The following is a 58994-nucleotide window of genomic DNA, read 5'->3' as shown; positions in this document are numbered from 1 at the left end:
TTCCAGATATCAGGATCGAGTTGCAGCGGTCGCTAAGGCATTCGCCGTTAAAGGCGGTGGCGTAATCGAGCCCGGTCGGCTGGTTGGCAACGCATTCGCCACGAAAGAAAGTGGGCGGAGCCTAAATGGCCCTAAAACTGAGATCGGCATAATGCACTTTCAGGTGCCCCACCGGGTTTACCCTGGTGGCCGAGTGGTTAGCGTGACGTCAGCATGCATTTTAGACTTTTGAAGGTTTCGGGTTCGAGACCCGGAATCGCCTGATTACGGTAAATTTTTCCGTCCTAAACGGGCCTCGAACCCAAAACCTTCGAAAGTCTAAAATGCATGCTGACGTCACGCTATCCACTCGGCCACCAGGGTAAACCCGTTGGGGCACCTGGAAGCGCCTTATGCCGATCTCAGTTTAGGCCCATTTAGGCCCCGCCCACTTCTCTCTATCGTCAGCCCAGCCTGTGTGACGTCACGTCCACTGCTGCTGTCGACTGTTTGGCTCTGTACGCGGGTCTCTCAGTCTCCCGAACCGTCTGACCATTGCTGAAAAGAGTTCCCACGCGACTTCCAGGACATAACCACTCAAAAACACGTCGTTCGAGTCGTACTTTGAATTGTATTGCGACATCTACAAATAAAAGCATACAATAAACAAGTGTTCTTCATCAGACGATCACAGTATCTTCAGATGAAAGTCGACCAGCCAAGTAGCGGGCGGGGGGGGGGGGGACGTTTGGCGTGCCTCGGGCCGGGTCCGATTGATGAGTGCTGCCTCGCCGGGTGGCGGACGGGTCGGCGCCGGCAGCAGTCGGCCCCTGGCAGCTAGACCGGCCCGCCGAGCCGATTGACCCGGCGAGATGACCTCTGATGGCCGTGGGCGGTGACAGCCGCCAATCTGGACCGTCTGGAAGCGAATGGTTATCAGTGAGGGGTGGGCACGCTGGGGGAGGGGTGGGACAAGAGAGGGAGGGAGGGTGCCACGGACTGACGAAATAAAAACAGCAGAGGGGCTGGGGGAGGGGCTGTGATGTGCAGGGACGGGGGTGCCAGGCGCTACAAGGAGAACTTTAAAGGAAGTGGAGAGGCGACATTACGATCACATGCATGGAATGTTGCAGGTGTTTGCAAACATGGTGCAATACAAAGCAGCCCTCCCTCCCTCTGACTTTTTCACTCGTCTCTGTCACTGTTGCATTCCCTTCCCTATCCCAATAAGAGTACCTACCCTATCCACTGCTTACAATTTACATTTCGAAACAATTAGCTCACTGCAATGGATGATGACTGGACTATGCAATGTCGGCAATAGTGCGCAACAATCATTACACACTGAACTGACACACCGCTGTAAAATGTCACCGCATCTGCCACCGCCACTGTTCACTGGTCACTGGAATCGTTACTGCTCTTACAGCCATGAATATTCAACTTCTCACCATCACATTATCTCACACATTGTCTGATATTGCTTGGAAACGCTTCATTAGCTGCAACAACCAATCAATCACCCGGCGACGATCAGCTGATTAGATAGGCAGTGCCACCTATTGTCGGCATTCTGAACTTCAATTTCGTGCAAGCAGCGCCACCTATGCCCCAAACTGCCGAGCCCGATTTCCACTAGCTGCCCATAACACAGACCACAGCCGGCGCTATATACCACTAGTGACATCTAGCGGCGGCATCTCTCAATATGCCTTGGTGCCTGTGTTATGTGCAGCTAGTGGAAATCGGGTCGGGCCGTTTGGGTCATAGGTGGCGCTGCATGCATGAACTTGTGCTTCTTAATGCCGCCGAAAGGTGTCTCTGCCTATCTAATCAGCTGATCGTCACCGGGTGATTTGCAGCTAATGAAGCGTTTCCAAGCAATATCAATATCAGACAATGTGCCAGATAACGTAAGGGTGTGCAGTTCAATATTCGTGGCTGTGAGAGCAGTAGCGATGCCAGTGAACAGTGGTCAGTGAGAAGTGGCGGTGGCAGTGGCAGATGCGCGGTGACATTTTACAGCGGTGTGTCAGCTCTGGGTGTACCTAATGATTATTGCGCACTTGCCGACATTGCATAGTCCAGTCATCATTCATTGCAGTGAGCTTATTGTTTCGAAATGTAAATTGTAAGCAGTGAATTAGGGTAGATATTGTTATTGAGATAGCGAGTGCAGCAGCGACAGAGCCGAGAGCAAGAGACGAGTGCACAAGTCAGAGGAATGGAGGGCCGCTGCTTTTTATTGCACCATGTTTGCAAACACGTGCAACATTCCATGCATGTGATCATAGTGTCGCCTCTCCACTCTCTTTGAGATTCCTTGTAGGCCAGGCACGTTCCGTCCCCTGTACAGCATCACAGCCCCTCCCCCAGCCCCTCTGCTGTTGTTATTTCGTCAGTCCGTGGCACCCTCCCTCCCTCTCTTGACCCTCCCCACCCGCAGCGTGCCCGTCCCCTCACTGATCTTCCCTCACTTGCAGACGGCCCAGATCGGCGGCTGTCACCGCCCGCGGCCATCACTGGTCATCGCCGGGGTCAATCGGCTCGGCGGGCCGGTCTAGCTGTCAGGGGCCGACTGCCGCCGGCGCCGCCCCGTCCGCCACCCGGCGAGGCAGCACTCATCAATCGGACCCGGACCGAGGCACGCCAAACGTCCCCCCCCACTCGCTACTTGGTTGGTCGACTTTCATCTGAAGATACTATGTCTCCCTAATGAAGAACACTTCTGCTTATTGTATGTTTTTATTTGTAGATGTCGCAATACACTAAGTGTCCCAAACGATGTGTTTTTGAGTGGTTACGTCCCGGAAGTCGCGTGGGAACTCCTTTCAGCGATGGTCAGACGGTTCGGGATACTGAGAGACCCGCGCACAGAGCCAAACAGTCGACGGCAGCAGTGGATGTGACGTCACATAGGCTGGGCTGACGACAGAGAATAGTGGGCGGGGCCTAAACGGCCCTAATCGGAGATTGGCATAAAGCGCTTCTAGGTGCCCCACCGGGTTTACCCTGGTAGCCGAGTGGATAGCGTGACGTCAGCGTGCATTTTACACTTTCGAAGGTTTTGGGTTCGAGGCCCGTTTAGGACGGAAAAATTTACCGTAATCAGGCGATTCCGGGTCTCGAACCCGAAACCTTCAAAAGTCTAAAATGCATGCTGACGTCACGCTAACCACTCGGCCACCAGGGTAAACCCGGTGGGGCACCTGAAAGTGCATTATGCCGATCTCAGTTTTAGGGCCATTTAGGCTCCGCCCACTTTGTTTCGTGGCGAATGCCTTACCGACCGGCCGACCGGGCTCGATTACGCCACCGCCTTTAACGGCGAATGCCTTAGCGACCGACGCGCTTCGATCCTGCTATGTGGAACAGCCTTGCTGGCGGTGAAACATACTGAAGATTTAGCGCATTAGCTTTCATTACTCTATGTAATATTTTCTTCGTTTTGCGGATCTACAGACTCGTGTTTTGGCCACTAGAGATCTATTCATGCGTCACCATTAGACGTTTCTCCTCTGTCTCCGTTGGCACTGTGTTCCAACCACATCAGACCACACATCCCATGGTTTTCAGCAATTTATTTGCCATAACATTCGATAATTTATGTACAAGTTGCCAGCTGGCAGGTCCAATGGCAAAGCTAAGAGGCTGAGCATCTACACATCCAATCAATCCTATATCAGGAGGCTTACATCACGACATTCAATGTGTTATCACAGTTTTCAGCTCCTAACATTGATCGATGGCATGCATGCTTAGGAAACATCAGGAGCCTAGGGGTCCGAGTCACAAGCAACCTCACTCTACACAATGACTTTATCGGGGGTCAAATACCAAGCAACGAAAAACGTCGCGCATCACATCATCGTGAAGCTCTCAACGTTGGCGCAGATGACACGGTGATGACAGTGAAAAGGCGGCAGCCATGCGGTGCCCACACGCGGCAGCAAGAGTCCAACATCCGACCAAACGAATCAAATCTTGAGATTAGTGGCAGGCGGTGACTTAGGACACATACACCAGCAGACCATGAACGACACTTTCAACATTAAAACATTTCAACAACAGTCGGCAAGGTACGGCTATACAGTCAACGCACGTGTCGTACATACAAAATACAGCGAACACAGGCACCAGTTGGGACAACCGACCTTGCCATGGGAAGACGGGTCATCAAAGATCTCGGGACGCGAGTACATCGATATGGTAGAGTGTCCGTCACACGACAGTGTAGGTGGGTGAACACACCAGAATACAAATACGACTACCTCCACGGATACTTTCGAAGCCCTTCATGGCAGATGGGCACAGCTCACTTGCCAAGCTCAGGCCTCAGAGTCAGAACGCGCTCGGTCAACACGAGATACGCATTACGCAGAAACCGGCATCCAGTCGACGGTGGTGCCATCTATACCAACGGAGAGTTTCACAGAGGGCGCTGCGAACTGCACTGACGGGATGAAAGTAGGCGGCGGTTCAGCGGCTCGAGATGCACTGAACCCGGGATAAGTCGACGGTGCTGCCATCTGCGCCAGTGGTGAACACCACCGAGTGCGGGGCTAGCTGCTGAAGGTCGCTCGCCAGCCCTAGTGGCGCCATCTGTAGCGGCGAGCGCTCCGCCTCGTTCAGTAGGTCGATCCGTGCCCCGGACTGTACCAGATTGCGCGCCACCTCCGCCTGCGGGCAAACAGAGGGAGCGAGGGTCGTCAGAAAAGTCTTACGGACGGCACACAGTGAATCGACTGGGGGGAGGGGGGTTAGAACACACTGCACGAAATAGGGACATGGAAATGTTCTCGTCCGCAGTCGAACGATCGGCATGTCCTTTTCTAATCGCTAAACGTCTTAAAAAAAGAATGCATAACGACTTCACTCCGTGCGAGAGTGAACAAAGTGTTTGAGTGATAAGTATCATTTCTTTTTAAGCACAGCTCTAGTGAATACTGACCAACATGAAAATAACTATTTAGGTGGAACGGTATGGTAGAGGACAAAGGGCGTGAATTATGAAATAACTGAAAGAAAAAGTAAGCAAATGGATGACAATTTATAGGAAACACGGAAAAGATCAGATGTGATGAACATTAAGAGATAAAAATATAGCTGAACGTAAGACGAAACAAACAAAAAGAAGAAAAGTAATAGGAAAGGGAATAACAAGGTTGTTCCGAGCACCAATGACAGAACGTGACTACAGCAGCGTGAACGTGTAGCAGAAGGTCGCCATTCGCCAATAACGGTCGACGCCTCTCACAACATAAACAGCTATCATTTAACAAATCTTGCATTCACAGTAGGAAGTAATTAGTGAGACATAAGACTGCAGATCCTCGGTGGAGCTGACAAGACATACTCACATAGCGATCTGCGCTGGCGGCACGGCGACCGCCGGCGGTGCGAGCAGGACAGGAGCTCCTCCAGTGGTCAGGCTGGTGCTACACGGCAGGAGTCGTTCTCTGTAGCGGGCCAGATGAACGGTCTCCAGTCAGATGAACCTGGTGAGATGAGATATAGAGTCAAACGGAGAGCCCTAACACTCGCAGGTATAGGTAAAGAGTTGTTCATCGATTTGACTCAAACGGGCAGGGTATGCTGAGCTCACCGAGTTGTATAATCTACATCCAGGTTTTCCAAATTCGGGTGACCTGAGCAGACTTGTAAACGATTCAAAAAATTTCAATCAATTCAATCACGACTCACTTGATGAAATGACCGATTCAATCATAACTCAATCAAACAGTCTGATTTTCCAAGCGATTCAATCACGACTCATGGACCTTGTGATTCAACTCAATCACGACTCATCCCATTATCAGTGATTCAGGGAATGACTCAACTCATGATTTGACTCAACGCGATTCAATCAAGATGTTATATAAAATATATACATATGTGATATCAATTTAAGACATTTTTGGAAACTGATACCAAACAGATATCAACCAAATACACTAGGAAATACCAAAAAACATAGAAAAGTACTAAATCTATGCTTGCTCACAAATGTCCTGAATGAAACAGGGTATTGAAAATATAAAGATTAGCATGGTATCTAAACATGTGTGTTGAGCACTGAACTCTATAATGAGCATGAGGTGTTGAGCAATGTGCGCCTGCTTACTGCTACTGTTAACTTGATTACTATACTGATTTTAGGGCACTGGAAAGAAACTTAACATTCATTTTTTCATCTTCATGCATTGACATTTATGTATAATTTTGTGTTTACAGTTTGATTAAAAACTTAAAACAACATTTTTATGGTTTTTTCCAATACTGATAGCTATGTGCATTTATAATACTGACAAAATGCCTAAAAATTTTGCAGTGCATTGTGTGTGACTATGATGCAAATGCCACATATATTTCCACATAATCTATATTATATAGTACTAAATATAGTCATAACTTCAATTTCCAGCACATGGTGATTGAATCATTTTGTTAATTGAATCAACTTGAATCGATGAGTTGCCGATTCAATCACTTGCAGTTGCCATGTGTGACCGATTCAATCAGGATTCACATGGTGACAAGAGGTGATTCAACCGACTCAATCACAGTGAGTCGGCATTTTCAAGCGATTCATGAGAATCGATTCAATCAGAGTTGAATCGCTTACAAGTCTGGACCTGAGGTCATCCAGATGCCACGATAGTTTTTAAGAAAATTTGTCCGAATAACTCAAATGGTAAAATATGCTCCATTTCAACGCTTTTGTGTTGAATTAGCTCAATTGAAGATGATATTGTTGTTTTCTGGTTGAAACAAAACAACTTAGGTCGGATCATCTGAAGTCACATGAGGTCAAACTACGTTTTTGCCAATAACCTGGCACAGGATCAGGCTAGAGCTTCAAAAATTTTGTTATTGTTTTTGTGTGATTAGCCGAATCGAATAACAGGTATGCGATATGATGCAATTTGGTTAACTTGAACTTAATTAATTTAAGCTCTTAAAAAAACTAGGAAAATTTTAAATTGACTTAACCCACGAGCCGTGGGTAGGGGGGCATAAAGTTGCCCCCCCCCCCCTTTAGGTTTGGTGGAATATCTCCGAAACGGGATAAGATACGAAGCTGAAACTTTGCATAGCTTCAAATGAATACCTAGGCCATATTTGAGAAAAAATTGGTGGTTGTAGCACTTAAGATGACGTCACAGTGACGTCATAAAGTTTTGTCGTTTTCCAATACGGAGCGTTTCCGATGTCGCTGAGCATGAAACGCGGCGGTAAATGAAGTAAACAGCACCTGTTGTCATTCTGACACATCTAAGTACACTGTTAACTATATCCTGACCAGTTATCGATCCTATATTCTCGGTCTCATATGTCGGATATATCGTGAGGAAACTAAGAGACGCCAATCTACGATTGCGCTTCTGACGTCACTGTGACGTCATTTCAAATGGGATCGACACCAAATTTGGGACGACGGTGAAAACAGGGCGCCTGGGGCGATTTGATCAAGGTTCGTTAAATTTACACGTGACGTTAGGGATATAGAAGGCCCATGGAGCGGGAGAAGTTCCAAATGTTACGTGACTAATATGCCCTCCGGCGCCCTGTTTTCACCGGCGTCCCAAATTTGGACACAACCTCGGCTAGGTATTCAGGAATATGTGTGCAAAGTTTCGTTTCTCTATCTCTTCGTGTTCCGACGATATCGTCGGAGAAGTAAAGGGGGGACAACTATATGCCCCCCCCCCCAGCGGCTGGCGGGTGGCGCGGAGGCCCAGCGGCCGCGGGTTAAACTGGTAGCAAAGTAGGTATACCATTCGATGCGCATAGAGTGCTGAGTTTACTGGTGCTCTTCTTTTCGCTCTATTTTAACTAGATCAAAAGTTATAAGCGAAAAACATTTGAACTGTTTTAGCGAAACTTTTACATTTATACCCCCCAAACTCCCTAAAAGTTATTACCGTAACTTACTCAAAAAGTAACAACGCAATACTGTTACTAACACCCAAAACAACGTCTGCAAAGCTCAACCTTTTCTCACCTTTTCTCACCGGGAGCCGCACGCACACATCGAACGCCGACAGATAAAATGCTCGCGCGCGCGACGGCCAGCCTCGCTCCGGCCGACCGGCCACAGCCTGCGGGCAGGACAGTCGCAGGGGCGGCGCCAGGCACAGCGACTTGGCGGGCAGCAGCGACTGACAGAGGCGGCGCCAGGCATGAAATCCGGGGGAGCATCGGTGATTGAGCAGCAGAGTTGGTGTCTGACATGAGAGTAGGCTACCTTGCCAAATAAATATGAAAAATCGAAAATTTTACAAAGATAATGGTTCCGAAGTTTTGCTAGCGAACATCTGCAAAGGGTAGAAGCATAACTGTTCAAACACACAGACACTGTTGACTGTACTGCCATTTCCGACCCCGCAGGAGTCTCAACAGACACACGAGTTTCAGACATAGGCATTGAGTCTCAGCTCGACAAAGACAGTCGGATGGTCCCATGAGACAAAAAAAAATCTCAGCAGAGCATCGGGTATTGATCGTTTCCATCAGCTCCTTTCAGTCATTATACGGTACCTACCTCGTTGACACGTGCTGCGGCAGCCCGCCAAAGTGCACAGAGACACAAAGTCAGCAATCAAAATAACCGCGCTATTTACATACCTGCACTGATGACATGCCGTTTGTGATGTCCGTCAGGTGATTCGCCTTCAGGTGATTCAGAAATCGGGCTGGTAAGCTCTTTTGGTGTCGCTGCTGAGACGCTGTTCCACACCGGTCTCAGAGACGAGTTATCACCCAGTCAATGAAAATTGAATAAAACGGACGAAACGATGCAGAACACATAAATGTACTTACGTGACGAGGGTTGGTGTTTCGTCGAAATAGGAGGGTGACGTTATTGATGTGTAATTGTATGCATGTTAAGGTCATGTGGCTTTGACCAACGCCAAGAATAACGTGTTTGAATGTTAGCGAGCAAACTTTACTTGACCTTTGCAAGTGTTCAAGCAAAGGCAAATCGATGTCAGAAGAAAAAGAAATCAGAAGACAAACAGCCCTCCTACACCGTCAGCTCTGGGTCGATGTAAACGCGAATTGCGAATACCGCGATAACGTTACACTCGTGTCGAATCTTAAACGGCTGTCATTCGTGAAATTAAAATGATTCCAAATTTTTCCTTAAAAACAAATGTCTTTGAACTAAGCATAGCTGCCGCTTACAATGAAAACCGAACCAAACATTTACCTTAGCGGGTACGACGTGTTACAAAAAATGTCATAAGTAGAGTAGTGATTGGTTGTTTTAACCGTCAAACATCCAATCATCATTTATATGCCGTGTAACCATCAGGGGCCGGGAACGATTTTCAAGTTGGGGGGGGGGGGCGAGCCTAAAATACCTGACATGATGCATATGAAGCAGTGGCGTAGCTAGGGGCCTAAGGGGACACGTAGCCCCCCCCCCCCCATCGGGTTCAAAGGGACCCTCGGGTCCCAGGGGCCCTGCAGCGCCATTTGACCAGTGAGGTAACGATGGCCATATTTCGACTCAAAAGGGCCCTATGGGGATTGTTAGAGCACCTCGTGGGCCCTAAAGAGCCACACTAAGATCTCGATAAGGGCCCCACACCGGCCTCTGAGGGCCTCTTACGGCTTTTAAGGGCCCCTCGGTGGTCTCTAAAGGCCCGGGACTGGCCTCTGGGAGTTCTTATCAGCCTATGAAGTGCCACTTCTATGGGCATTTCCCGCCTGTGATGGTCCCACACTTATTTTTCTGACGGCCCCATAACGGCGACTGTGGGGGCCCTCATCGGTGTCTATGAGGGCCCACACCGCTGTCTCTGAGGATTTAACACCCCCAACACTTTGAGTCTGAGTGCCCACACAAGTGCCTATTAAAGCCCTATATCGGCGGCTCTGAGGACCCAGGCCATTGGCCAATACCTGTGCATCTTAAGGCCACCCACTGGTGACTTTTGAGGGCCCCACACCGGTGACTCTGAGGGCCCCACCGGTGTGTGACAGTACCATGCTGGTCTCTAAGGACCCCACAGGACTTCTTCTGCCGGCCTAAGGGCCCCTTGCCGGTCACTGAGAACCCCCTGCCGGCTGGTAGAGGGTTCGCGTCAGCAGCTTCTAAAGGCCCCACACCCGTCTGTAACGGCTCCACATCAGCGTCTACGAGGGCCCACAGCAACGCCTGTAAGGACCCTCACCGGTGCCTCTGAGAGAATCACACTAGCACCTCTGAGCGCCCACACCGGCACCTGCATGACGGCCCTATTGCGGATTCTAAAATGGAAGACCGATTTCCTTTAGTCACGCTTCAAATCGCGAGCGTTGTATTTTTGGAGCCTGAGTTTTGAGACGGAATGTATGGAACTAGAAAAGGAAAGACGGGGTGAAAAACGGTGCTAGATTGAACCTAGATTGTACATCCTAGATTGTAGATTACGAAACCTAGATTGAGAGTGAAAGTTGTTCGGTCTTTGGAATGATCATTGAATTTTGTATCGTAAAGTACAAAGATATCTACTCTCTCTCGTACCGATGATTTGATAACCGGCGTTAACTGTGCACACAAGTGGGGAATATAGTACATTTCGTAACATTACTGGCGACCCTGGCAGGACCCTTAGGACAGTTCTGGACTAATGGAAACGTATCTAGATTTGGCCTCCAAGTACGGACTTCAGGGCGAGGAGGCTTTGAAGTTCGCAGCTGAACGCCTAGACAAAGATAATGAACGTACGCGTTATGCTAGACTCCGGCAGTAACCAGACTTTCATCAGAGCACAGGCAGCACGTGACCTCGGCTGTAGAATTCTGTACAGTGACCCACTGAAGTTGGAAACGTTCGGTGGCGGCAAAACGACATGCAAGCTCACCAAAAGGGTACAGGTCACGCTGAGTGCTAGGATGAAGCCGGGGATCACTGTTCACGCCTATGAGGTGCCTGAAATCTGCACTGCACCACCCATTGCCACCAGAGCTGATCTGAAGCAGTACCCGCATCTCGCCGGGCTCCAGTTGGCGGAGCTTTCAGAGCAATCGTGTGGCCAGGAGGTTGACATCCTCATTGGACTGGACCACTTCCAAGATGTGATAAGTGGTGATATCAAGAGAGGCCCAGTAGGACCAGTTGCCATGAGCTCCTGCTTTGGATGGATCTTGGCTGGACGACTGGAGACGAAGGGAGAAAGCTCAGCTCCAGTCATTTCGAACTTCATCCAAGCCCGGCAAACGGAACCGAGAAGCCAGCTTGAGGCCCTATGGAGCTTGGAGGGCATCGGAATTAGTGCCACAGGAGCGGAGAAAGCTTGCAAAAAGGAAGAAGATGAGGTCATGCGACATTTTCGCCGTACTGCGTGCAGTCGCCTGCCAGAGAGGCATTACTTTTGGAACGACCCTCGTACAACGAACCTGCGAGACTTCAGAGCGCCAAACAAGCTGCCGAAGCGAGTGTCGTCGATCTGGTACTCATCGAGGGCGACCGGCCCAGGAACAGGCTGCTGTGGAAAACCGGGATCTTCACGGCGCTACACCCGGGCCGAGACGCGGGAGAGCACGGGCGGCGGCTCTGCGCACAGTAGATTGTGACCTGCAGTGCCCCGTTCAGAGACTTTACCTGAGCAGAAACAAATAGCTGAGAGCGCTGCAGGTCACCCGGGGGGAGGGTATTGCGGATTCTAAAATGGAAGACCGATTTCCTTTAGTCACGCTTCAAATCGCGAGCGTTGTATTTTTGGAGCCTGAGTTTTGAGACGGAATGTATGGAACTAGAAAAAGGAAAGACGGGGTGAAAAACGGTGCTAGATTGAACCTAGATTGTACATCCTAGATTGTAGATTACGAAACCTAGATTGAGAGTGAAAGTTGTTCGGTCTTTGGAATGATCATTGAATTTTGTATCGTAAAGTACAAAGATATCTACTCTCTCTCGTACCGATGATTTGATAACCGGCGTTAACTGTGCACACAAGTGGGGAATATAGTACATTTCGTAACAGGCCCCACACCAGTGCCTCTAAAGGCCCCTTACCGGCAGCTCTGAGGGCCTTACCCCGGCGGTGATTCTGAGGGTGCTACCGATAACCGAAGGCACCACACAAGCCCTTAGTGTCGCTGAGCTTTGATCCCATACCGGCCTTCCGTGGGCGCCACGTCAGTGCACTCATTGCCCCACACCCCTCCCTCACACCCGGAGCGGGTAAACTGTGTTATACCTATATAGCAACGAGTTTACCACCGTTGTACGTTATGTATTTCTCAAAGTTGACTGAAAATGGTCCAGTATACAATCTGGCGTGCCAAACTTATGGCCAAGGTCAGGGCCAAATTCAAGCGGGACGACAACAGACAATAGCAGATGTTGTGAAATCGATACTGTTTCAGCAGAAACCATTCAGATGGCAAGGAAAATGCCATGTGTTGATGTTTAGATGTATAAAGGAAACAAGAAGGAAAAAAGTCCGGAAAAGGAAAGAAGGATCCTTTCACGCTGCCTCAATGTTGAGGGGCCGCCGCCCCCTCGGCTCTCAAGTTGGGGGGGGGGGGCAAGCGGCCCCGCTGCCCCCCCCCCTGTTCCCGGGTCTATGGTAGCCATGTCTTTATAGCGCTTTATTCAAATATGCAATAGGAAATGCAACTTGATCACCCATGCCTGGAAAACTAAGCTCAACACAAACCTGAAATAGCATGTTTCTATACAATGAGACAACAAAATAATCAAAAGAAAGACTCTGCAGCCCACAATGTGAGGCAAAACACACTAATACACGTGGTCACCATAGGGACAATCGCAATGTGTCATCATTTTGATGTGAATATCTGCACTCACGAACATCAGCAAAACAACAGCATAGCATTACATTGATAGTGCAATGATACGTATCTCTAGGTTTTGACTTGTTGGGAATCGATACTGGCTTAAAAATCCTATCTAAAGAATACATGCCAACTATTCTGCAACTGCATGCATGCTTGTGAATCTTTACACGGGGTACAGTCATCTTAGCTCCTTACGATTGAATACACATTTGCCAATATCACTTTCTGTAGGTTCAAAATCCTGAGCAGCACGCATCTCACTCAAGCGATATTGTGCTTCCCTAATTGAAACAGACTCGATCACAGCCCATTGTTCTCTTCTGGGTAACGAAGCGGATAGCCTAGACTAGCCAACACGTCTTCACATGCATTTTCAACGTTACTGCGCTCGGCAGGAGGCAGCTCACGAATCCAGTGCAGCCTATCAAACTCTGCGCCTCGCACAGTAGCAAAGTAATAAGCGGGCCCCTTCTTCTTCTTCTTGAAGACTTCCCGTCTTTTCAAGGCTCTGACATACTCATTTCTGGTCAAACGGCGGAAGGTGGGCGCTCGACCGCCTCTGGTCTTGGGTTTGGGTTTCTGTTGGATAGGCTCGTCCTCTTCACCGATTGCTAGAAGGCGTCGTGGTGTGCCGCGATGTGTGCTGACCAGTGCGGTGTCTCGTCGCCTTCGTGTGTCCCCAGCAATGGTGTTTCTTGCATCAGGACGAATGTGTCCCAATACATTGGACCTGTAAAAGAACGCGTCCTCTGTCAGAAATGTCAAACCACGTTGCATGGCAGCTTTACGACGTTACCGTTTGTATTATTATATGCCTCATACATGCATGGATTGTACTTTGTAGTCATATCATACAGCATGCATTTCTTGACTCTGTAACTACACAACTACCGTTAGGCGGCACGGGCGGACATCGATAGCAGCGCCTCTATCGGTCACTCGGAAAAGCTGGGCTGTAGGCGACGAACTACCGGCTGAGTTGTCACACGTTGAATAGGTTTATAGCCATCCGTCTTGTGAAAAGTTGAACTTTTGCCTTTAATATTTCTACAGGCAATTTTAGAAGTGTCTTCACATGGATTACAAAACCGTTTAGATTATTGTATTCACTTCAAGCCTTCCCTATTGTTCTTGATGATGCGGGAACTATTTATGATTAGTGTTTCTAGCTTAGTAAAGAACATACTGAGCAAACGATGAAAAAAGCATAAATGGAAGATTTTAAATGCAATTTTCTCTAACAATTAATGGTTAATTCTTTACATATCAAAGAAAAGGTGCATGCTGGCTGATAATTTAAAGTTCTTGGGGCCAGTTGTTTCTTCTTTTCTTACGTCGCCCCAATGGCCGCGAATACACTTGTGATAGCGCCTATCGCTATGTGAAGCGAAAGGTCGTGATTCGATCACCGAATCATTATTTATGTACTGAGGCTCTACATTCGTGCCTGTAACTTGTCTAAGATACTTCAAAGAAAAGTATACCATTACGATTGAGAAGTAAAGGAAACGTAACAATCAAACATTGACATGCATTATGGTCATGGAAAGGTGCATGACTACTGTTACGTACCTATGCAACCTTCGGGCGAATCGACCTGAACCAGGCGATCCTCTTTCGTCAGTTGAGCCGCCCACAGCTGCGAAAATACTGTTCACTGCTTCAGAAATTCGGCCCGTTCCCTCAGCAATCCCCTTCATGGGTTTCGGAGTTGGCCATGCTGATTGCCTTCTGCCAGTGCTGAGAGCTTATCTTCAGCTGTCGCTATTTGCTTCTGGCTGTGGTTGTTGTCGCCTTGTACCACTGTTTGAGTTTCTTCATCTTTGGTTTCGTCAGCGACATCCTGGCCACGGTTTTCGGCAGCGTGACCGCGGTCTCTTTTAGTGGAATTTCCCGCAGTGTCAGGACTTTTAGGAGCGTCGCGACTTCGGGCATGTGTTCGTATAAAGTCTAACGTCTCATTTGTTAGTGGCAGCTGCAGAAACTCTAAGAGACGTTTGGCCTCATCTGCTGGCCTTTCCACCAAGTCCTCGTACCTGTGTGTACGAAAAAAAATTAAACGATAAAAAGGACACGAATGACGGATAAAAACTATTTTTTACGTGAAGCAGACCTGCAGAGACTATGTCTTCATCGGTTTCCAAGTGAAACAGCAAATAATATAACTCACTGTGACACAACGAAGGCTAGCCAGCTTGATTATTATTCAATGTAATCGAGGTCTAACAGCGATGGTTGAAAACGAACTAAACCGATACCCTCGTGGCACTACAAGTTACCTTACAAAAAAGCGAAATTCCCCTGACATTTAGAAACGTATCCCTTGTCATGCATTGAAAATATTGTAGCTTATTCCGACATACACTTCTACCCTTCACAGATACTCGAACCATAATCTCACGAACATATTTTTTACATACCGAACCACCTAGTATCCATTCCATTCCCCAGTTTCCCCCAGTTGTTCCCTAGATGTTCCCCAGTTCTAACCTCCTCTGGCTCTCAGACCCACCTCACGCCCGTCCAGCGGTCACTGTTGATGCTCTGAGAGGCCCGTAGATCGGCTCGGATGTCCTCACACAGCAGTGTGGCGTTCCTACGTCGCTGTGGCCACGCGTGGTGTTTCGTCAGGAGCGAGTTGTGGATCGCGCGTGGATCGCGCACCAGGTGGATGATCCGCACGTCCAGATCCGTCCGCTAAGTGTGGAAATGTGGAGTGGAGTTATGTGGACGCCGGATGAGAGTGTGATAACAATTTGTTATGGATGTTATGCTTTGAGCTTGAACTCTGAACAGCGTGGTTGATGAACGTTTCAAGGCATTTTCCAGCTGATTGTATGGACGTATTGTACTCTTGCACACGGACGAAATGCAAATGTAGACCTACGTCCTACACCTACCACAAGGAACGGCCAAATCAAAGACAAAAACATGATCAGGTAATATTATATGCGCCTATGCTATATCTAGCCTACATAGTGAGGTTAACAAACACGCTACCAAACAGGCTCCATAGACAAGAACGGCTATCAAAATCACTCTACCTCTATAAAGTAATCGAATTCATGATTGGAGTAAGTAGTAACTACCTAGTCCTACCTTCAAAAGAGGTAGGACGTTTGCCAGCCGGGGTCGGATTGTCTTGATAACACGTATTGAAGTGCTGAGACACAGTGAAGTCAGGTGCACTCTGCTGGGGTCGCGCTTCAGTATCTTGGGCTTCCTCCAGATGAAGCCACTGTGTCTTCGTTCGGCAAACATGGGCGGCAGAGCGTCCAAACTGGGGAACGGGCAAACGCGAGAAGTCAGAAAGTGAGCGAATTATGCCGTTTTTGCTATTGTATTGCTTGACTGATTTAGACGATAAGATATGTTTTGTTTTATCTTCTTAGACCATTTCACGACAGTGGGATGAGAGGGTAAGTTTGAGGCTGAAGACTTAGCATTGATTTAAACACCTCTACTGGGTCGCTGCGGTAGAACCCACCCAACTCCTTTAGAATGTGACTCGTTCCAGCAACTAAGGTCACCAAGCCACCAAAACGATCGCCCAGTAAAGACTGGTCCCCATCAGTTTTCTGGGTGGGTTAGACGCCAGCCTGAACCAAAGCAATGTCATTAGGGATGAGAATAATTTGGTTCTGAGGACAAAAAGTTGAATATAAGAGTAAACATCTAGCTGACATGAGGAACGCTTGCAGTGGTTGAATCGAATAGTGATCATTAGCTATTGCTAAGTAATGATCATGATCACTAAGTAATGATACATGAAGCCTAAACCAGTAAGTCTGAGTATAGAGTGAGTATAGTATACATTAAGTTGGTACGTCTGGTGTTTGCCTGATTTCAAACGAATGATGGTAAGACATCACAGCACATTAAGGTAGAACATCAATAATTCTGTTGAGGCGGATTGGGGCTCGCATTGCCTATATGTACTCGTATCAGACAAAACAGGTTTCTCAGTTTTTATCACTCGAAAGATCAGATTATTGATCAGTTGACCTGAAGTGCGGCTTACGGCTTACGCCAAACTCACTTGCAAGTAAGCAGGTTGTAGAGGTCGCTTGCTGCTGTATAGTTGTACGGAGCAGCGGTCTTATTGTTGTAAAGATGTTTGTAAAACCAAAAAGGCTCGAATAAATACAATGCGCCACGTTGACTTGACATTAGCTGACCTGTGGACAAAGGCAATAACGTTTACTTTCAAGGCCCTATATACCGTTTACTTTGCTGTTTCACATTGTCTTTGCTACATCATTGCTAGTGTAAGATTATCGTCTCTAAAAATAGGGTGATTAGTTGGTGGAAGGGAGCCCTGCCAAGGCTCGGGTTTGCCCCTTTGATTGCTTACTCTTATAAATTACTTTTGAAAGTTTAATTGCCATTTTAAAATTATTAAAGAAACAGATTATTCTTAAGATTTTACATGGACATTGTGTGAATGAAATTAGCGTAAGACCACGGATGTCCTGCCCAGGCGCCGCGGGTAATTTAGGTTCTCATCGAATTTCTAATAAAACTAAGGTATGGGGAGCCGGTGGATAAAGAACAAAACGAAGATTATTCGCCTTCTTTTATACATACTCAACGTAGCGACATTTGGCCCAGCGCCTATACTTGTACAAGGTTAATCGTATGTATCACAAGCGGATATTGGCACCCAGCTAAGCTTTCAGTCAAGCAATGCATCCTATATGGCAGATGTTTGACATAACCATTTCCGAACGGTCTCGACAGTACCATGTGGTACATAGACTACACAAATGTATTTAAAATACGGGATGCGGTGACGACAGCTAACCGATTGACCGCTTCTTCCACCATACGAAGGGTCGCAGATGACCGCATATTCACGGATTACCGCATACAACCGCATACCGTAAACCACTGAACCCACCCCTACCAAAATTTAACCCTAGAACGCCAAGGGGGGGGGGGTTGTATCAACCCCCCCCCTGAGGTTTTTTCGAAGTGCACGCTAAACGGCTTGTCGTAGCGGGCTGAAATTTTCAATACCCTCTGGGGCAACCTTTGCGCATCTTTTGCCGAAAAAAATTGATCGGGTCATGTCAGGTCACGGAGTTATGACGTCATAAGAGGTACAGCCTCCGGCCGACAGTTACCAAACGTGTGCGCCGAATCCCTAGGTTTTCTGCCGGTGATACCCACATTGTTTGATGGATCATGATGAAACTTCCCATGCATGTTGGGGCAAGCATTGGCTATCGTGTGGTGCAAGAAAATTGACCGGGTCAGGTCAGGTCACGGAGTTATGACGTCACAAGAGGAACAGCGTCCGGTACTATTTTTGAAAAGCGCCCGAACCACTATTTTGCTAATTCTTGTCACCTCAATGGGAATATGCAGCAATATTAGCTTCTATAGGGAGCAAATGGACCTCCCAAATCCAAAAATACAATCAGATTTCAAAAAAATAAATTTTGATTTTTCGAATTTCTGCCGCCGACTGTGACCTTGCCGACTTCCGGCGCTCCCAACGCGCCATTTTTAGAGCTAGGGAAACGAAATACATACCAAACGATAGAGACTTGATCAAGGAAAACGATAGTGAAGGTTTCAAGTCGATATCTCCCACCGTTTTGCCGCAATCGCCGCGGAAAGTTGAAAAAGTCTATTTTTCCGAAAATTTGACCTTTGACCGGTCAAAAATAGGTCAAATGTTGACCTAGGACCAACAAATATACCACCTATCGCGAGATCTCGTTGAGAGCAATCCGTTGTTTTTTTTCCGCTAAGCTCTACGACCTTCCGTTTCGAAACGCCAGGGGGGGTCGTAACAACCCCCCCCCCCCCTGGTCGTTCGTGAGAAATGGCCTGGTCGTGCGAGGGTTAATACGACAAATGGTTGCACACGTCCGACTCGGCGCCAAAGTTTCAACCCCGCAACCCGCACCGTCACCGTGCAACAGCCCGCCAAAGGGAACTGACGCGCTACGTACAGACGTTTTGATTTTAATATAGGCAAATGTTCTCATCATGGAAAAATAGATTTAGAGTATCATGTGATACGGAGGTCACAAAATTGGTCAAGTGAGACTGGTGATAAACGTTATTTGTCGTCGATTACACAATACACAATGATTTTTTGTTTGAGCCACTTGACGCTGAAAATGCCGAACGAAAATAGAATAAAATTATACTTGATTGGACAGCCTGGGGATCATGTATGTAGACTAGAAGCCTGGAGCTCACGCATGAAAGACTGGAGCTCACCAAGAAAGCTGGAGCTCACCTACATACGACTGTAAATCACCTAGAAAGCTGGGGCTCACCTACATAAGACTGTAGCTCACCTAGAAAGCTGGAGCCGCTGCGCGGTGCTGACGAGACGACCACCACTAGACGGGGACGGGCGATTGACGGAGGAATTATCGGATGTGGCTGCCACCCGTCCTGTACCACTGACGACTCATCTGAAAATGGGGGATTGAGGTTACCAATGTGGAATCACTCATAACAGGTCAGTGGTCAGTTGTTATCCATAAAGGGTTTTGCTCTGTTCGCAGACCGAGACTATCGGAAACAGTAAAAAAAAAAAACTGCACAGCATCCGATATTGACAACTTATAATAGTTACTACTGAATACTGAATATGTGAGCGTTACAATGGAATAAGATGTTCGAGGAGAGTAAAGTGCAGATAGTTACAGTTCACAATGCTGGGAAAGTTCAGTTCACCGAACTTTGTACCACTACCAAGCATTGCTGTAGTCGTGAAAGCCCATGCATGAAATGCCTATGCCATTAAAGGGACCCTCCCACCTTTAAAAAAGTTAATGAATTGGCACGAAAGTGATGTCGCTCGGTTCAGAAAGAGCGAAAACGAATATCTACCAAATTTCATCGAAAAATATTCACCGGTTTTCAAGATATTAGACTTTTACTTTTGTTTACTTTTTGGGATCTCCGCTGTTCCTAGCGACTTTATTTGAAAGTGCGGCATTTGTTGCGCGCAAAGCAGCATATACCACCGCGTGCTACCAAACGTTTTAGTAAAAGATTTAAAAATCGTTAGATCTCCGCTGACGTCACAAATTCTAAGGGGGCATACCAATGCACTAGCCCCTTAGAATCCGAAAACTGCAAGTTTGAAATTCCATATCTCCGAATTAAAGCATTTGTCGATGTTGTGAGTGCCCAAACCGGTATTTGCAGGCCATGGCCACCAATTTGGCTATCTCAACTCAAAACTAATGTTAAGGTGGGAGTGTCCCTTTAAACAGTGTCAGTGAAGTTTTTGTTTTGTATTCAGGCATTGGTAGGGCTTGAAGTCTCAGCTGAACTTCTTGGCACATGCTATGCAATCATCAAACGAGTATTTCAAATGTCCATTTACAAGCTCTAAATAGGTTAGTTGCACATTACCACAGCAACAGGCAACACACACCTAAAAGGTCTGTAGTCCACACATCAGTTTCGCTTCACAGGCAATAAGCCATCAAGCCACAACATAAAGTTTCAGTTGCATGTGAGGGTAAGACGACTAGATTCGTGAATCCACAGTAGTTGACGACTATTTAGACACAATAGTGAGTACAGAGTGCCTGCAATGCCGTTGCAGACTGGCTGCAATTACTTCGGAAAACATCTGAATATGGTAGCGCTCAACAAGTGTATTCCCTGTAGCATTTGTCATAAAATAGTTTGTTTACACCATACTAGGTGAATAGAAATTCAACCTATTATGTACACATGAGTCATGACACTACATTCCATGAATAGAGAATGCACCCACACAAGTTGCGAGGTCAAAGGCGTACCACAAAGCACGTGCGTCGTAATGTATTCATACAAGATGCACCCATCACAGTTAGCGGATGCGCTATGTTGTCACCAAAACACGACAGCAGTACAGGGATCGATGCAATGACAATGAGCGTGTGTGCGCATTGATCGGGAGGCGGTCTCCCATGGTCGGGCCCCTCCCCCTCCCCCTGTCCCCGCCCCACCCATTTTTAAAGGGAGGTTTGGTGGGTGGTATAGCGATCAATGGGACGCAGGGGTAGCGTAAAGTAGCACAGGTGTGCAAAATACTAAATGGAACAAAGAAGTGATAACCATTAGTGTCACATGACGTAATGTAAACGATCATAACGGTCATAACGGACACAGAACATAAGTCAGGTTAGTTAAGCAAAACTCAAACAGCCACAGAGTTGAAAAGATTGGGAATAGCAGCAACGCGGCTTGCACCAAAATAAAATACCTTGCGAAGTAACATCGGTAAACTACTTCGCAATCAGAACCTATGGAGGTCAATTCTTTTGGACCGGCTCATAACATATACTGCAGTTTTTTTTTTTACATAATCTATAAGTGAAGCGTCTTGGTAGAACCCTTGCAGTGTGTCAGATGCACAAGAAGCTAATTATTGGTGCAAGAGGCCTCAGGACATCGTATTTGAGCGCACAGAGAACCATGTAGTAGCATGACAGCTAACAGCTGCACCTGACACGAAAACGGCGAACGCTTTGTGACAACTATAGTAACTTGAGTTTTATTGTCAAAAGATCTTGGGCTCCAAGTACGTTTTTCGACTAATCAGTAATAGGGCCCACCTATTGTCGATTAGGGGCTCGAAGGTCAGTGAGCGGCCGGCAGCAAGCACGAGGAAGGAGGGGAGGGGCAGGGGGGGGCGAAGACGGTAGAGACGTGTGTCTGTGGAAGAGGAGAGGGGAAACACGACCCGAGGCAGAGGGGAGGAGGCTGACCCCGAGATAAGGCACGAGCAGTAAACAGAGGGAGCTAGGGGTGGTGGAACAGGCCCGGGGAAGAAGCAAACACCACGTGGTCGAACAGTCCGAGACGCGCGCTCAGAGGCGACGGACGGGGTGACGAGTGGGGATTGAGTGACAGGCTGCGAAAAAAATGAGCGAGCAGGATAAGTGAAAAAACGAGAGACGACAGTGAGTGTGGCGCGACGGAGTACCTGATCCGCACTGCGCAGAGGCACATAAGGGGACTGTCATGGCCGGTAAGTCAAGTTAACGTGCTAGCATACACGACACGTAACAGTCGCTCCAGTCGGATTACAATCTGTAATTCGGACTCGACTGACATGTGAAAGTAAAAAGCCGCTCCAGTCTGTCTGAGCTAGAACGCCTCACCGACTCGGCTAATCGCATACGACAACGTCACAGTCGCTCCAGTCTGATCACAATCTGTAATTCGGGCTCGACTGGCATGAGAAAGTATAAAGTCGCTCCAGTTGTCTGGGCTTGAACGCCTCACCGACTCGGCTAATCGCATACAACAACGTAACAGTCGCTCCAGTCTGATTACAATCGGTAATTCGGACTCGACTGGCATGAGAAAGTATAAAGCCGCTCCAGTCTGTCTGGGCTTGAACGCTCACCGACTCGGCTAATCGCATACGACAACGTAACAGTCGCTCCAGTCTGATTACAATCTGTAATTCGGACTCGACTGGCATGAGAAAGTATAAAGCCGCTCCAGTCTGTCTGGGCTTGAACGCTCACCGACTCGGCTAATCGGCATGAGAAAGTATAAAGCCGCTCCAGTCTGTCTGGGCTTGAACGCTCACCGACTCGGCTAATCGCATACGACAACGTAACAGTCGCTCCAGTCTGATTACAATCTGTAATTCGGACTCGACTGGCATGAGAAAGTATAAAGCCGCTCCAGTCTGTCTGGGCTTGAACGCTCACCGACTCGGCTAATCGCATACGACAACGTAACAGTCGCTCCAGTCTGATGACAATCTGTAATTCGGACTCGACTGGCATGAGAAAATATAAAGCCGCTCCAGTCTGTCTGTGCTTGAACGCTCACCGACTCGGCTAATCGCAAAAGCCGCTCCAGTCTGTCTGGGCTTGAACGCTCACCGACTCGGCTAATCGCATACGACAACGTAACAGTCGCTCCAGTCTGATTACAATCTGTAATTCGGACTCGACTGGCATGAGAAAGTATAAAGCCGCTCCAGTCTGTCTGGGCTTGAACGCTCACCGACTCGGCTAATCGGCATGAGAAAGTATAAAGCCGCTCCAGTCTGTCTGGGCTTGAACGCTCACCGACTCGGCTAATCGCATACGACAACGTAACAGTCGCTCCAGTTTGATTACAATCTGTAATTCGGACTCGACTGGCATGAGAAAGTATAAAGCCGCTCCAGTCTGTCTGGGCTTGAACGCTCACCGACTCGGCTAATCGCATACGACAACGTAACAGTCGCTCCAGTCTGATTACAATCTGTAATTCGGACTCGACTGGCATGAGAAAGTATAAAGCCGCTCCAGTCTGTCTGGGCTCGAACGCTCACCGACTCGGCTAATCGCATACGACAACGTGACAGTCGCTCCAGTCTGGTTACAATCTTTGAAAGCCTCACCGACTCGGCTAATCGCATACCAGCCGCTCCAGTCGGAGTAAGAACCACATTCCGACTCGGCAATTGCATACATAACAGCCGCTCCAGTCCAGGTGTGATCCAGGTGTGAATAGCTCACCGACTCGGCTATAGTAGCATTTGCGTGTGAACATCATACGTACGAGACTGTTATACCAACGCAACAGCAGATTTCATATGATCATATAAAGTCGACCGCGTGGCGGGGATCATATACGTATCGACCCTCTCGAGAATACGCATTTATGTATCGCATCGTCCCGGCTACCTGACCCCCGCGCCCCGCCGCCTGGCCGCCCCGCCGGCCGCCGCCCGGCAACCCCTCCCCCCCGCCGGCCGACCGCCGCCGCGGCAACCCCTCCCCCCCCGCCGGCCGCCGCCCGGCCACCCCGCCGACCGCGGCTGCGCCGCCGGCCGCCGCGCGGTCTCTCCGAGCCGGACTGTCACCTGCCACCGCCTGAGGCCGCCGGCCGCGCCGTTGTCTCCCGGCGGCACCTCCCTCCCACCAGCCCCGCCCGCAGCGCGCACCCCGGCCTGGCCACCCTCCCATCCCGGGCCGCCGCCCGCGGCCCCTAACCGCCCGTCTGTTTGCTTCGCGCTGCCTCTCCCACCGGTGCCCATATCTGGTGCAGGTTGGGTGCAGATTTGGTCAGTTCGTGTCAGTGTGGATCTTAGCAGCTATCAGCTGGGGTTGCAATAATTGTTGGTATGCCTGCTTTGTCATTTGTCATATGTCGGAGAGTATCACCGTTTAATTCCCTGAAGTATTATCATGGAAAAGATTTGCTGTAAAGAGATTGGGTACAAATTTGGTCCTGTTGGGTGTACTCGTCGGATAGCCCGTCCTGAAACGGCGATTCGCTGCAGGCGGCGGCCTGTGTGTGGGGGAGAGGGGCACAGCTGCGTGAAACAGAGCACCGGCATTAGACCGGGCGAGTGGGCACCATGGGGAGAGGGTCCCAGCTGCGTGAAACAGAGCGTCGGGAAGTCGACCGAAGCGAACATGTCAACAGGCGCTGAGCGGGCCCATGGCCCCATTAGCCGGGTCCGTTGACCCGTGGACGTCGACAAACGAGGGTGTCGGGGATGGGAGGGTGGGGGCCGTGCTCGCTGCCGGCCAAAAGATGATACGGAAATTGCTTAAATATGGTAAGATGACACGGAATACGATCTGATATGACAGCCTCAACAAGGTTTGGCACGATGACTTGGGAAGGTCTGTGACGATGCCTTGGGTCAGGTATTACCCAACGCGATATGGCACGGTGACCTTGGATGAGGTCTTATATCACGACCCTACAGAGGCCTGATACGTTGACTTGGACGGTCTAAGACGATTATCTTGGCTGGATCTGATACGATGATCTGGGCCAATCACGACTTTCAAAAGGTCTGCCCAGATCGCATGGGAAAGGTCTGTGACGATGACTCTGGCTAACTATTACACAATATCCTGACAGCGGTATTATATTCTGACCTGGGTTTGATCCGACACACTGATCCGAGATAATGTCTTACATTACGACCACCACAAAGGTCTCGCACCGTGCCCTGTGAATAGTTCTCATTAGACGACTTTGTTGACTTGTGCTACAATTCCTTAACAAGTTCCATTACGGAATCTGAGGTAACTACGGCCAATGACCAAGGCTATTGTCTGATGACGACCTTCATTAAGGTCTGATATGATGACCAAGGAAAGGTCTGCGATGATGACTTTGGAAAGCATTATTATTATACAATCACCTGGGCAAAGGTCCAATAAGATGGACATGCATCGATCCCACACGATGACCTGGGGTAAAATCGTTATACCTATGCTATCACGACCGACAGCCGGAGTCTCAACGGTTCTTCGTTTCAGTGTGAAAAAACACCCCATGACCAAGTCTGACACATGATCAGAGTTCAATATGATCCGCTGACCTGGGCTGAGGCATGACATGTCGATTGACGACCTCCACAAGGTCTCACATGAATCATGATGACCTGGGAAAGTCTGCGATGATGTCTTCGGTAAGGTATTATTACAATAGACTGTCCAGACTGTCCACAGGTCTCCTACGATGATCTGGGGATGATCTGATATGGATATGATGACCTATCCATATCAGATACGATGGATATGATATGGATCTGATATGATGAATATGATGGATATGATGGATCTGATATGGATATGGATATGATGACCTGGGCTAAGATCTGACGTCACGACCTCAAGACGGCCTACGTGGATGCCTAGAACATATTCAAGTGTAACACAATATCATCGGAAAAATCTGCCACGAGATCTGAGTTAACGATGTTCCGCTGACTTCGGCTAAGACCTGATGTGACGAGGTCTGACATGTTGTCATGAAATTTTAAAGGGACCCTCCCACCTTCAAAAAAGTTAATGAATCGGCACGAAAGTGATGTCGCTCGGTTCAGAAAGAGCGAAAACGAATATCTACCAAATTTCATCGAAAAATATTCACCGGTTTTCAAGATATTAGACTTTTACTTTTGTTTACTTTTTGGGATCTCCGCTGTTCCTAGCGACTTTATTTGAAAGTGCGGCATTTGTTGCGCGCAAAGCAGCATATACCACCGCGTGCTACCAAACGTTTTAGTAAAAGATTTAAAAATCGTTAGATCTCCGCTGACGTCACAAATTCTAAGGGGGCATACCAATGCACTAGCCCCTTAGAATCCGAAAACTGCAAGTTTGAAATTCCATATCTCCGAATTAAAGCATTTGTCGATGTTGTGAGTGCCCAAACCGGTATTTGCAGGCCATGGCCACCAATTTGGCTATCTCAACTCAAAACTAATGTTAAGGTGGGAGTGTCCCTTTAATGATGATGCGGGGGAACCCATGGCTTTTGGCTACGAGGCGGCGCCGGCTGAGGCGAGGCCGGCTGAAGCGAGGGTCATATGACCCGCTCAGAAAACACTTTGAAATTTTGTTTGGATAAAGACTCAATTGAGTGCTAAAATGCCTCAAACGTGTCTGAGTTTAAAAGAGGATTCAGTAAGGCTTCCTTTCGGGGCTCATGTACTTTTAGCCCGAATTCTGGATTCAAGTGAGACCGGGATTGGGGATCGGGCTGAAAACTGGTTTCATAGTGAGACTGATTTAAAGCTTGACATCGATAATGCGGTACTGACTGAGATCTGTTCTGCGATCAATGGCGTTGCTCAAACAGTATTCTCTAAAAAGTCGTCTGTGTTTGAATAGGGGACATTAGCCCGAAAACTGGTCTCTGAGACCGAATATGGAGAAACTGTTTCCTCAGTGCTGCTGTGGGAGCGATGGGCCAGCCGAGACGGGGCGGGACGGACGGGGGGGGGGGGGGGGGGACTGCGCGGCCATGGGCCAGCCGGCGGGGGAGGGGTGTCTTTGGCTCACATGTCTGGTTGCAGGTGTCATGGATTGGATTCGAGCCGGCGCTGGCCGGAGCGAGGCGGGCTAGCAGTGAGTGTCCTCCGTCACGTGAGAAACGACGGGTGTATGACGATTGCCCATATATCTGCCCGCTTTGTACTGTACATTCTGCTCCGTTGGCGTGTTTGGCGTCTTGTTATCGATCATGATGTGAACGATAACACGATTTGGGTGCAGACGGCCAACAACAGCCAACTCTGTGTAACAGATCAGAGGAGCGAACGGTATGAGAAGCCCTAATCAGTAATAGGGCCCACCTATTGTCGATTAGGGGCTCGAAGGTCAGTGAGCGGCCGGCAGCAAGCACGAGGAAGGAGGGGAGGGGCAGGGGGGGCGAAGACGGTAGAGACGTGTGTCTGTGGAAGAGGAGAGGGGAAACACGACCCGAGGCAGAGGGGAGGAGGCTGACCCCGAGATAAGGCACGAGCAGTAAACAGAGGGAGCGAGGGGTGGTGGAACAGGCCCGGGGAAGAAGCAAACACCACGTGGTCGAACAGCCCGAGACGCGCGCTCAGAGGCGACGGACGGGGTGACGAGTGGGGATTGAGTGACAGGCTGCGAAAAAATGACCCCACCCCCCGGCCCCTCACTACAACCTTCAGTCCTTAACACCATCCTGTAGAGACACTCGTCGTCGGCCCGTCTTGTTATCGATCATGATGTGAACGATAACACGATTTGGGTGCAGACGGCCAACAACAATTTCAGTTTTTGCGAAACGGGCATAAACTGAGCCTGAGGAAATCGATCGTCGCCTAATCTTAACATGTGAATTATTCCCGATAAAATCATTTTAACGGTAGGAAATTTTTAGCCATACGCTGAAGTTGCCGAAACGCACGTGAAAGCTACGATAATAAACTTGGAGCCAAACTCCTTTTGAAAAAAAAAACTAAAGTAAAGAGTGGTACCTGCAGAATGGAGAAGCTCAGACCTGAAACATACTAGCAAACTGAGCACACCGCAAGTCCTGCCATCGATTTCCTAATGTCATTACTCATCAGACATCAACAATGTGACGTACGTTAGTTTTACCTTCATTGCATACCATGGCTGCTTTACGGGCAACGTTTTGCATGCATCAACGCTAACGCTGGTTCTTGAATGCATGGAAATGCCCTGAATGATCTTACATTCATGTACTTTAACGCAATAATAAGTGTACTTCCAGAACACTTTTCGATACGGTTGGACTAAATGTTACTGTCTGTCAGCTGCCTCATCCGTCTTCTATAGCATGGGCTCACTAGCACGCTTGGTCGCATTAACGACCAAGGCGCCTTAACGAGCAGTCCACACACTACGAGCTGGTGGCACCGTAAATGGTCTCCTGACTTGGTAAACCCGCGAACCGTGCGGTACATTACCTGCTGGCACGCCGTAAAAGGTCTTCTGACCCGGTAAGCCCAACGACACCTGACCATAAAGGCCAGAAGCAAGACAGTAGCGATGACTGCAGTTGACGAACAGCGGGCCTAAAAGGTGAAACATCAGAAGTCAGACTGACGTAAAAAAATCACGTGGTGCTGGGACATTGAGATTACGACAGAGTAGTAGTCATGTGATTTCAGTAGTGGAAAGTTACTACATGTAAGTCAGCGCGGCAGTTGACAGCGCGACTGCGGTCACATTTAGTGTCAGATGAACGTATATTTCCGTTATTTTTAGGCTTGGTCAAAGGAAATGTGTCAGCCTGTCAGGCCACCAAAGTAATCACCTTTTAAAAAAAATCCGATTAAGACGTTAATGGAAATTGTGGTTATAGCTGATGAACAACAAGATGGAGTATTGCAAAAAAAAAAAAAAAAAACATTTGGTGGACCTGTAAATAAAGAACTTCAATGAATACGTCCTCAGAGCTGAGGTTTCGTTTTGGCTTTGGGTGACATCATGAACGAAAACAGCATTTTACAGACGTGCCCTTCGCCCTTTGAACATGTTCATTCGCTGTACCTTCAGCACAAATGCTGCTCGTCACTGCAGGGATTTACTCAAATGCATCGTATAGTCCACAAGTGATACAGAGACTATTTTTCTCCACCGTTTGAAGCTTGCTCGGGGTATCTGTTGAGGCTCCCGGGGCCGCCGGACGTTGCTTTTTGTGCGCTGCCATTCTGCCCAGGTGGACTAGTTTTTAGTCACTCGTCGGCGGTTCTAGTTTTTATGCCACGCGGCTGATATAAAACTAGAACCGCCGACGAGTGACACTGAGAAACAGACTTCGACCAAACAGTACATCCTGAATAGAATCGGACAGTCTGCGCTGTCTGTGCGGCGAATGCTTTGAGGCCAACTTGTAACAATGGCGAAATCAAATAGCCCAGGTGTAAGTCACGCAGGTGTCCTTTGTGACATTTTCTGACAGGTGTTCTGCCATATATTACAAAATATTGGCAAATTAGGTAGAATTTTATACGAAAGTCATAGAAATGATAATGTACAGATACAATTTAAACGACACACTCTATAATTCTACGAAAATGCGTGTTCTTTTCAATATTTTTCTCCAATAAACTATTTGATTAGAAAATAATCACACCACATCCAGTCCACCTCCACATTATGCCATTTACAATCAGTCGCCATGAAACACTTCCTTGAGGCTGCATATAATGAGGTTAGTGCTTGTGCGAGGAACATGTTCATAAATAGTAGAAAATGTAAAAAATGTAAAAACATGACCTTATTTCCTCGATAATTGCCAAAACTAATGCTGTACAAATATATACTTTATTTGAAAGATGTAATATTTCGACCACAGGTCTTTTTCAAACAGTTTCAAATTAGAAAAGATAGCATTTCCATTTGCCGCATTTCCAACTGCCTTTCAACAAAAATTTATGGTTGAATCGTGCCCACTAGCTCACTCGCACCACTCATGAAATATTTGGCTAGCAAAAATAGCATCACATAGGTCACCTATTTTTCAAAATACATAGTTTCAGCCGTACGAGATAAGTAAGTATTAACATACCGACTGACCATAACACAAAACATCCTACAGGCCTTCGCCATTATTTCTCACAATTTCGTCCAAAGTCACCCAGCTGTCTACAAGGCATAACAGATGCAGCATGCCAGCAACTATCATATGCTGTCCAGTGTCCAGGCTTTTACACATTTACGTGTCTATCCGTCCAGTATTCACATAACACCGTAACACCAGAATGGAATACAAAGAAAGCAAAGATGGGCATAATTGGCATACTCGCATTAACATACCTATAGCGTTCAATGCCATAACATATAGCGTTCGATGCCCATAATCAAAAACACACATAGTCTGCACCCTCCCCCCCCCCCCCCCTCCCACACACACACAAACACTATCTAGCTTTGAACGCGTTAACATACGCAGTACCTAGTGCACAGTACATATACAGTACACATTTACACATACATCGGCGTTGTTCCTAGCATTGTTTACCTTACAAAATAGGCCAAGACGATACATTACTGTTGAGTTCCGGACGGTTCTTTCTTATCAGCAGCGATTCAGCTATTTTACGGTCTGGATGGTCTTTAGACTTGTACAATATTTTAATTTTGAGCGGAGCAGACGTCCCATCTACGATGCTGTCACCGTGTTTCTCCGTAAAGTGATCACCCAACGGAGTGTCAGGGGTCCTGTTGGTCATGTCGCGCACGTGTTCATTGAACCTGAGGCGCAATGGCCGTTTTGTCTCTCCGATATAAACACCTTCCCTGTCATGTTTTTACATTTTTTACATTTTCTACTATTGAGGCTGCATATATGTTGTCTGATATTGCTCCCAATTCGCCAGTGTGAGCAATAAGTAGTCTGGCTTAACCCGCGCCCCAGTGGCGGTCTCCGCCAACTTCGCCCTAGTGGGGGGGGGGGGGGGGGGGGCATATGTTACCACCCACCTCTAACTCAAAAACTAAGAGGGCTAGAAAGACGCGGTAAAAAGCAGTCGATAGCTCTTGATGCGTACGTTTGAAAGTATTTGGTCATTTTTCATCTTAGAGCAATATTGGGGTCACCAGAGGTCATCAAAGGTCAAAATTTGCGAATTGTCATTTTATTTTTCAGAAAACATGCCATTATCTCAGGAACTATGATAGCTAGAAAAACGCTGGGAAAAGCATTCGATAGCTTTTGAACTCTTCTTTTGATAAGATCATCATCAAAAATGACCTCAGGTCAACGGTTTAGCCTTCAGAGGGCAAAAACTCCAAAAATAGCTGTTTTTAAGAAAAGTGTTTTTCGACGATAACTTTTGACTTAAGAAAGCTAGGTCATTTATAATGCCAGAATCGTGTTCCTCTCGCCGAGACGCGTCGAATGAACTATAATTTGACCTTGAAAGGTCAACTTCAAAATTTGACCTCAGGTCAAGGTCATGACCTGACCGGAAAAGGTCATGTTGCATATCAGTCGATGCGTCTCGGCAAGACAAACACAATGAGGCCAACCCCAGCGTTCTATCTCTTTCCAATCGAGAGTTATTGGCAAAAAACTGTTTGTAGCCTCAAATGACCTCGGATGACCTTTCAAGAGGCTATCAGCAAAAAAGACACCTTAGTCGTCACTGATGGTCCAAATCATTGTTATCCTGAAATATTTGGACTGTTCCTATGCGTACACACGGATCTAGAGGCATTTTCGTTTTTCTCCATTGACTTATAATGGAAAGGTCACGCCACTGACCTGACCTTAGGTCACGCATATAAAAAATCCGAGATATACAAATTGTAGGCACCCATGACATCATGTAATCCACCAAGTTTGAAACCTCTCTGACAAACACTGCAGGCTGGACATGATTGCAAACTTTTTTAGGCTTGATCAGTTAACTTGACCTAGTGACCTGACCTGACATGACCTGGGGTCAAAAATTTCACACATTGTTCAAAATTGATGTACCAAAAGTTACCCCAAGCGGCGCGGCGCTACGCGCCGCGGTTTTTTATTTATACGAAAAAAACGCGACAGGGTGGTAACATTTGCCCCCCCCCCCCCCACTGGGGCGAAGGTTAAAAGTACCGCGCAAAGTAAAGGTGGATCCATCAAGCCTAACCGAGGAAGGGCCTGCTAAATTTGAGTCACCGAAGCCATTGACATCCTCGACCATTCCCCAGGTCAATTGGTTCGGTGACGTTCAAATTATAGCAGGCCCTTCCTCGGTCAGGCTTGATGGATCCATTGTCATTTTGCGCGGTACTTTTAAGACAGACTGTACAATGTACATCACGACTTAATGCTTACCATCCAACCACTCAGTGTAACTATAAAAGCACGTTTACCGTGCATCACAACACATCTCAACAAAGTGACTTACCGAAGTTTCTGAAGTACTGTTGGGACTGATAAATCTGCAGACTTCCCACCATCAGGAGCACAGCAGTTGCAATCCAAAAGAAGAACCCCCTCGCGCTCCTCGGTACACCGGACTGGAAGCTCATCATACCGCCGATTGGCGTTGTTGCACTTCGGTACTCCTTTGCAGGGTCCTCGGAGGTCTCCAAATGTTTTATGGTGGTCTCGCTGGTTTCCTGCAGCTGAAGATGTCTGATGGCGTTTTTTCCTGAGGGAACATTCATCTGGTCAGCAAGATCACTAGCTATGAGAAAAGTTATTTATTTCTTCTTCGAAATTACGCTTAGTAGGCGAGAAGGTAGAAAAACAAAGCTTTGCCCCTCGCTAGGCAAAGGGGGGTTGATGCAACCCCCCTAAGGCCTTTTCGTAAAAACCTCGGCGTGTAGCGCCGCAGAATTTGGCAAACCCTCTGAGGAAGCCTTTTTTTACACCTTTCCTGAAAATTTCAGGTCTCAGTCCTTTCAGGTCAGGTCAGGTCACGGCAACGGAACGACAGAGTTTTCGTTAAGAGCGTCAGTGCAGTGGCACGTGGGGCCACTAAATTTCAGACACAGCTTCGTAAATGTATAAAGCTATCATCCGTGATCGAAACTTGTATGAAATTCGTGATCAGCACCCCGAAAACCCTCACAAGAACCTCACTTTACGAAGTTCTAACAGGTCCCAATTTTCCGGTATTTATATACATAAGGTCCGATCAACAAGACGATTATAAAAACCACACCACTCGATGTATTTTGAGCTCCTGATTCCATATCTGATAGTTATTTATGGCGCAACCAAGTTTTAAAGCAACTGCGCAATATTTACCGTCGCCGCCGGCCACCATCCCACGACACCCACCGTCAACGCACTCCACCAGCCGTTTGCGCCACGTGAGATGGATCGAATGAATAAACTCCAAGGTTGAGTGAAAACATTACGCTTTTCAATCTCATTATGAAAGTGACGTCATGAAAATGATCGTGGCGAAGCGGTGCAGTGCCGAAGGCAATGCCTTAGGAGAGATTACAGGCAATGGTAAGTCAAATATTTTTAGGTTAAGTGGTTGTGTATCTGGCCTCAGGCCGAAGGCCTGAGGCCTGATGCACAACCACTTAACCTAAAAATATTTGACTTACCATTGCTTGCAATCTATTCATGCGAGCAACTGTTTCCTTATCCCCGGGTAGGCAAAAATCAGTAGGTCAGGTTAGGTCAGGTTAGATTAGGTTCTGACAATTTTTGTCGTGTTTTTTTTCCTATCCTACCCAACAAAACTCCAATTTTCAAAACATTTTTTTTTCGTGTTTTGTTATTTTGACGTCACTTTCATCAAACAATTTGAATAGAGAAGAAGTAATGCTTTTTACATTTAAATTGCTTTTTGATGATTTTTTATTTATTTTTTATGTTCAAATAATATAATTATGATATCTTTTCTATCAAATATGCCTAATAGCTATGACCTTACGTAAACTTCTTTCCATTCGTACCTGCAATTTAGAGCAGAAACTTCCGTTTCCGTTTGAGCAAACTGGTTTGAACCAGTTTTAGCAGGTGCTTTCCAGTGCTTTCCGATTTCCCGCCAGTCTGTTGGTTGGATCATGGCTTCCGTGCCGGGTGGTTCGTCGTGCTCCGGGTGCAAGTGGGAGGAATACGAACTAGTTTCAGTTGCGTACCGCAACGAGGAACGCGTCCAGCGTATTTTTCGAAACCACGGTGAACTAGATTAGAGGTAAGTAAATTTTATCTCTCCGATCCACTTTTCAAGCATAAATTTTGCATATTCTTACGTTATTTGACATCCTGAATGTAGATAAGATGCTTACATGCGACGTAAAACAGTTCTACCATATTAAAAATATTTGTTACCGTATTTGGGGAAATGGTGGGAACCGGGGTTTTTGGGTCGGGGAGGGAATACAATGCCGTAAGAATGGTCATGAAAGTTGGGGAAAACTGTTGGGAACCGGGGTTTCTCTCCATACCCATAAACCCCGATCCCCCCTCCCCCACCCAAAAACCCCGGTTCCCAACAGTTTCCCCCAACTTTCATAACCATTCTTACGGCATTGTATTTCCTCCCCCACCCAAAAACCCCGGTTCCCAACATTTCCCCAAATATGGTAGCAAATATTTTTAATATGGTAGCACTGTTTTCCGCCGCATGTAAGCATCATATCTACATTCAGGATGTCAAATAACGTAAGAATATGCAAAATTTATGCTTGAAATATGGATCGGACTTTATGTAAATATTTACCAATTTTCCCGACTTTTGGGTCATTGACCTAATCTGGAGGGTCAACCGATGGCCTAGGACCTTAAAATTGGGTATCATCGGCTCCCTCTTGTCACGGGCAACACGCACGCTCTTTTTCCGCAAAGCACTTGTTCGACGAGGGGCCGAAAAGCAGGGGGGGGGGGTAAATGACCCCAATACGGACGAGGGTTAAGACCTCTGAAGTGTGAAGCAGCCACAATCCTTAGACACACATACAAAAGAGCACTAAAATCTATGCAAATTGCTTCTAAGGTAAACATTGGCGAAAGCCCTAAATCAAAAAGACAAACAGCCAATGATAGTTGATAGGTTGTTGCCAAAAACAAAAATCATTGTGTGCACTTCCCATGTCATTATAGTTATGCGTAGGCAATTAAAGTGCGACACTTTGGAAGCAAAAACAATTGCATTTAGTCATTAACCGAGATCATAAAGTGAATCAAAATGAATGCTTTGGCACGTCTATGGGTAGCTCAATTTCAATTTGCAGTGACTTCAGAAACCACACCGCTACACCACCTTGGCTTCACTAACCTCACCAACTCACTCACTAACCACCTCTGACACCAACCCCTTCACTTACCCCACGAGCCACGAGCGGCGGCCACCAGCGCCCCAGCTGGGTCACCGGCAGACTGACGAGTGCAGCGCGGTCGATCGTGTGAGCGTCAGTACTCAGTACATACCGGCACCAATGAGCAGCACACCGGTGTGGGTCATGGGCGCCCAACGTCCACCCCCGCGGGCAGGGCGCGTGGAACGGATGGTTCCACTTTGGGCCGCCAGGGGTATGGAGTTGTGTTTTTGGAGGTCAGGTGTAACACTTCCGCGAACGCTAACAACGCCAAATTAAGCTTGCTTCACGGGCCTGCATTGACTTTCAACTGTTCTCTAGTCTTGGTCGCTAGCCTACAGTATATCCAAAAAGTATACCCTTCGACTATTACACGGTAGGCGAATCGATAACTTGGCTGAATCCACTACAGAGGTGGAGAGGGGAAGGGAGGGGAGGGAGGGGCACCCGCTCGGCACCAGGCGATGCCTGGCTGACCCCGCGCTCCCTCCATGACCTCCGTCCTGCCCTCAGGCGAGGACCGACTTCCTCGGCCCGTAGCGGCCGAGCGGAAAACCGAGCTCGCGGGGCGCGACTCCAATTGGCCCAATATTATAAAAGGGGTGCTATTCTATTAACGGCATAAGGTAGTATTTATATTGATACCAGCAGTGGATGTGGTAAAATAGTGACAATACAGTCCAAAACAAACGAAAGCAAACAACTGATGCATAACGGCACCCGCCCACCCCCTCGGCCGGCGAGGGTGCGAGGGTTCATAATTAAACATTTGTGATTTAAAAAAGAGATTTTAGAATTATCCATGCCTCTCCTCCTTTTACCAATGAAGGTGCTTTTCAAAAAATATGCATCGTACCTATAAGTTGCGAAATTTAAGCTTTGAATTGGTGACCTCTCGTGACCTGACCTTAGACCTGACCTAAAAAGATCTTAGTTTTTCCTGGATATTTTTGGCGCTCTTTCGAGCGCCCCCTACAGCATTTCGCTACGTGGCCCAGACGCCGAGTTATGTGTGAATCGCCCATGATCATAAATACATACAATACAGACACACATGCATACATACAAAGGGGTGTTCAGCACCCCCCCCCCCCCCCCCCCAGCAGAGCGTGTAAATTCAGGATCCCCAGCTGGGCGCCGGATAAGGGAGATAGCGTACTAGTGCTTACCTAAAACGGAGCAGCTCGACATCTTATTATTCGTTTCCATATTTCATATTTAGATATGTTTTAGGTTTGAATTGAACCTAGCAAGTTGATTGTTGCGTTGCCTTTATCATACGTTGCCTTTCATGACAAGTGTTCGCGTTCAGTTGAACTTTTCCTCTCTTCAACCTAGTTTTGGAGGCATTATAAGCGTCAATTAACGTGACGCAGCGGCAACCCAGGCCTTCAGTGACCGCTTACAGGGGCGACGGACACGGAGCGGCAGAGGAGGCATCGTTCCCTAAGAAACTTCTGGAGGAGGGACAAACGTATATTCTTGCCCCTCCATAATTCGTGCCCTAAACATGAGGAACATTTCCATTTTCCATAGCCTGATATTGCAGCTATGCGCTCCTACAGTTTGTTCAACGGTGCCTTTTGAATATGTGTAAATGCTAACTATTTCCGCTTTATAGCATTTTTTGTCTTTTCAGATTCGATTTAGAGATATTTTAAGTGTGCAAGAGACGCGACTCACACCCTCAATGGTCGTTTGCCGCTATTTTGTACCTACATGAATGCCAAATCGCAAGCGAGCGGAGACGGAAAGGCTAGCCATTCGCTTGCGGGTAGTTTAGGACTGATGAGCGCTCGTAATAAGCCACTCCCCTGATTTTTTTTTTCGAGCGCAACAGTTTCCAGTGCCAGTAACATGGTAAACGCCGAGGTCGTAATCATTGACCACATTGACCAATGCACGGTATGACACCCAAAGGCCACTGGCCAGTCATCAGAGATCTGCTTTGGGCATTCGGAGGCTTGTGTGGGGACAGTGTAAAAACTGGATGTTCACAGTTCAGTATCCGCTTTATTTCAGCATTCACTATTAAATAAGTAAAAAATAACGTTGGAAACTTTTGAGGGTTAGGGCACTGATCATTAGTGGGCCCCCCTCTGGCTAAAGAATATAGAGCATTGAACACGAAAGCAAAATCTAAGGCATTTTGGAAAAATGAGTATGCCCCGCAGCGTCCGATAACTACCACCTTCCAGTGGGTCAAGCCAACGGGGTCCAAGTCTATAATTGCACTTAACGATACCACTAACCTTGTCTCACTTTTCGTTGAAGTATGTTCCGAATGGTTTCGGCGACAGACTGGCTGCACTGAGGTCGTTTGGTATGTGCAACTGTAATTAAAGCCACCTGAGGCGCCCTGACACCAGGCTGAAGCTGGGTTGGAAATGCTTCGTCTTTGCAGATATCACTGGCCGCTGGTTCTCGAGTGCTTTGTTTTGTTGGGTTAGGCCTTTTCGGTCCAATGGGACCATTTCAGAGCCGGGAGGAAGATAGGATAAAGGGGGAGACATTAGTCTGGGCAAGCACCCTAGTGAGTCGCCGGGGCTGAACAAGTCCAGAGGACAGGTCACCCAGCCCCAAGGCACTCACTGCACCCGGCTACAGGGTGCGCTCCCTCGGGAGCAGCGGTGCCGCTCCAAGGGAGCAGCCCGCATGAGATAAAGTGGCCTGTCCAGTCCGGAGGGGGGTTGCGGTGTGGAGGAGAAGGATTTCAGTATCCTGAGGATAGAAGCACGGAACGGTGTTCTCGAGTGCCTGAACCGGTAGATGTCGTGGCAAAATTTGGTGTGATAATTTGGACCTTACCGCATTCAGCGCACCCTAAAGCCCTAATACAGAAACGCCCCCCCCCCCCCCCCAGAGCTTCTGGATTCTCGTGCCAGTCCACCGGATTCCTTCACCCTAGTCCGCTGCTCGACTCCCTCACCTCAGCCCTCCGTTCCCAGCTTGACGAGCGTTTGGGCCTTAGTTAAGCCTTGCTGTGGGCTTACTGTAGGATAAACCCATCGAGACAGCCCGTCTCGGTGAGCTTAGTTGGCGAACTACTGCCTTGGGGTGGGTTTCTGGCGGATTGCTGTCCCAATAGGTTTAGATGCGACCGACTGTCTGAATGTTTGAGCGGTCTACTCCCGCTGTTAGCTAGTTTCAGTTGATATCTGTCTCAGAAAAGTTTTATTATTAGGAACACAGATAACAGTAGTACTACTGTTATCTGTGTTAGGAAACATAAGGTATACGTTTTGTCTATTTCGGGCGATGCAAGGGGAGGGGGAGTAAATATTTGCTTTATATACCCGCTCCCTGGATCTGCCAGTGGACGATAGGTATAACGATTTTCGTATTGCTGTGTTAGAAAAAAAATCTCCAATGGGGAAAATTGTGCCATAGCCCATAACCCGATCGCAAATTAGATTTGAAGAACGTTGCCGAACCTTTTGAAGTAGGCGAGCGCTATTTTTCAATGAGGTAACTCGTTACCATTTCCTCTGTTCATTTTACGTTCGATTTCCAACCTTCCTTTAAAAAGTATTTATCAGATTTTTTTTTGCTTCATACTGTTCAGCAGTAAGGAATCGAAATCCGAGGAGTTTTTGGATTTTGGACACTTGAGGGGGGGGGGGTATGTCCACTGCAGCGTCGAAAACGCCTTATTGGATCCGCCTATGATATCATCTCGACTGGGATCTTGCCCCCCCACGCCAAAATCGAATCCGCCGCCACTGCTAATGATGATACCTGTAGTCATTGTAGGAATACCACGGACATCCAAGTTATCACCTTGCCACTTGACGATGTGGCAGGGTTGTTATGCGTTGCGCGTCTTCGTCCCAGGTGGTTGCGTCGCAGCTGAGCATGGGACTACCAAACCCCACTGCGTCAGCGTTCTTCAGGTCGAAGTCCAGCGTTCTTCACAACCAGACCCAGAGTTTGTCATGACCAGGCCCAGCGTTCTTTTTAGGACCAAACCCAGCGCTCTTCTCAGGCAAAACCCAGCATTCTTCACAACCAGGTCCAGTGTTCTTCAACAACTAGGCTCAGCGTTCTTCAAACCAGATCCAGTGTTCTTCACGACTAAGCCTAGCGTTCTTCACGACCAGGCCCAGCGTTCTTCACGGCCAAGAATCACTCTGCACCGTTCACAGCGTTGTACTGCAGCCACCCAAGGAGCTTCTTTAGTAGCTTTCCTTCTCAGTCTTGTTGATCCTGATAACTGACGGCGTCTTGTCGGTCTAGCTCTGCGCAAGAACAGCTCAATTCCAAATATGGTCAGGCTAATGGTTATTCCGAGAGGAATTACACACAGAACTGCCATCAGATCGCTGATAGATAATTGTTCGTATCGTTGGAGTGGCTCACATAGTTCGTCCTGGTCCTCTAGGATAGACTTTTTGAGTCGAGACATGGTGCTTGTTTCGAACAGTTTCTGCAGTACTCTTGCGATGGCTCTCTTCAGAGTGCTCATTTCCTTGGAGATCGCCAAATAGTAAGATGCAGGTTTAGCCGAATTTTGCTTCAATGGTGCATAGTTGCAAGATTCCTTTCCGATAAAGTGATGCAGAGTTTCCACCTCGGAATGTAGCATAACCTTTGGTTGGAATGCCCGGAGCATGTCTTCTTTCGTCCTGTCAATTGTAATGAATCTGTCGCCAGTAACGGAGCGTCGGTAGAGCTCTCTTTCGTAGATATCGGTACTAGACCTCAGGTCGCTCTGAATTAGTGCGCCTGGGTGCAATGCTAGAGTCCAGTCAGGCTGCTCGACGAACTCGCGGAGACTGCTGATCGGATGGTGGACCGTCTCAACGGTCAGGAATGATATCAAGTTGGCCGTGTAGTTCATGTAGATCAGAAATCCCATGAACCAGCTGAAGATGGTTGCGATGCGACCTGCCAGCGACTGTGGTGTTCTGTCCCAGCCTTGACCGACCACGGTCATGGAAACAGCGAGCAAACACGAGCCCAAGCCCATGTCGCGCACCAGCCGGCCGTCCTCGGCTCTGGCGCTGTTGAACCGCAGCGTTAGGCGCAGCACCAGCGAGAGCGCCAGCAGCGCGGCGGCCAGCGTCCACCAGACGTCGGCGCCCAGCGGCCGCAGCAGGCCCGCGAACACAGCCGAAGACAGGGGCGGCGTCACCGCCGTGTCGCGCCGTATCAGGAACGTGGATGTCGCCGACGCGCACGGTACCTCGTCCAGAAAGTCGACCACGGCAGCTCGAGCAGGAGTGGAGACCAGCGTCGCCAGCGCTAGATCGGCGCGACCGTAAGCCAGGTCTCCCACCATGCCCATCCAGGTACCGTTGTCGCTCAAGCTGCCGTAGCCGGGGACGAGAGGAGTCGCCATCTCATAGCTGATGCCCAGCTCTTCGGCGATGATTTGCCACAACTGGAACAGGTAGCCGCTGAAAGTGACTGAGCCATCAGGCCGCTGTTCTACGGAGATGTACGGAAAGTCGTTGATGGCGACGACACGCAGCGGTTGGTCTGGAGTCCCCGCGGACCATCCTGGTCCCGGTTCGGTGGATGGTCTTGGTCCCGGCCCGGTGGACCAGTTGGGTCCTAGGAGCGTCAGGCCTCCGCGACGCTCCGACATCCTAGCAATGCAGGTAGTGGTCTCGCCAGGACTGAACGCCTTCCAAACGTCGGCAGATCCGGCTGTACATTATCAATACGTTTGATGGCAAACATCATGGATGCGACAAAATAGCTTTGTTTCTTTGATCAGGCGCATTACCGAGTCATCACGGTAGGAGGTGCTACAAAGAGGCACTTATCGTGGCTGCTCAATGTTAACAGCAGCGTAGAACGTCAAAACAAACACCACTGTATTTGCTTGACACATCATCCATTGGGGCTTATCATCCTCCGTTGCCAATGTCTACGTTTGCGATCAATTTCCCTGCACCGTGTCCCACTTATTGCCTTTTACTGAGTAGCAAAAAGCGTGGACTGGGAATGCATTGAAATCTACATAAAACTGTCAACTAATGCCATGTCATTGTTTACCCTCATTTTAGCGAGAGTAACACATCGCCGAGGACATTTATATTTACCCTCAAATATAGGCAGAGTGCACACAACCCAGGAACTTAGGGCAGCGAACTTCGACGGCATGATATGGTTCACCATTAATCCGGTCGAGTGCTTGCCATTTAGTTCTATTGTGTAGGAACCATCGTCTGTCGGCTGCCGGACGCCCGTCATCGCTCGATGTCCTTGGCTGGTGACCTCGTGGATCTGCAGGGTCTTGTGGTACCAATCGGTTGACCGGTGACCCGCACTGGATTTCAGTTTGATGTTGGCGTCAAACTACTTGAGACCTTGTTTTAGCGAGTCCATTCGAGTTTCTCTCGTCGGGCGTTGCCATGACCCCACGTACTATACGCTGTGTCATCGGATTCCTCCGCGTCCTCGCTCCATGCATGGACGCACCCATGTGGGTGCGTCCAATCAAGTCCCCCCCCCCCCGGAACGAGGTACTGAGGTAAGCCCTTCTGCTGGACTATCGAGTTCATCGTCCTTCATCGTCCTGAATCACGCCGCACCACTCACAGCCCTGGACAGCAGGCACCCATGAAGTTTCCTTAGTAGCTCTTGGTCCTGTTGCTCTCGATACCTGGTGGAGTATTGTCGGTCCAGCTCTGCGCAAGAACAGTTCGATTTCAAAAGTTATCACACTTGCGGTTATCCCGAGAGGGATTAGACACAAGACCGGCATCAGATCATGGATGGATAGCTCTTCACATTGTTTATCCTTTGATGGTTTTAGAAGTAAAATAAACTTTAGTAAAAGACATAAAACCGCGTTCATGAGGTTGTGATCATTATTCAAGTCAGACCGGTTTCGTTCCACAGTGAGAACATCTTCAGTGACAATATAAACAGATATGTAAGTTACATGTTTTGATGGGATGATTACCCTGACACGATATCGAAATTATTTGCACACACATATGCACACATGCAAAACTCAGTAAGTACACTTCTTCCAGGTGGAGAATTGTTCTACTTAATGATGACGCACGACGGTGATACAAATGCACAGTGCACATGAGAGCAGTTGCACACCATTGGGTACACACATCATAGAGCTAAGCGGTGACATTGAGAGGATATGCCGATGAAATGTCGTTTATTTTTGGTCGCAACCGAAAGATGTATAGTGATTCTAAAATTCTTAAATCAGGGAACGAGCTGTTCGTACCAAGAATTTCAAAATTATCAATCGTAAACGGAGCATCACATGATAACGCATGATCTCTAATGGACGAGACTGCTGGGGTTGATGACATCAGTCCGGTACGAGGAGATCTGCCTTGGTGTTGAGCCACTCTGGTGAATAAACGTTGATACAATCAGCCTCATGCCAGGCGTCATACGTTGGTTCCACGTATCAACGTTTATTCACCAGAGTGGCTCAACACCAAGGCAGATCTCCTCGTACCGGACTGATGTCATCAACCCCAGCAGTCTCGTCCATTAGAGATCATGCGTTATCATGTGATGCTCCGTTTACGATTGATAATTTTGAAATTCTTGGTACGAACAGCTCGTTCCCTGATTTAAGAATTTTAGAATCACTATACATCTTTCGGTTGCGACCAAAAATAAACGACATTTCATCGGCATATCCTCTCAATGTCACCGCTTAGCTCTATGATGTGTGTACCCAATGGTGTGCAACTGCTCTCATGTGCACTGTGCATTTGTATCACCGTCGTGCGTCATCATTAAGTAGAACAATTCTCCACCTGGAAGAAGTGTACTTACTGAGTTTTGCATGTGTGCATATGTGTGTGCAAATAATTTCGATATCGTGTCAGGGTAATCATCCCATCAAAACATGTAACTTACATATCTGTTTATATTGTCACTGAAGATGTTCTCACTGTGGAACGAAACCGGTCTGACTTGAATAATGATCACAACCTCATGAACGCGGTTTTATGTCTTTTACTAAAGTTTATTTCACATTGTTTTAGAGGCTGACATCAATTCCTGATGGTTTCATAGTACTGACTCCTTCAGCCGCAGCACGGAGCCACTTTATGCAATTTCCGTAGTACCTTTACGATAGCTGGGCTCAAAGAGCTCATTTCTTTTGAGATCGTCCAGTAGTAAGATACAGGTCTGGCCGAACCGTGCTGCAAAGGAGCTCAGTTACAAGACTCCTTCCCAATGTAGTGATGCAGGGTGTCTACCTCTGGATAACTTTTGGCTTCAATGCCCGGAGCATGTCCTCCTTCGTCCTATCTATTGTGATGAACCTGTCGCATAGAATCGATGTTGTTGATAACATGGCAGGCACACTTAGTAACCATGTTTCTTTGACTGTGTTCATTGCTACGTCATCACGTTAGTAGATAAAACAAACAAACAAACAAATGGGGCGCTAGCCGTCCCTACCCGGCGTAAACAGCAATGAAGAACGCCAAGCCATATATACGAGCAACTCGTAAGCAACTGTGTGTGCCGGAGCCATTACTCATTTTTAAACCCATCACCTTCCTTCACCATTGCATATGTTTGCTCACTATTTACCCTTGCTAGTCATCCTACTTGTTTTTTTTTTTCATGCTGCGATCAAGGGCGGCTGGCAAACAAAACATTCCAGTACAGGCGCCAAGACATTTCGTGAATGTTTACATTCGTTTTACCTGAGCAAGCACGTCTGATAAGTAAGTTTACTCGTACTGGACATCATGTGGGCCGGCCATTTCGGCCGCCCTCGTCGGAGCCGTGGTCCGCTGATGGTGTTGGCGTCACAGTCGGTAGAGGAGAAGCGAGAGTGTATTACCGAAAGACATGGTTTTATGGTGGGTGTCGGGACGCAAGCACGTGACCGGACGGGCAGCCGGCCAGCGAGCCGGCGGTTCCGTGTCGCTATGCGCCCCAGACACCCAGACAGTGAAAAAAGGGAGACAAGACATTGGGGCCTCCATCGGGAGTGGGAGGCCATGATTTCTTTCTCCACAATCATTTGCTGGAATGCCACTTGGAACATGAACAGGGAAAGCTTGTTGGACTGATCAAAAACTAATTACAATGCACACCAAACCATCGTTGCCTGCATGCGGCTAAAGGTGTAGTGAGTGCAGATTGCAGAATCAATGCCTGGACTTTGTAGTTTGTTCTTAGGTCTTTATGGATCAATTTGCTTTTGAAAACTTCGGTAAGCAGAATTTCGTCTCAGATTGCTGCTGACGTTCTCTGTCAGTTTTAACCGGCCGTGACCGTCCCGACCTGATGCACCTTCTAAGGAATCCACTAAGTCGGATATTTGTCTCTACTTGCTGAAACGTTGCCAATCGAGACGTATCCGGCCGCCACCCGCCATCAACGCCATCTGAATAGGGTTTATCCCTTCATCCGTTTTTTAATGACTGCACATGGCTTCAAGGTTATCTTTGCACGACTTCCGGCCGAACGGTCGGCGAAGGGTCATGCCTGCGGTGATTGGCTAATCTTTCACCAATCACAGCGCGTTTTAGACAAAATGCAAGCAACCACGAATAGATCACCGCAGGTTTTACGCCATAAAACTCGGAAGGTCACATCAACCCTATGACAGTTTCTAGCTCTAGGGATGTCATTGCCGTCCCTTAGCCCTTCCCAGGGGCGCAGCAATCATTTGATCGACAAATGACAGTTTCTAGCTCTAGGGATGTCATTGCCGTCCCTTAGCCCTTCCCAGGGGCGCAGCAATCATTTGATCGACAAAATTGAATAGTGAGTATATGGCACATGTCATTACCCGGTTATATTGTTCACAACCAAGCTTCACATATATTTGACAGTCAAATAATTACAGAGTGACAACACAAGCAGAAACATGACGGTCTCCTCACAACGAAGTAGATGGGTAACATGCACTCCATAACAGATGTCGCATCGGCACAAGTTATTGACATACATATATCGAAGCCAAATAAAGTAAACACCGAAACCATGGAATATGTGAACAACTGAATCAATAGTAATGTTAAAAAGTAAAACACGACTTATTAAATGATTCAGGGTATTTAGCACAAGAGTAAATATTCATGAGGCAATAGCGTTCAAAACGGTATTGGCTTTGAAATCGTTTTCAAATACCAAATACCAAGTCGGTGTCAGTTTGGTATCATTATGCCAGACGATTATAAATTTGGCAAATATGCAATGTACATTCAATTCAATACATAATAACAATTCTAGACAGAATATGAGGATGGCTTTACGTACAGTTAACACCCAGAAAGGTATAAGCACGAAAGGACACAGCGGCTAGAGCAAAGCTCAATCGGAAATGAAAAATAATTGAATAACACAAAAATAAAATCAATAAACAGCACATCTTCTTCCGACCTTGCTTCCGACAAACACGTCCAACCTTTCACAGATATTTTAGCCCTTTGGATGTCTTACAAGTCTCCATCAGCATAGCTTCATTGGAAGCTAATGCAATTCCATATAAACCATTTTGAACCCCTAGGCCTAGACTGGGTGGAGGTTTCGGTATAATTACAAAAAGTCATGTGACAGAAGCACACCTGATGAACAAACAGTAATATACCCAGTACCCACTCATTTCGCATTCCACTGGGTTAGGTTCTTTTGGCGTTCATACCATGTTTCTGGATCATGGGATGAAAGAAAAAGGTAAGTCATCGGTTGCTCCAACCACTGACCAGTACCCCTTAGATGTGGCTGATTCCATCTCGCACTGCCCCGTTGGGACAGGCCACCCGTGCGCTCATGCGGTCACCCGAGAGGGTCCCCTCGGAGGGGCATCCCGTTGGTCGTCTGGTGAGATGACCGTCAGCCCCAAACAGGGAAACATGACCCAAGGTGGGGATACTCCGGTCTGGAGGGTAAAACGAACGAATATATACACCGAGCACACTTACATAACAATCACACGTTACTGTCAACATAGCACAGTCCACAATCAACATAGTCTAGCACTAATCAGACTTTTGAGTAGATGTTTGTTACAAAAGGACAGCTGAAAACAGCCACACATATGCACAAGTTAAGGTTGAGCATCAAGTCAGGAAATAAAGAAAAAGCCCAGAACATGCAGATTACATGAACAAACACCACATCACATACTTTGGCCACTGAAACACGTAATATCTATCCTTCCCTCCCGTTAACCGTCCAGTGCATTTGGACAGTCAAGCTCAGAGTTAGGTACACCACGACACCAGAGTCAAAGTCAGCTTCTCGGATGAAGAACACTTCACTTATGCTGTGTCAGACTTCATAGACTTAACTCATATCTCATGTCTCATTGAAGGTCCACAGGTCCACATATAACCTCAGTCCAGTGATCCATTTCACATCCTGCGTTCGCTGCGCAACCTAGCAACTATCACTTCTCCGCTCCCCGCTAGACGGCACTAGTGTCGCACTTGACCGAGTTCAGATAGGACGACCTCGCCGAGGTCCCATTCGCTCTGTTCATTTGCTGACATTCTAACGTCAACCTCGAGTGTTCCCTTCCACTTGGAGATCTCGCCGCACGATGACGACATCCCAGCGCTTGACGAAGCCTCTCTCTGAACTTATCATTCATCGTGAAATAGATGACGGGATTCATACAGCAGTGGCACATTGCCACTGCGTGAACTGCCCAGAAGAGTTGTCGCACGAAGCGCCATTCCAAGACGGCTGGGAAGTTGTGGGCGACCAGTTCGAACACGTGGAAAGGGAGCCAGGAGAGAGTGAAGGCGGCGACACAGACGACCATCATCAGAATCACCTGTCGGCAGAGGAGAGAGGGGGGAGTTAGAAGGGGAGAGTCAGAGGGTTGGTGTCATAGGGGGAGTCAGAGGGGGGGGGGCAGAGTGTCGGTGAAGAGTGTCGGTAGAAAATGTGTCGTGGGGGGGGGGGGGGGAGTGGTGAGAGCTGATGGGCTCATAATGATGATAACACAAATTACTTTCAGACGAAAAGGTTGGCTAAGGCTATAAGTATAAAGCTGGCTGGTGACGCATTGGCTGCTTATCAATCATTAGCATCTATTTAACCCGCGCCCTGCTAGGGGGGGTTGTTTGAACACCCCCCCTTGTGGTTTTTCGCAAATATCTCAAAAACGGCGGCGCGGAGCGCCGCCGTTTTTGGAACACCTTATCATACATCAATTCTACACATGTTGTGAAAATTTCAGACCAAGGTCATTCAAGGTCAGGTCACCAGGTCACTCGAAGTGACCTCACCTCATAAAAAGTTTCAATGTCTGTCATAGCTACACCGAGTGACCGATCGCTTTGAAACTTTCAGCAATTGCTAAGAGCAATAGCATGTACAAAATGTATATCTCAGAATTTTGATATCGATGACCTAAGGTCAGGTCAATTTTGCGACCTCCCCATTATAAGTCAATGGGAGAAAATTGAAATGCGCCTCTTTTGGACGAAAGACATTATAAACACTCCCAAACACTGAATTACAAGTGGTTTAGACACACGAAACATGAAAATGGTGTCCGTGACCCCTGTTTATGCCCTGAGGTCATCTTAGGTCACGAATGGTATCTAACAGTTTTTCGCAAATAACTTTTGATAGAGGCATGCTAGAGCGATGAAAACGCCTTAGATGTTTTCAGCTCAACGATACGGATCGACTGATATGCAACATGACCCTTTCCGGTCAGGTCATGACCTTGACCTGAGGTCAAATTTTTAAGTTGACCTTTCAAGGTCAAGTTATAGTTCATTTGATGCGTCTTGACGAGAGGAACACGATGCCGGTAAAAGTAAGCTCGTACAAGGCTTGGGTCAAAAGTTATTGCAGAAAAACTGTTTCCGAAAAAATCGGCTATTTTTGCAGTTTTTGCCCCCTGCAGGCAAAACCGTTGACGTTAGGTCAAATCTGAGAAAATTATTCAGAAAGTGCGCTAATAGGGCTATCGAATGCGCTTTTCCGCGGCGCTGTAGCTCTATTGGTTCCCGAGTTATGCGTTGGCTTCTTGGAAATTGTCTACATTCGACCTGGAAATCGGCGAAATTTTGCCTTCAATGACCTCTGGTGACCTGACCTTTGACCTGACCAAAAAATTGACCGAAGTGATTTCCTCATTATTTTTGACGCTCTTTCGAACGCCGCCTTCCGCGTATCGCTACGTGGCCCAGGAGCCGAGTTAGAAGGGGGAAGGGGTGTTCAAACACCCCCCCCCCCAGCAGGGCGTGGAAATCCAGGACCCCCAGCCGGGCGCGGGTTAATGCAGTCAATCAACGTAACCAATCAATGCAATGCAATCAAGCAACAGTCACCAGCGTGGATGATAAATTGAATATCGCGACAGGTGGGTCACATACATACAAACACATTAATGCATCAAGAAATGGGATCAGAGGGGCTAGGCGCGATCAGCATCATATTTATGCCATCACAAATCCGCAATAATGCACGACCATTTTATCACCATGTAACACTCCCGTGATATGCGTAAAACCAGCTAACAAGATTGGAAGGACACTTTTTAAGGAATGTGAGGCTTATGACATCAAACGTACTCAGTCAAAGGCCTCAATAAAGTGAGTGATTGTATGTAGAATTGGGTCCTTCATCACACCCGAGAACCGTTAGGCGGCACGGGCGGACATCGATGGCAGCGCCTCTATCGGTCACTAGGAAAAGCTGGGCTGTAGGCGACGAAATACCGGCTGAGTTGTCACACGTTGAATAGGTTTATAGCCATCCGTCTTGTGAAAAAGTTGAACTTTTGCCTTTAATATTTCTACAGGCAATTTTAGAAGTGTCTTCACATGGATTACAAAACCGTTTAGATTATTGTATTCACTTCAAAGCCTTTCCTATTGTTCTTGATGATGCGGGAACTATTTATAATTAGTGTTTCTAGCTTAGTAAAAGAACATACTGTGCAAACGATGAAAAAAGCATAAATGGAAGATTTTAAATGCAATTTTCTCTAACAATTAATGGTAAATTCTCTACATATCAAGGAAAAGGTGCATGCTAACTGATAATTTAAAGTTCTTGGGGCCAGTTGTTTTCTTCTTTTCTTACGTCGCCCCAATGGCCGCGAATACACTTGTGATAACGCCTATCGCTCAAGAGGCTAGTGTCACCCGGAGTCCAATATCACCTGCTCAACTTCGGCTGTGTCCAACGACACACGTGTGTGTGTCAGCTGTGTCAAATGACACCGATTCGGACCGGCAGCTGTGTCAGATGACACCGCGGCCCGCTGCGTATTGGAGTGACAGCGTGTTTCCAGCGGGCCAGACGCATTGATTTCGCCGGAGCCGTGAGTTGTTCCAGCCCCCGCTCAACAGTGGGACAGTCAGGAGACCGAGTGGCGATGGTTCAAACCACGGGGGACCGCTGGTAAAGTGAGGGAGGGTTAGGTATCGACCATAGGCGGTGGAACGGGGAGGGCACCGGGGCACCGTGCCCCCATTGAATTTTGGCATTTTAATAGCCCTATGGGCGTTGCATGGAAAGAATGGGACCAAAAGTCGGTAGTGCCACCCCCCCCCCCCCCATTGAAGGTGTTCCGCCGCTACTGGTGTCAAGTGTGGTTGTGATTCCACTAATGATGGGTGCTATACGATTATGAGAACGGTGTCTACATCAGACAATTGGAAAGCCGATACCAACCCCAGACTTGTGGGAAAATGCCCCAAAACTAAGACATAATTTGGGCAAACGGGTAAAAACCCAGTAGGTACAGGTCGTGGGTAACAAAGAAACATTTGTTAGATAAATACCAATTTAGCACTTATACCTGTTCTTATAACACATTAAGAAATATGGTGTTATCTTGAAACTGTCAGGTCTTTCTTTGCCATAATTCGCGTATAGTTCATCGTTCGCTTCCCGCTCCTATATAATTTCACCGTAAAATTATAAACTTCCCATTTCGCAATTCAGGTTCTACATAACAGAGTAGAATTGAATGACATGATTCGTTTTATGGCAGCATTTTCCTCTGTCACGAGCCGCTGTATATGGAAATGTGATGGAAATGCAGAGCTAGAAACAATTCCACTAAAACACTTCTCGTGATAACATACCGCCTAGGCCTGAGTAATCGAAGTATTTCGCATTCATTCCGTATCATCTTGGTAGAATTAATAGTGCGTCAGGCAGTCCATAAACAGCTTCCAGCTTCCTTCCAGTTTTGACTTTGAGAGATGTGACTTCTGAACGTAATTGTACATACACGTGGAATTCTAAAATTATACGTACACGTGAAACTAGAATAATATTGACCGGGACAAGAACAAAACCCTTTTCTTACTCAGCTGAATGATTACTGATTTGACTAATTACACATTTTTTATCCGGCCCTTCGACCTCATGGCCCCAGATCATGACATCGAGACATGCTGAAAGGTATTTACCTTTTCTCGACAAACCTCGAGGTCACTCTTGCATATATTCTTTATTCACATGCAAATATATGTACACAACGCAGCCATTCTTCTGCTCGCCATATATGCAATAACTCTTGACCCTGTTCTCGTAGCTCTGTGATAAGCTGTCCATGATAATAGTCAGCCGGAATGGTCCTGTAATTGGCTTTCTCAGTAATGGTGCTAGCAGTGCTTCCCTGGCAAAGGCCAATGGTCACCCAATGCAATATCCGAGTGCTACGTATGCAGGAATCCTGTACGGATTAATGATTCGCTGCATTCAAAGCACTCGTCCATTGTGGGGATGACGACTGACCAGATTTGCTGCTCTTTTTCAGTCTTTTTTTTGTGAGAGGAAAAACTGAAACACTCTTGGTGCTCGAGGACAGGATTTTCTTTTTGTTAACACCTGATAAGCTATGTACATTGTACATGTACATGCCCTGTTTTCAGGGTGCTCGTGACGACAAAGCGAAAACGATTGCTAACCGCACTGGAAGCGGGAAGCACCTAACTGAAAGAAATCAAAGCGCGAAAAGGGTATATTTTATGTTTTTTCACTATCTTAATACTTTCCGTTTCTGTGTCATGCAGCTTAGGGGGCAAGTGGCGTTCGAAAGTTCTTCATAAATCATTCATGATCTTTCATCACTTGTTTTGGTTAGAAGATAAGGCCGGTTAAAGTAATAAAATACAATTAACCGATTTTATCCAGGCCCCCAGACCAAGCAGATATACCGACCAGCATCTAAACAGTACGACGGGCCTTGAGTACGACTTCAGCTTATAACGCATGCCAATGTTGGAGCAATAAACGAGTCCGCCTTGAGTTACCAGCTAAGCATTATTTTGAATTGCAAATGACGTCCCAGGCCGGCGCCATTCAAACTATGTCTTGGGCATACTCAATCATGGTGCTAGGACGTGCAGTTTGAACTCACACCCCCACACCCAATGTCCGCCCTGGCTGTCGCCTATGAATCCACAATGCGAGGGTAGCAACTGCATAATACGCATGGAAAACGCATCAAAGCCCAGCTTAGCAGACATTAAGTTAGTAGATCGCATTGGTATGCAGAAATGCCGTGACTGTAGGGTTATCAAACCTCACTTGCTGGCATTGCAATGTGTGTTTCGGGTTTGGAGAATTAATGTCCGTGGATCCACTGTTACTCAGGGGAAAGAGCTCGGCTGTGCGTGGGTGAGAGAGAGCCTGAGGTTCCGGACTGAACTCATTTCGAATCCCAATCGAATCATGTTTTGATAATAGGATTCGCTTCTCGATGTGCGAGAAGCTTACGAATTGCCTACTTTGGCATCAAATTGGCACAGGCCGGTAGCGTCTATTCTCTTCCTCCGATTCTACTAAAATGTTTCACAGTGCGTTGTAATGTCTCCGTGGCAAAATAGCGATGTGTGGTCACCGCGTAGTGCACCCATATTGCGATCCGTAAAAAAAAAAAAAACGCCAGGACCGTTTGATTGTTGTTTTATGAACGTCGCGTCAGCGTGTTTCCCATTTCCCAAGTCTGCAATGAGCAGAGTGATCGCACTAAATTCAGATTTAGGTGTATCATCTCACTAAAGTGCCTTCATGCTTGATTCATACCAAAACTTCATACACAATTCACACAATGCCGAGGGAAGATAGGTACTACACCGAAATGGCATGCAGGATATGAAAAAGTAAGTAAAAACCTAGGTCGACTTCTTATTCGGGGCAGAGATAAAAGCGGTCATATCTCTGCAGCTAGGTCGAGACGATGGCAGTTCCAAACAGTTCCAATCTGAGGCCGTTCTGCATGAAAAAGTCTACCGCGACATGTCATGCATGGTGATGCGGCAGCTGGCTGTATCGCTCCAATGAGTCTAGCCCGAGTCACACGTTCTCTCATCCTATTGTGTTGAGCAAAGATCGTATCGCCACCGTACTAAACGAAAGTCATGGAGAGCTCTAAAAGCACGCAACGGTTGCGACGGGCGACCCCGTCTCCCACGCTTCGCCATCCAATAGCCTCGAGAATCGGCGAAGCACGTACACGGTCGCTACGCCCCCACGATATTCCCCTCGCGGCGAAGATGAACACCCTAGTGATGTTGGACGCAGTCCAGGCTGTATCTCTTCCCCAGACGGTCAGACATAGGGGTAAATCGACAGCGTGGCTTTCAGTAATATCCCAGGCGATGACATAAAAGTATAATGCTGCGGTTTTTAAGTGTATTTAAATTCCCTTCGTTTGTCTCGAAGCTGCATTTTAATTATATGATAAGTAGACATTCAAGATGAGCCTCGACAAGATGGTTCGTGCAGCACGACTCCTATTTTTACCTGAAACCTGGCTTCTTCAACCGGCTGAGAGATCCGTAACAGAGAAAGGCATAGAAAATCTCAATAATTATGTCGAAATAATTTACTGTTGCTCTCCTATAATGCACGATCGGTATTCTGTCGTCAGAGAAATGTGAACTGCAAGCAGGATTTATCCCATGTTCTACCAACACTAATGACTCATTTCATATTCCTCTATGGACTCTGCAGATATAGAGCCACAAATTACTACAGAGAACCAGGCTGGTATGTGTATTGACTTAGCAAAATAATCACGAACTATTCCGAGAAATTAACCAAGAACTTTAGGCTATCTATCACTTCTGTGGCGCCATAGACTCCAAGGATCTTTAGCCCCAAATGAATTTCAGCACTCGGTTTCCAAGGCACGTGAAGAGCGCTCGGCCGGTCCTCACCCGCCGCCAACTTTGGCCATTGATCACCGGATGCTGAGGAGGAATCCGCCTTCCGTAGAACCTAGTCATTGCGGCACCTTTCCTTGAAAGGATTGGAGTAATGTCCAAAAATCGCAGCACGGTTAGTTAGTTGCCATGCTATGACGGGATTACGAGTATATCACATATGTTTGATGTATCAAATGTAATTGTATGATTCTTTTTAATTGTTTTGCATCAATATTTCTAAAAGCGCGCGTTAACACGAGTAATAGGCAAACTGAGGAAATTGAACGTCGTCTGTCGCCATACCCTTCACCCGCATTCGGCTTCCTACATTTGGTAGCGTACAGAGCCAGAGGGGTTACTCGGACCCAAGCAGTTCGGCCCTTGATTTAGCTAGAACTTCGCGGGGAAAACAAGTGTAGCGCGCGAGACGAGACGAAACCGATGATAACCAATTAGCTCTAACTCATTAGGGAATGAAACTCCACAGATCAGTTAAAGAAGTTGTCTTATCTCAAGAGATAGCCTCGCTGAAAAACTATGGGGCAAAACGCTTTTGAAATAAACAGGAACATAATAAATTGGGTAACTTCCAGGAGCATGGAAATTAACTGAAAGCTAGCATTTCGTTTTCGAAAAAAGTTACTCTGAGTTTTACAAGACCAATAAGCTCACAACTATGCCTGGATCGCATGTTCCTTTTCCCTTTGCTCCAAAAGCTAAGACGAATGTAAACGGCGCCAGTTGAGTGCTGTATCCACTATCCATGTTCCCAAGAGGCGCTGGTTCGGGTTGGGTTGTCGGGTGAGGGAAAGATGCTGCTGGATTCAAAGAGCTTGAAAAGTGACGGCTCCTTTTAATCTAAACATAAAGCTCGTATTATAAACACAACTCAATCCTATCAAATTGATACAATAAAGCTGCCAGAAGTCTGCTCTGAAAGCTGTTCTGACCACCCATTCAATATCACTGACGATAAAGCCGCCCGCACTTCCTCATCTCGCTAGCCGGGGCGCTGTTTTGCGCGGGCAGCTTCTTGTTCCCCCGAGACAGGGGCCTCGGTGTTTTTCAGCTGTTATTAGCGGGCCTTGCGGCGGCACATCAGGCACCGTACCCCGGTCACGAGCCTACCACAGACTCCTGAGGACGCCACAAAGGACCGTCACGCCCATTCACCACTAAAACTGCGGCGCTGTAAACGGCCCGACGGGGCTCCCAGCGCTGCATCTCAGCCATTCCAGCGTCCATTCCGGCCGGCATTCCAGGCGCCATTCCAGTCGGTGGTGGCACCAACGGTCGTGGAATGTTGTGTACGGATGGCGAGGATGGCGAGGGCAGTGTTGTCACACAAGTGACATCCCCACGCTGTCAACAGAGCGGGTTGAACGGAACAGCTGCGTTTTATGATGATACAATGCGGATCTGATTTGTTCTGTTATTCTATGCTGAAAAGGATCTGGGCTGCATTGTTTATCGTCCTAACAGTCAGTCTGCTTGATCCTCTAGCCATTTTACGGAGTCGAGCCGTCCGGCGTCCCATCGATTTTCGAGTAAGCTAGTTAGCTTCAATTAACTAGTGTTGGTGATCTCTTTCAGACTGTGCGAAAATGTCTACTATACACGGCATCCAACTGGTTTTAACGGTTCAAAGCACTTAAAAATTACTCGTCAATCCCCTTTACAGCTATTGACCTGGAATTCATGACACTATCCAGAGCATACCTACTGATAATATCGGCATGAAGTTACTACGTTTAGAGCTTGAACTTTCATGTGATGAGAATAATAAGACAGCTCTAAATTGTTCGTTAGTTAAACGAATATGCCCGCAAGCATTTAACGCAACAGTGATGGATTGCTCATGATGGGCAATAAGCTCCCTACGCAGAAATTAATATCGAAAAAGGATACTGAGCTATCTTCGTCGTTTAACGGCTTCAGCGTCAGAAGCTGTCATCAGTTCTAGCAGCAGACGTATCAGTCATATAAAATAAGTAAAAATAAGATACCTGTGACATAAAAGCTAGTGGGCCAAGAAACAGGTGGGTTCAAAGGCATTGGCAGGTAAGCTTAGAGGGTCACGGACCGAACAAGCTTTGATGCAAGCAGTTCAGACGATTAGGATTTCCATTTACGCGACAATTACATGCAACAATTCGGGAACACGCCAACAGGCGTAATGAATTGTCAAATTGTGGCTGCTGAGATTTGCTGTCCCATGTGTCATACAATGAAATAAACGTTCCTGGGCCCAATCTTACCAAATGCCGTGAATGCGCATTCACGGCATTTGGCAACATTCAGAACTATTCCACATTCACTTTTTCATTCGTTCAGGCAACATTTATAATCATTCACGCTATCAAAATCATTAGACAAGATTAGCTGGATGTAATTAAAAAGGATATCTTTGATATCAGTGCCGTAAACTCCGCCCAGTGCTGCCAAATCCTATTTACGGCATTGGTAAGATTGGGCCCTGGATAGTCTGAATGATTATTTAGCATCAGAAACTGACAGTTGTTACCTGGCAATCGAGAGTCGGAAGCCAGTCTGACGCGGGACGGAATTTTCTAGCACTGGGACTAGCTTTACCAATAGAAAAATCGCCGGATGCCGGTAATGCTCATATTTGTCCCACAAGTTTACACAATGAAGGGAAGACATTGTCGCTAGTGTGAAACGCATTAGTCTGGCTGAGCATTTTTCATATCTGATATCAAAATTATTTTCTCACGAGGCTGACATAATTCGTGGGCGATCTAAAGGAAAAAATCAACGCAACTGGCAAGACTAAATTGTTGGCAAAACTGGCCGCCGACACAATTAATGAACACGGGAGGCTCGGATCGCCGCTCCTTGTCAGTCAATGAAAACTCCCTCGACCACCTATGTAAGGTAAGAACCTGGATCCAAATCGCACCATTCCGTGGCTACTTTTTCTCAAGTGGTTCTGGCCCGAGCATTATCTATCTGATTCCGCGACTGCATAATAGCGAGCAGTCTTTGACTCAGTCATGTCCTCGGAAAGATATCGCCAGTGCGTGATCAGATTACAAGTAGAGCAGACAACCGAGCAGATATTATGTAAGAATCGCCCGCCCATAATTCGTCAGATTGCGCTATATTGTGTAAGATTGGCGCATACTGGGTACCTATAGGCACACGCAACGCTGTTCTTCAAATATATTAATCAGTGTCATTTAGAGTGAACATGGAGCAATTAATCGCCAGCGGGTTACAACTAAATAGCGGCAGCAAGAATGAAAAGCGTAAAAAGATGCAAGAAAAACAATCATTAACTCGCCGGGATAATTAATGATTGCACCAATTCGCCGGGTGTCTCTTCATATAAATTTTCCGTGGAGCCCGCGAAATGCGATATGACGCCTTTCGTCTTACCGAGTCTCGCCACCATAGTCGCACCAGAGAACTTCTAACCCAAGTTTCCACCTTCATATCAGGAAGTTTTGTGCCAACATCTGGTTGGTTAGTGTCGTGGCCACACAGAGGGTCTGTCGAGGTGAAGGGGGGGGGGGATATGTCATCTCCCAGCAGGCAGCCTTTTTAAATGTCTTAGCTATACCGACACCGGTACCCGACAGTTCAAAGACGTCTAGCGCCCCGACATCTTAAAAATGTAACGAAACGAAAAAATGCGTTTCGATAAACCATCAGACGGCGACTAAAACGAAACACGTGCGCGTTCTTGTGAATGGTTTGAGGTGCGGCGCGAGACGAGTTAACACGTGTGTGGGAGAAAGAGTGAGTGAAAAGGCAAAGTGCGTGGAAGCGCGCAGAGAAACTGTTGCTATGTGATGTAACAAGTCGCAAATGCCGAGGAATTGCATGTGAACGCTACATGCACTGCGATGGATGATACCTAACACTGATTATATGTTTATACTGTGAACGCTTACCCTGTAATGTATAGGTATGATATAGTCATATTCTTATGTGCCACTATATGAGCTGTCCTAGCAACTGTGACTTGACTTGACAAACTATCTCCCCTCTCTGTCTCTGTCTCTGTCTCTGTCTCTGTCTCTGTCTCTGTCTCTGTCTCTGTCTCTGTCTCTGTCTCTGTCTCTGTCTCTGTCTCTGTCTCTGTCTCTGTCTCTGTCTCTGTCTCTGTCTCTGTCTCTGTCTCTCTCTCTCTCTCTCTCTCTCTCTCTCTCTCTCTCTCTCTCTCTCTCTCTCTCTCTCTCTCTCTCTCTCTCTCTCTCTCTCTCTCTCTCTCTTTCTCTCTCTCGTTTGTTGGCATTGCAAGGGCCCTATGGTGGCTATGGTCTGAATAAAATCGGACGCAATCTTTCAGTTACCTGTCTGCTGCTGACAACACCACGGATTTCATCAGTGATAAACACACAACTGAGAAGCACTCTGCCCTGATTTACTAACCTAAATTCCCCTGTATTATGATCATATATACTCGTAATACCATGTTCAGCAAACGATAAATCAAAGTCCGCTTGATCCATGAGCTGTAACGTGAACTGATGTTTTGCTAAAACAACTAAATTGCTTACCAATTTCTCTCGTTAAGTAGGACTGCAGGTCACCCATCGACTCACAGAATCACGGTTAATGACAGTTGACGGTTAAGAACCTCATCAACGAAACGAGTACCCAATCAACATTTTTGCTCGTATTGCGAAAGGCATTTTGATAGATGTGCTAACTACGAATTTGCTCGGTAATTGTTAACAAGTGCAAGAAGTTTTGCAAAATAAATGGTAAATTAGTCAATAAACAGATACCAGTTTGTGCCCCATTGAAAATCGTTCAGCATGGGCATTGAAAAGTGACTGGCGACAAAACGGGTATGTCCTTACGCACAACGGCTGCCAAAACTCGGAATTGCTACATCATGTACACTGAACTTAGTGTAGATACAGGCAACCAAAATCCGTTGAAATCAAAATGTTAGCAATGTATCTTCACTGAACATTTTCCTGTAAATGTTCAGTAAATGTTCAGTTGCAAATGAAACCTGTGTTTCTAAAAATTACCTCAGTGGGGCAGCGTGATGACTTTATCATCCACTTTATTTTTTATCGGCCTAGGACCGCGCGTCTGAGACGACTCTTTGGCTTAGCACGTTAGCTCTCCTGTGGTCAAAGACTGCCATAAAACTTTTATAGACCGATGGGGACCCAGTAATTAGCCATTTATAACATAAGCGATGGTGACGGTAATCATTTACTTAGTAATTGGGGTTAATCATGCAGCTGCAGACCAAACACGCTGGAGTTCAGTCGTTAGCTAAGTGAATAAGACACTGGAGTTCATAGGCGGCGGAACGGGGAGGGCACTGGGGCACCGTGCCCCCCTTAGATTTTGGCATTTTAACATTAGCCATATGGGCGTTGCATGGAAAGAATGGGACCAAAAGTCGGCAGTGACCCCCTTTAATTAAGGTGTTCCGCCGCTACTGCTGGAGTTCTATTGGGACTTTTAGGTCCCCACAAAAGTTGCTCTCATCATTAACATTATCCCAGAAAAAAAAAAACTAGATGAGTTGTGCAATTCTACATTTATGTCGGCACTATCTCACTGTAGGCACATTTGTGTCACCCACACTAAGTGCACATTAAGTGATAAACAGCTTCCTGCGGTTTTTAATGAGCTTCTCGCCGTATCATCAGTCTTCCTTCATTTTCATCCAATCAGAAAACAGACCACCGTGTGGCGCGCCATCTATCGCCGACTCGCCGCAACATTCGTGCAATGTCTCGCGATATACGTGCCGTTCGTCGTTGGGCACCTCCGGGCATCGCGTCCTGTCGTCAACGACGTAGACGCAACTGGCGCTGACTGCGCCACGACTGCCGTACCGCGCCACGTCCGCCGCACCGCACCGCCCGGGTCCATTTTCATCAGTCTTTTACGGCGGTCAGGCTCGGTAGGGAGGTTATAAACGAGGCGGCCCCGGAGACGAACTAGCCCAGATGGGGGGGGGGGGGGATGGGCTCGTCTCTAACTGGACTCGGTGATGGTAGGAAAGGAGTATTCCACCTGTCAGCGACGCTGGCCAGACTTGTTGAGTTTCTCAGTGACGAATGTGTAGGTTCCTTGCAGTAAATGACAACTGTTTACTACAGACTGATGGCTTTCA

At 47.3% G+C, this 58994-nt stretch overlaps 1 protein-coding gene across 2 annotated transcripts; it reads right to left on the bottom strand.

Moving 5' to 3' along the window:
- Positions 1–3545: 3545 nt before the first annotated feature.
- Positions 3546–35244, bottom strand: LOC122374365 (carbohydrate sulfotransferase 5-like). 2 transcript variants are annotated; one of them, XM_043353058.1, is made up of 10 exons: positions 34791–34942; positions 31904–32149; positions 27968–28075; positions 19095–19214; positions 16817–16955; positions 15877–16057; positions 15290–15474; positions 7985–8141; positions 5340–5477; positions 3546–4659 (listed from the first exon to the last, which is right to left on the bottom strand). In XM_043353058.1, exons 2-8 carry the CDS (start codon positions 32028–32030, stop codon positions 7991–7993), a joined length of 1011 nt encoding a protein of 336 aa, XP_043208993.1. In that variant the 5' UTR covers positions 32031–32149; positions 34791–34942; the 3' UTR covers positions 3546–4659; positions 5340–5477; positions 7985–7990. The 2 variants fall into 2 exon arrangements, with proteins under 2 accessions (XP_043208993.1, XP_043208992.1); XM_043353057.1 differs by lacking the exons at positions 3546–4659; positions 5340–5477; positions 7985–8141 and adding exons at positions 12555–13507; positions 14350–14813 and having other exon boundaries at positions 34791–35244.
- Between the last annotated feature and the right edge of the window lie 23750 nt (positions 35245–58994).

Source organism: Amphibalanus amphitrite, unplaced genomic scaffold (genome assembly GCF_019059575.1).
Source record: "Amphibalanus amphitrite isolate SeventyFive unplaced genomic scaffold, NRLGWU_Aamphi_draft 001648F_arrow, whole genome shotgun sequence".
NCBI classification, from domain to species: domain Eukaryota; kingdom Metazoa; phylum Arthropoda; class Thecostraca; order Balanomorpha; family Balanidae; genus Amphibalanus; species Amphibalanus amphitrite.
Note: the sequence above shows the minus strand (reverse complement) of the source record. Positions and strands in the feature narration are given on the sequence as shown.

Bases quoted from the DNA above. Each gene is read 5' to 3' on its own strand.
- LOC122374365 (XM_043353057.1), bottom strand. From the start codon at position 32,030: ATGATGAGCTTCCAGTCCGGTGTACCGAGGAGCGCGAGGGGGTTCTTC. The intron at 28,076-31,903 runs GTAAGTCACTTT...TTCACCTTTTAG, and splicing joins ACAGTACTTCAGAAACTTCG to GCCCGCTGTTCGTCAACTGC. The intron at 14,814-15,289 runs GTGGGTCTGAGA...TCGTACACACAG, and splicing joins GACCGCTGGACGGGCGTGAG to GTACGAGGACTTGGTGGAAA.